This window comes from Procambarus clarkii, chromosome 36 (genome assembly GCF_040958095.1).
Source record: "Procambarus clarkii isolate CNS0578487 chromosome 36, FALCON_Pclarkii_2.0, whole genome shotgun sequence".
NCBI lineage: Eukaryota > Metazoa > Arthropoda > Malacostraca > Decapoda > Cambaridae > Procambarus > Procambarus clarkii.
In genome coordinates, this window is record NC_091185.1 from 4,529,844 (window position 1) to 4,591,614 (window position 61,771).

Below are 61,771 nucleotides of genomic sequence, written 5' to 3' on the forward strand. Positions count from 1 at the left end.
GGGGCTCTGTTCATTACAGCCATTAGAATATAAATGATTTTGTGTTATCAAGAGACCAGCGAATGTTGCAAGCACTCGAACACAATCTTCGCATTCTGCCGCTTCGAATCAAACCCCAAAAATATTTCCAACTTTATCAATCTGAACTCAACTTGAAAAGGTAACTTTTGCTGTCAGAGTCAACTTGCCTGCACCACCATCCAGGCCCCACACCACCACCACCACCAAGAAGAGTAGTGGGAATTTTGCTCTTCCCAACTCAGTCACATTTGAAGGCTTTGCCACATTGGTTAAAACTCTAGGTCCCGGCGGGCTTGTTTACACAGCTGGCTCACTCCAACCGTATCGTAGCGACCTTTTTCTTCTTTTTTTGTTTACACAGTGAGTACAGAAACAGACGGCTGTTGACTCCTGTTAACAGGCTGAGAGCTTTTTTTCCTCATCCCATAGCAAGCCTTTCCCGCTAGTTTCAATGGAATACCGCCTTTCAATCTTTTAACAAGAAAGCAGCTAATCACTGCTGGGTGAACAGAGACCTACAGTTAATAATTGGTGCCTAGTCAATCCTCCCCCGGCCAGGATACGAACCCAGGGCCAAATCACTGGCGAAGCGCGATTGTGTTACCACTGCGCCACCGAGAAACTTCACACTAACAGAACTAGTTGCATTATAACTAACAACCAGTATGCTAAAAACGAATGCAATGGAAGAAATTTTCCGTATTCCAAAGTTTGTTTTCCAAGCTTTTGGAAAAAAAATGACCTCCAAGAGACACACCAAGAATCTGTTTCTTTGAAGCAGGAACTCCTGCTTCCTGCTCTTAATTCCTCGCTAATAATAGCTCTTTATACTCCTCCTCCTCCTCCTGTTAGTTGCATTGTTTGTAAGCTCTTTTTATCTTTTGTTTTATGTCATACTTATACAGTCTGTTATACAGACTGTATATAGACCAGGGAGACCTGGTCGACGACCGGGCCGCGGGGACGCTAAGCCCCGGAAGCACCTCAAGGTAACCTCAAGGTAACTTCTGTTACCTTGTCATACAGTCTGTTACATTCTTTTTAATTTATTGTTCTTCAGCGTAATTAATACCTTTGTTCTTTTCCGTTTATATAAATCTTTGCCACCTTTGTCTTCATTTCTAAACAATTCTTATGATTTTGTCTAATTCACTGCATTTTGTATCGTTTTGTGAGAACGTATATTTTTGTATCTCAACTCTTCAATTTGATTCGCATCTTTCCACACTGTTAATTCAAATAGATTCGTTCTCCTGAGTTTTACTTGATGGAAGGTTAGTTTGACTTGAGACTTGTAGTACTCTGCTGTTTTCTGAAGAGTTTATATATTTTCTTGAAAGATCTTGAGTTATATATTTTCTTGAAAGATCTTGAGTTATATATTTTCTTGAAAGATCTTGAGTTATATATTTTCTTGAAAGATCTTGTTTTGTTTTCCACATAAACTGTTCATTGTTTGTAAGAGACTGTTTAGTGTGTGTGTTCTCTGATTATATTATGCTTCTCAAAGTATAATAATAATAATAATAATAATAATAATTTTTATTTAGGCAAAGGTACATACATAAAGAGATTTTACAAAGTTTGTTGGCTTTATAGATAAGAGCTAGTACATACAATGCCTAAAGCCACTATTACGCAAAGCGTTTCGGGCAGAAAAAATAAGGCTGACACCTGACACCAATCACTCAAAGACAGACTATTTGCCAATCAGTTTACCCTCTCCTGTGGTCACCTGCCCTCACTCTGCTGGGCACACCTGCCGTGCCCACCCTATCCCAGCTGCCGTGCCCACCCTATCCCAGCTGCCGTGCCCACCCTATAAGGCTGACATAAGGCTAATTAAGTCTGTCACCCAGTCATCCAGCCAGTCACCCACTCACCCACCAACTCACCCGATCATCCAACCAGCCAGCCACGACCCTTTCCCTAGGGACAAAACAGACGGGCATCAGTTGGTGTTCAGTTCCATTATTTAAAACAAATATCGTCAAAGTGTAAATGACATTAACACTGTGGCCACTGTGGCTTCACTGAGCCCTCCTCGGGTTAGCCTTATTGTTTACATAGTATTAAAAGTCTTAATATGCGGTCTTCACCCAGCCCGTCCTCCTAAGGTTCGCCTAACGTCAAGAGGACGGTCAATTTAGAGTGGTCTCCCCTAACCTTCCAGAGGATTCAAAAGAGAAAACGGGACAGTACGTCACTTTCGCCAGCCGCTTCTAATTTCTAGTACGACAATATTTTTTGCCCTTATGTAACGCCTACGAGCGAAATGCGACGTTCTTTGTAGCTCTCTCTCTCTCTTTCTCTCTCTCTCTCTCTCTCTCTCTCTCTCTCTCTCTCTCTCTCTCTCTCTCTCTCTCTCTCTCTCTCTCTCTCTCTCTCTCTCTCTCTCTCTCTCTCTCTCTCTCTCTCTCTCTCTCTCTCTCTCTCTCTCTCTCTCTCTCTCTCTCTCTCTCTCTCTCTCTCTCTCTCTCTCTCTCTCTCTCTCTCTCTGTCTCTGTCTCTGTCTCTCTCTCTCTCTCTCTCTCTCTCTCTCTCTCTCTCTCTCTCTCTCTCTCTCTCTCTGTCTCTGTCTCTCTCTCTCTCTCTCTCTCTCTCTCTCTCTCTCTCTCTCTCTCTCTCTCTCTCTCTCTCTCTCTCTCTCTCTCTCTCTCTCTCTCTCTCTCTCTCTCTGTTTCAGAAACTGTAATATTGTGATTCGGCTTTACTAAACACCAGTATAAAAAGCTATGAGTTGTTCAGATCCGAAACCGGATGATCAATGCGAGCATCAATGCGCTACGGAAATGACGGCCCTGACTTCATTACAGACCGAGAACATGGATGTGGTCGGTCTAAATACCGATCCCGCCTAGCCTGTGATACTCCCATACCCCCCATAATTCATCCTGCAAAGTTGGGTGAATCTCACATTGGGGAATCTGTCGCGTAGTTATCAATTTTATCTTCATCTTGCTGGGCATTTTTTTCCGGTGGAGGACTTATCCACCCAAGTGTACAACCAGACTCTGGATACTCATCCAGTCACTCACTCACCCACTCAGCCAGTCTGTTACACACCCATCCAGCCACTCCCAATCACTCACCCAGCCAACCAATCACTCAAAGACAGACTATTTGCCAATCAGTTTACCCTCTCCTGTGGTCACCTGCCCTCACTCTGCTGGGCACACCTGCCGTGCCCACCCTATCCCAGCTGCCGTGCCCACCCCTAGCCCGCTCTTGTCCCCCGGAGTCCAGCTTGCTGTGAGGATCAGAACAGTTTTAAAAAGAATATAAACTTGAGAAGCTGACACATTGTATATCTGGGTGTGTGGCAACACTGTTGTCCCGCGGTGTTTCCCACTTGTGATCACAAAAATATTCCCCCTCCCGTTTGAAGCTAGTCTATTGCGAATTGTTTTCATTGTATATTGTATCAATAAAGATTTATTCTTCGGTGTATATATACAGTATTATGTAACCTGTTTTTTAATGTGGAATTCTTGGATCTGGAGCAGGTTATTTTTTTCGTTTTTTGCATATAAGTATAACAAGTTCTTCGTGTTTTTAATTGGAATTATTTGTCCATTATTGCTTGAAATTGAACTACCTGGCCACATATACTGTGAGGTGGTTCGCCTTCTCCTCCTCCTTTATCTCACTAATCTCTCACTCCCTCCTCACCTCCTCTCCTGTCTCAACTCGGGATCAGTCATGCAAAGATCATTGCAACTTTAATTATATATTTCACAGACTATACATTTAATACTTTCTGTGACATCATTAATTCTCTCCATTTTCCGTCTAATGTCTCGATTGTTTTTTGTTTTTATTTCCGCATCACTGGGATCATTTACCTGCTCAGGGGTGATCCTTAGCTTGCACTGCTATATTGTTTTCGTCCTATTTCTCTGCCTCTTCCCTGACGATCGTGTTTTTCCAAACTTTCCTGATGATTTCTTTATTCCATCTTTATCATGGCTTTCTGGTTAATCTTTTTTGAAAATATTGTGTAGTTGTGTTCTTACTGTCCGCCTTACTGTGGCGTGACTTGTTCGTGGTCAGTATATTTCCTGATGAACACTACAATCTACCACTACGGGCTCACCATAGCCCGTGCTACTTGGAACTTTTTGTTCTAGGTAGCGAATCTTAAACAACAACCACTCTCCCACATCCTCTCCCTCTCCTCCCCCTCTTCATCCACTTTCCTCCCCTCTCCTTCCCTCTTTATCCACTTTCCTTCCCGCTTTATCCACTTTCTTTATCCATTTTCCTTCCCGCTTTATCCACTTTCTTCCCCTCTTTATCCACTTTCTTCCCCTCTTTATCCACTTTCCTCCCCTCGCCTCTTCCCATTTATCTTATTAGAGTGATGTCATGAGCTTCTCTCATGTGATTTTTAGGGCACCTGCTTGAAGATGACAGGTCAATCGCCTCGTCAGCTTGGTCGACGTCATACGCTGGAATAAGCAGTCCCCGTGGCGTTGTGGTAAAGCACCCGCCCGACGCTTCGCGAGCGCTTTGACCTGGGTTCGTATCCTGGCCGGTGGGAGGATTGACTGGGCACCAATCCTTAACTGTAGCCTCTGTTCACCCAGCAGTGAATGGGTACCTGGTTGTTAAACGATTTGGCGGGTCGTATTTCTAAGAACAAAATTTGGATTAAGGACTTGCCTGAACCGCAAGTTCACACGAGAGCGAACAATTTGTTCTACAAGAACTACAAGAACTACGCAAGAACTTCACATAAGGGGCATAACTGGCCGACCCCTCACAGTGTTCAAGAGAGAACTGGATAAGCACCTCCAAAGGATACCTGATCAACCAGGCTGTGACTCGTACGTCAGGCTGCGAGCAGCCGCGTCCAACAGCCTGGTTGATCAGTCCGGCAACCAGGAGGCCTGGTCGACGACCGGGCCGCGGGGACGCTAAGCCCCGGAAGCACCTCAAGGTAACCTCAAGGTAAGGTAACCGCTGTGCTTGCTAATGGCTGAACAAGAATGTAAGAACACTTGTATATATAATAAAAATCAATAAAAATCAAAATCAAATACCTATGTACTTAAATTGTAAGTTACATCATTAGTGGGAGGGAGGGAATTATCAGGGGAAAGCGCCAAGCCATTACGACTATATAGCACTTGGAAGGGATCAGGATAAGGATTTGGGATGGGACGGAGGGACAGGAATGGCGCCCAACCACTTGTGGACGGTCGGGGATTGAACGCCGACCTGGTCGAGGACCTCGCCGCGGGGACGCTAAGCCGCCAAAACCATCTCAAGATAACCTCACGATAACCCACATTGGCTTCCATCTTGGTGAATGGTTGCAGGAGCCGCGTGCCATTGCGGCACGTGTGCCACGGTTTATGTTTGTGTCACAGAGTGTCTATCAGGACGGAGACGCAACACTGCACGTTGCTCGAGTGTTTCAGACGCAACAGGGTGGTGGCGGCGTCTCCAGACGGGCAGGAATGCCGTCATCGTGTCCGTTTGTCACAATGGCATCAGAATATTGACGGTCGTCAATAAATATAGAAAAACTATAATTCCGTTACAGTTCAGTGCCAGGAAACGAGGCAGTTTCTCAGTGGCACGATCATTACGCTCTTCCATAAGACGGGATAACGGACAGCCAACAAGTCTCCATTATATATATATAATATATATATATATATATATATATATATATATATATATATATATATATATATATATATATATATATATATATATATATATATATATATATATATATATATATATATATATATATATTATATAAATGTCTGTTGTCTGCGAGGTTGAAGGTCAGATTCTTCGGGTTAGCCTTACCTAATTTTTGCACTGTAATTGCTGTTGGGTATGTGCCTAACATGAGCGGGTCAGAGTAGGCATCATTGAAACGAGTACCATGTGACACAGTGTCAAAGCGACCTAACCCTCCCCCCCCTCCCCCTCTCCCTCCCTCCACGACGAATCTGGTTAGTTACTAGATACTGAGAAAATGTAGCACTGCTTGTAAAAAGAAACTGGATTTTTTTATGGGATTTAGTTGAAGACAGCAAACGACTACAAGAACTGCATCGTGGGACTTATTTCTGTAGATAGTGAGAAGGCGATCATGGGTGTGATCAACCCTCCAGACAGCCACAGAAGACCGAAACAAGAGTCCAGAATTACGAAGAGAATATGCATGACTATCCTCTAGTGGAGGCAGACACAGCCCGTAGACTCACGTGCATAGCTCCTAATAATGGGAGACTTTAATCGTGGCCAAATTGACTTTCAAAGTATGGACCCAAAAGAAAAAGAAGAGACGTGGAGAGCAAAGCTTGTATAAGTGGTAGGGAGGAACTGCCTGATGCAACATGTCAGGGAGGAAACAAGGTGAAGCGGTAGATGGTGACAAGTAAATGCCAATTGATGGTGACTAAAATGCCAATTGATGGTGACTAAAATGCCAATAGATGGTGACTAAAATGCCAATAGATGGTGACTAAAATGCCAATAGATGGTGACTAAAATGCCAATAGATGGTGACTAAAATGCCAATAGATGGTGACTAAAATGCCAATAGATGGCGACTAAAATGCCAATAGATGGTGACAATGAAGACCATAAAGACTGCTGACAGTGATGTAAGGGGTCCGAGGAACACCACTTGTCTTCTCACCAGACAGACCACCTTCTAATAAAGGGACGCGAAGACACATCGCGACAGTAAACTTATCAAGTTTTCATGATAGTTCTCGAATTCTCCATACTCATCCTCGAAGCTATTGTCATATACCAAACAATATATTATCCCATATGTTATATATATATATATATATATATATATATATATATATATATATATATATATATATATATATATATATATATATATATATATATGTATATATAAACCGATATATTATATAGACATATAAACGCGTATGAACTAAACAAAACTGGAAAAATCCTTAAAAATCTCTAATAAATAATATATTATTAAAAAGTAATGGTTTATGTTTCCAAAATAAATTTTGAGAAGCCATTTAGGCCTAAGGGCTATCATGAATGCAGACTTATACACATACATAAAAAAATATATTAACAATTTGGTAAGGTGGAAATATATATATACGTATATATTTCTAGTAACTTTTCACCAACTGTTTCAGTCACAGAATTATGAATTCAGTATAATATAATTTATTACACATAAAATATAATTTATTACACAAAGAAATCACAATGGAGTGGAATATAAAGGAGAAAACCAGTTTGATATATCATGCCATTGTGATTTGCTTGTGCTCTGAAGGAAGCGAAGATGGCGAACTTTGTCTCACACCACAGTGTAGGCAGGCTAGGCGTGAAACCTGGTTGAGGCTGGTTGAATATATATGTACTAGAGGCAGACGGCGGTGCTCGCAGAGTCCCACGTTGAATAGCTTTTGTCACGGCATGTCCTAGAGGGTTAAGGCGCGCTGGATCAAATCCTCTCCACTGTTCCAACTGATTTTCACCTTTAGTTTATTCAGATATTTTAACGAAAAACTATACATCAATAACTATAAAATTTAATTATGTTTGTGCAAGTTTGGAAGCCTGATACCTGGGGCTAGCCTCAACCAACTTTGCAGGGTGAATGGTGTGGGGGAGGGGATTATCATTGGCTGGTGCCCTATTGCCTCACCTGTTCCCATTGTTATGAGAGGATCAGCTCACAAAGCCATTCCTATGAAGTCAGTGGAGATGATTAGTGTGTGACTGAGTCCACGGAGGTATACTTACTCCAAGCAGCCTGAGAATATATATGTACTACAGCAACCTTTGTTTGGAGTAGCAGTGTGTAGTGAAAATGGCTCCTGTGATGAGAAACTGGGAGGGTGTGTGTGTAGGTGGAGATGGGGAGGGTGTGTGTGTAGGTGGAGATGGGGAGGGTGTGTGTGTAGGTGGAGATGGGGAGGGTGTGTGTGTAGGTGGAGATGGGGAGGGTGTGTGTGTAGGTGGAGATGGGGAGGGTGTGTGTGTAGGTGGAGATGGGGAGGGTGTGTGTGTAGGTGGAGATGGGGAGGGTGTGTGTGTAGGTGGAGATGGGGAGGGTGTGCGTGTAGGTGGAGATGGGGAGGGTGTGTATGTGTAGACCAGGGTACTAGGTCTACACTACCCCCCGCCAGACTCACCATCTGGTATACCTGTATCTACTATCACTCCACCAATGGTTTACACTAACTATGCAATGTTATGAATAACATATTCATGAAGATCGCGGCAATGTTGCAGCTTGCACTTGCCCGTTGCAGTAATTGCAGGCATCAAAAATATGTCTGTCGATCATAATCTTCTCAATGCTCTCTTTGAGAGATTAACTCGGAAGCTGTTGATTAAATTATTATTTTGCCGGAAGGTTGTGGAGTTATTGTGTTCAATTAATTATAATTAAGCTATTCCTTGCGGCTAATTACAGCTTAGATATCAAATGTATTATCTTATGTCAAACTTTTGTAACAAATACATGGGGAAAATTTAACATTTAATTCGATAAAAGCAAAAATGAGAAGTAGAAAATATGTTTTAATGTATTGAAAGACATTAAATAGTTAATGAAGACTTAGCCTCATCATAACCCTTGTTCCGGGTAATTATTGTACCTTAGATTATGAGGTAATTATTGTACCTCAGAGTATGAGGTAGTTATTGTACCTCAGAGTATGAGGTAATTATTGTACCTCAGAGTATGAGGTAATTATTGTACCTCAGAGTATGAGGTAATTATTGTACCTCAGAGTATGAGGTAATTATTGTACCTCAGGGTATGAGGTAATTATTGTACCTCAGAGTATGAGGTAATTATTGTACCTCAGGGTATGAGGTAATTATTGTACCTCAGGGTATGAGGTAATTATTGTACCTCAGAGTATGAGGTAATTATTGTACCTCAGAGTATGAGGTAATTATTGTACCTCAGAGTATGAGGTAATTATTGTACCTCAGAGTATGAGGTAATTATTGTACCTCAGAGTATGAGGTAATTATTGTACCTCAGAGTATGAGGTAATTATTGTACCTCAGAGTATGAGGTAATTATTGTACCTCAGGGTATGAGGTAATTATTGTACCTCAGGGTATGAGGTAATTATTGTACCTCAGAGTATGAGGTAATTATTGTACCTCAGAGTATGAGGTAATTATTGTACCTCAGAGTATGAGGTAATTATTGTACCTCATACTTGCCCAGGCCGCCCAAGTGTTGGATATGTCATGTATGCTCGAAAACAACCCAGAAGCCAGTCCCGACCTAACCATTCCAGTGTAAATATGTTATCTTGTCCCTACACATTGGTCATGATATCTCTGAAGCACAGCATACACACAGCGTATGTTTCGCTTCGTGTATAATCATACACAGTATGATTACTTTGCAACACATGAGCCAGCTGTTCTTACAGCATCGCATTGTTCTGTGCAGAACACTGAAGAAGGCAAAACATGGTGAGGAGCAATGTGTGCAGGAGAATTGGTTCAAGCATCCAACTCCATCCTACATAAACATTTAAAAATAGTTGACTATTAGCGTCGTTTTCACGCATTTCAGAGACGTGGAAAATATGTACACTAATAACGTTGCTTTTGGCGGCTCTCTCTGCTGTCTCTCCTCGTCTGCTGCATCTCTCCATTTATCTTCTTCCCTTCGTATCTCCCTCACTGTCTCTCTCTCTCTCTCTCTCTCTCTCTCTCTCTCTCTCTCTCTCTCTCTCTCTCTCTCTCTCTCTCTCTCTCTCTCTCTCTCTCTCTCTCTCTCTCTCTCTCTCTCTCCCCCTACCTGCCTCCCTCTCTCTCTGAATGACACCCACACAAACCCTGTTCACAGAAACAAGCCAATCCACTTTAACTGCAGTTCCCAGCACCAGCAGTAGAGATATTTTTATACATATTCCAATTTCTTTTCAGTCTGGCGTCCAAAATCCGGATTCAGAGTCCAAATTATCTCTTTGTTTATTATCTCCATCTCTGTCCCGGCTGTCTTCTCCCTCTCTGTCTCTCTGTCTGTCTGTCTGTCTGTCTGTCTGTCTGTCTGTCTGTCTGTCTGTCTGTCTGTCTGTCTGTCTGTCTGTCTGTCTGTCTGTGTCTCTCTCTCTCTCTCTCTCTCTCTCTCTCTCTCTCTCTCTCTCTCTCTCTCTCTCTCTCTCTCTCTCTCTCTCTCTCTCTCTCTCAGCTGTGCATAGTTCTTTCATTGGTAGTCTGATAATTAATCAAGTAACTGCTGCAGCTGTCCTGTTTTAAAGTTTTAAAGTACTTATGTATATAATATATGACTTTATCTGCCATATTGGAGTTAGGGAGACGAGGTCTGCCTTGATCGTGGCCACGTCAGAGCAACTTCTGGCAAAAAAATTCTTTCGGACGATTCCGTTCTTCAGGGACTTTTCTTCTGCGTCTTCGTGTGTTATCAGGCAGCAGCAGGCGACACAAGAGCGGGAAGAGGAGATGGTTCTCCTCTACTTCCTTCACGGGGGCCACTGGAGAAGCTTTTGTTGGATCTCGGGGTCTTGGAAAGGTCGCTTCAGCCGCCTTTTGTCGCGTCCCGCGGGAGTCTTTGTGTCACAGGAGACGAGGGCGTTTACAGCATGGCTCCGCGGTCCATTGTAGTCCGTCGACTCGACCATTTGGGCGGTCCGCCGCGCTGCGAGGTTTCTGGTAGATGGGGTTTGGTCACGTCAGGAGCAGAAGGGTGTTGGGGAGGAGAGGTTCCCTGGTGATGGATCGAAGACATCCGTCGGATGAGGATGTATATTTACGAAACAGATGTGATTCGACCAAGGCCGGCCGACCATGGAGGTCTGGTCGAGGACCGGGCCATGGGGACGTTGAGCCCCGAAATCCTTGCAAGGTCGCAAGGATTCTTGCAAGTAACGCGGTAAGAATACTTCGTATGAGGAGAGAATTCGGAAAGAAGGAATATATATTTTAAGATGGAAATGAAATTTCCTGGATACAAGTGAGCTGCATTGGGTTAGATTTCCTATATTCTTTTTCAGAGGGGATTGAAAAGAACAAGAAATGTGAAAGACAGGTCATATATGCCTCGTTAAAGGGGATGTAGTTGAAGACTCGCAGTGTCGGGGAATGTCTGCACTTACCTAATTCCACTTCTATAGTGGAATTATATGGAACTATAATTGGAATTCTATAGTGGAATCGGGGCTCTATAGCCCCGATTCACAGCTATTATACCCGGTGCATTGATACCTGCCAACACGCTTTGTTTATTAAAATCATCAAGATAATCAAAGATCTGAGTCAGGCATGGGAACACCAGTACCAGAGTGGGGTCGGGTTGTGTACCATCGTGGCTGAGTCGGTTAGGGCAGTTGTGTCTGGGATTCACCAGAATGCTGTTTCGAGTCACGTCATATATATATATATATATATATATATATATATATATATATATATATATATATATATATATATATATATATATATATATATATATATATATATATATATATATATATATATATATGGACTGGGAGAACGCACAAAATACCCTATCCAAAAGCAGAAAGAATGAAAGAAAAATAAATGAACTGAATGAGAGAGAGACGGAGAGAGAGAGAGAGAGAGAGAGAGAGAGAGAGAGAGAGAGAGAGAGAGAGAGAGAGAGAGAGAGAGAGAGAGAGAGAGAGAGAGAGAGAGAGAGAGAGATGTTTACCACAATTGGGACACAAAGAGATAAAAGGAAACCAGAAGAGACTAAGCTCTTCAGAGTGTTCCAGAGGTCTACCTACGAGGCAGTACTTAGTATGCATTGAAACTTCCGCCTCACGTGGCTTCTGGAGCTGTGGAAAAGTGTGGAGATCTGGCTTGCCTGACCACAAGGGGCCCCCGACCACCACACCTGACCACAGGGGCCCCCCGACCACCACACCTGACCACAGGGGCCCCCGACCACCACACCTGACCACAGGGGCCCCCCGACCACCACACCTGACCACAGGGGCCCCCGACCACCACACCTGACCACAGGGGCCCCCCCGACCACCACACCTGACCACAGGGGCCCCCCCGACCACCACACCTGACCACAGGGGCCCCCGACCACCACACCTGACCACAGGGGCCCCCGACCACCACACCTGACCACAGGGGCCCCCCGACCACCACACCTGACCACAGGGGACCCCCCCGACCACCACACCTGACCACAGGGGACCCCCCGACCACCACATCTGACCACAGGGGCCCCCCCGACCACCACATCTGACCACGGGGGCCCCCCGACCACCACACCTGACCACAGGGCCCCCCCCCCGACCACCACACCTGATCACAGGGCCCCGACCACCACACCTGACCACAGGGCCCCGACCACCACACCTGACCACAGGGCCCCCCAGACCACCACACCTGACCACAGGGGCCCTCGACCACCACACCTGACCACATACCGCCCCCGACCACCACACCTGACCACAGGGGCCCCCCGACCACCACACCTGACCACAGGGGCCCCCGACCACCACACCTGACCACAGGGCCCCCCAGACCACCACACCTGACCACAGGGGCCCCCCGACCACCACACCTGACCACGGGGGCCCCCCGACCACCACACCTGACCACGGGGGCCCCCCGACCACCACACCTGACCACAGGCCGCCCCCGACCACCACACCTGACCACGGGGGCCCCCCGACCACCACACCTGACCACAGGCCGCCTCCGACCACCACACCTGACCACAGGCCGCCCCCGACCACCACACCTGACCACAGGGGCCCCCCGACCACCACACCTGACCACAGAGGCCCTCCAGCCACCACACCTGACCACAGGGGCCCCCCAACCACCACACCTGACCACAGGGGCCCCCCCGACCACCACACCTGATCACAGGGGCCCCCAACCACCACACCTGACCACCGGGGCCCCCGACCACCACACCTGACCACAGGGGCCCCCCGACCACCACACCTGACTACAAGGGGCCCCCCGACCACCACACCTGACCACAGGGGCCCCCCGACCACCACACCTGACCACAGGGGCCCCCCGACCACCACACCTGACCACAGGGCCCCCCGACCACCACACCTGACCACAGGGGCCCCCGACCACCACACCTGACCACAGGAGCCCCCCCGACCACCACACCTGACCACAGGGGCCCCCCGACCACTACACCTGACCACAGGGCCCCCGACCACCACACCTGACCACAGGGGCCCCCCGACCACCACACCTGACCACAGGGGCCCCCCGACCACCACACCTCGTCCTTCTCTGTGGGGTATCCGAACACCTCGTCCTTCTCTGTGGGGTATCCGAACACCTCGTCCTTCTCTGAGGGGTATCCGAACACCTCGGCCTTGGCTGCGTTGTATCCGAACACCTCGTCCTTCTCTGTGGGGTATCCGAACACCTCGTCCTTGGCTGCGGGGTATCCGAACACCTCGGCCTTGGCTGCAGGGTATCCGAACAATGGTAACAAGCTTTGTGTCCCCGCCAGAGAGGGTCGAAGTGTTCCCTTCTGTCGGGTCCAGACCCTGGAGTGGCGCCAACACCACAATCATCGTGAAGGAGAGGCTCTCGACAGCACATTACCACACCCTCCGGTCGTCTTTCCAAACTTCCTCAAGCTAAACACGGAAGTGGGATATTATACTTGCCATTACTCGGCCGTAAATACCTCCACGGCTGTGGTTTTGACACAGATGGGCGCAAGACTGACGATATCTATTGGATTAGCATAGTCCCCCATAAATCCATTTTCTCTCTTCGCATGCCTCGCGAACTGGCAGAAGCGTTCTCACGTCCTTATCGACACACTCTTTTCGACTCTCGCCAGGTTTGTGATGTCATATTTATGTGCTGCTGCGGGAGTAATGGCCCGGTTAGCCGCACGGGGCTTCTGTAAAGTTGAGGCCAAGTAGTGAGGACGGTCTGGCCGGTGTTGAGGCTCACATGATGTAGTTACAGGCGTCTTAAGAGGGAGACGAAGGCTGCTGATACTTCAGGAAGGGCCAACTTCGGGGCTAACTCACAGCAACGGGTCCAGGAGAGTGTAGTGAGAGGTGAGGGGGGAGAGGTAGTGAGGGGAGAGAGGTAGTGAGGGGGCGAGGGGGAGGTAGAAGGGGGTGGGAGAGTGGATGAGGGAGGAGGTAGAGAGAAAGGGGGGGTTAAGTGGGTAGGTAAAGAGGAAAGGGGGTTGATGGGAAGGGTTTAGAATGGGGAATGGAGAGAGAAAGTGACGGTACAAGAAAAGGGGAAAGTAGAGATAGACTGGATGAGAAAGCAGTGGAGAAGAGGGAGGAAATTATCAGGGGAAGCGCCAAGCCATTACGACTATATAGCCCTTGGAAAGGAACAGGAAATGGACTTTGAATAGGTTGGGGGGGGGGGAGGGGAAGGACAGGTGCAGCTCCTCGATGTTCTGTTGTTCCTTTGAGCAGGAGCAACTAACAGGTGCTCAGTGAGTCAGGCGGTTCTCAGGTGATCCCATATAAAGTTCAACATCTTCTTAAAATCGTTATAAAAGCTCCTGGATCTATTTTTATATAAACAAACTTAGATATACTCAGCGTGCTGCTATCCTTAACCCGTGCTGCTATCCTTAGCCCGTGCTGCTATCCTTAGCCCGTGCTGCTATCCTTAGCCCGTGCTGCTATCCTTATCCCGTCTTCAGGGAGAAGATCCGCTCAAGGAAATGGATTGGGTTGTTGTTGATTATAGATTCAGCTACTCGGAACAAGTTCCAAGTAGCACGAGCTATGGTGAGCCCGGAACTTACCTGGCACAGGAGCGGGGCAAGTAGCACGGGCTATGGTGAGCCCGGAACTTACCTGGCACAGGAGCGGGGCAAGTAGCACGAGCTATGGTGAGCCCGTAACTTACCTGGCACAGGAGCGGAGCAAGTAGCACGGGCTATGGTGAGCCCGTAGTGGACTTACCTGGCACTGGAGCGGTGCCCTGCTCTCTCTCTGAATGGATTGGGATCGCCTAAATAATTAATACTATTATCTACTCTCTATCCATGGTTAGATTAGGTTTCATTACGTTTGGTTACGTTAATTCAGTGTATTTTGACGATAATGTGAAATATTGAATTCGAAAACTATTTCAGCATGCCCGAAAATTCCGTTTACAGAAAATCAAATTCTTCAAAGAAAACGTTTTCAGCATACACGTTTTTATATTTTAAACCAACGGCTTATGATACAATAACGTAATAACTTGAACATAATCTCTGTGTACGACAAAGGTTCGTTTGCCAGTTTGCATATCCAGGTGGTTAGAAAGGGGGGGGGGGTTAAGGGTAATGGATTTGCTGAGATTAGAGAGTACAAAGTGGCCCCCTGAGAGTCCCCAATCACTTTGGGAGAGTCCAATCACATTGGGTTTAGCAACACTTCTCAGGATTTAAGTGGTCACTATATCAAGTGGTTGACCGTGACGGTAAGTCCTGCTGTTTCGCAGTAATATATGGGTCATTATCCCCCTGATCAATATGGGAACTTCACTCTCTATGCTTCGAGGGTGTTACGGTCATGGCTACCAACCCTCCGACAGTCCCCTCCTCCAGGGCTACCAACCCTCCCACACTATCTTCTTTGTGCCACATACAGAAGAACCAACGCTCCGACAGTCCCTCAGGGGCTAGATTCACGAAGCAGTTACGCAAGTACTTACGAACGTGTACATCTTTCCTCAATCTTTGGCGCCTTTGGTTACGTTTATTAAATAGTTTACAAGCATGAAAACTTGTCAATCAACTGTTGTTATTGTTATAAACAGCCTCCTGGTGCTTCAGAGCTTATTAACTGTTTAATAATTGTAAACAAAGCCGCCAAAGATTGAGAAAAGATGTACACGTTCGTAAGTGCTTGCGTAACTGCTTCGTGAATCTGGCCCCAGGGCTACCAACCCTCTCGCAGTATCTACCTAACAGGAAAGTGAGGTCCAACTCCTTATGCCCGTATACTAACATTGTGATATCGGTTGCGTTTTAATTCAAAATTCCTAACGTTTGAATCCTTTCTCGCATTTGGCCTTAAAGTTGTAGATGGAGGTGGCTTCCACAACTTCTTCTTGGAGTGTATTCCACTTGTTGACTTGTACAGGGTTCGAGTATTTCCTTACATTTCTTCGACTCATTTGTTTTTTTCCAGCTTCCACTTATGTCCTTCTTGCCCTACTGTATTCAGAGCTGCCAACCCTCTCATATCTCTGTATCTAGAGTAACCAATACAGTTCCACCTACAGTACTACCAACCTTAGAGTGGAAATTCCTCCATGTGTAACTGAAGAAAGAACCATCATAACCTATTTACCATATATAAAGTAGTCACATCTTTAAAGGGATTCCAATTCCTTGACTGTCTCTCTTCCAGGGATACCATCCCTTCCACAATGCCTGCCTCAGGTTTACCAACCCTTTAACATCTCCCGGGCTACACCTGTACAGCTTCCAGTTCTACCAACCCTCCCGCTGTAGCTTCCAGGCTTACAGTATCATTCACTTGTGTGTGTGTGTGATTCCTAGGGGACGCATCTTTCATACTTTAAAAAGCAGCACTTTATAGCAGCACTTTATAGCAACACTTTTATATTTCACATCTATAGCTTCCAAACCTCATATACGTCATAAACAGTGTTGCCAACCCTTTCACTATGTGCAATTTATTAGCCTATATCTTGCATTAATTCTCTCCAAGGCTACCTATTTTTACCTCCAGAGCTACACCTATGTTTCTCAACATGACCTCCAATTGTTCCTTCATTGCTACTTTTCCCCCCTCTATTGCTACCTATTTTCCTCTCTATTGCTACCTATTTTCCCCTCTATTGCTACCTATTTTTCGCTCCAGGGGCCGGGATATCAATTCATTTTATCTCCAGCAATAAAATACCTTCCTAGATCAAATTTATCCATGTAATACGTTGGGTCTTGGGACAGGAAGCCTGTGTATATGTATACTTTAGGCTTGTATCGAGACCCCCCCCCCAAGTCAAACTACTGCAGGACCCTTCCCAGGATGCAACCCCCCCCCCCCACTGTTGTGGGGGGGGGGTTGCCCAAATTCCGGGTACCTATTTAGATGAACAGTAGCATTAGGTGAAAGGAAACGTGCCCAATCGTTTCTGTACCGCCCGGAAATCGAGCCCGAGTTCCCCGAGTTTGAGTCGAGAAAGAACCCAACTGTACTACAAGACCAGATGCGTATCTTGTTCGTGGTTACCAACTTTTCCTATGTAAATTCTTCAGGGTAGCCAACCCTTCCAATGTACCTCATTCAAGGATACCAACCCTCCCTCTATTTTATTCAGAGATACCAACCCTCCCTCTGTAGCTTACTCAGAGATACCAACCCTCCCTCTGCATCTTATTCAGAGACACCAACTCTCCCTCTGTATCTTATTCAGGGCCACCAACGCTCCCTATGTTTCTTATTAAGGGTAACCAACCCTTACACTCATATTTATCAATCTCTGTTCGTCAGGATTAAATGTCACACATTGCTTCCTCTAACAGCACGTTTCCGGGTCATTCGTTACCAAACGAGGCCACGGAGTGAGTGAGACACGGCCGCCAAGCACGAACGACAGGGTGGTCCGTCGTGCTCAAGTCTATTGTCTCGAGTCTATCACGTCGTGACAGTCTATTGACTCTCGCTGTTCAAGGATTCGATAGACCTAGCTTCATATTTTGCATTAAATCCGGGTTATGGAGATATTTTTGTGTTTGTTTTCTGAATGATTGTCGTCAGTGTACGTATGATTGGGATGGATAATTTGTTGTAGCAGTGAGTTGTGTAGTAACGCCACCCACGTGCCTCGGGTGCACCCTAAAGGGACCTGAATTCGAGTCCTGCGGCAGGACTGTGGGGCCGGATAACCGGGTGGTCGGATAACCGGGTGGCCGGATAACCGGGTGGTCGGATAACCGGGTGGTCAGGTGACTGGGGTAGTCGGATGACCGGTGGTCGGATAACCGGGTGGTCGGATGTCCGGGGTTGGTCGGATAACCGGGTGGTCGGATGTCCGGGGTTGGTCGGATAAACGGGTGGCCGGATGACCGGTGGTCGGATAACCAGGTGGTCGGATGACCAGTGGTCGGATAACCGGGTGGTCGGATGACCGGTGGTCGGATAACCGGGTGGTCGGATAACCGGGTGGTCGGATGACCAGTGGTCGGATAACCGGGTGGCCGGATGACCGGTGGTCGGATAACCGGGTGGCCGGATGACGAGTGGTCGGATAACCGGGTGGCCGGATGACGAGTGGTCGGATAACCGGGTGGCCGGGTGCGTGACCAACAGCCGCACACAATACTACTCGAGCATCGAGCCTGTTTAAGTGTCGCGTAAATCTATATCATGGTCCCTGGTTCGCTGCACCTGTGAGTCCGCTCTATAATCCGTTGTGCCTGTCTGTAATCAGACAGACACTGTAACATATAACCAGTCAGACAGATAGACAGACAGACAAACACTGAAACATATAAACATACGAGTAACGTAGGCATAAGAAGGTATCGAGCTGTAGTTGGGTATCGTAAGTATAAGAAGGTATCGCATAGTGCTTCTGAATTACGGGCTATTCATGCCCGTACCACCTCTTGGGTGGCTTAATCTTTATCAATCAATCTGCTTATGAAGACTGGCTCAGCGCACCTGTATACTCACCTAGTTGTGCTTGCCGGGGTTGAGCTCTGGCTCTTTGGTCCCGCCTCTCAACTGTCAATCAACAGGTGTACAGGTTGTCCTGAGTCTATTGGGCTCTATCATATATACATTTGAAACTAGTGTATGGAGTCAGCCTCCACCACATCACTGCCTATAATGCATTCCATTTACTAACTACTCTGACACTGAAAAAGTTCTTTCTAATGTCTCTGTGGCTCATTTGGGTACTCAGCTTCCACCTGTGTCCTCTTGTGCATGTACCACCGGTGTTAAATAATCCATCCTTGTCTACCCTGTCAATCCCCTGAGAATTTTGTATGTGGTGATCATGTCTCCTCGAGCTCTTCTGTCTTCCAGCGACAACACACAGGAAGAACAAGTAACCCACATCTGTTATTAAAGTGGCACAGGATGCATCCTTCTAGAGGTTATCTTGGTAAAGGTTTAAAGGTATGTCGCCAGACTAGTTCCGGAGCTGAGAGGCATGAGTTACGAGGAAAATCTAAAGGAATTAAACCTGCCAACACTGGTGGAAAAAAAAGAGGTTTCCACCAGTGACACAGTGAAGGGGTAGTCACTAATCATGCCATTGGAAGAGACATGATTACCAGCTACAAAATTCTCAGAGAAATTGACAGGGGAGATAAAGACTGTTTAGCACGTATGGGACATGTACAAAGGGAACACTGGTGGAAACTGAGTACCCAATTGAGCAACAGAGACAGAATTTGTTCAGTGTCAATTTTGCGGATACAAATAGTAAAAACAAATAGTAAATACACACACACACGCACACACACACACACACACACACACACACACACACACACACACACACACACACACACACACACACACACACACACACACACACACACACACACACATACACACAATCACTGCCGCCAACGTGGAGGCCAGCAAGCCGTGAACTGCGTTATTAGCGCTGGCCAACAATACCTGGGACAGCATACATGGTCACGACAACCGCTGTATGTGTGATGATCTAATGTATCACGTCTGACAGACTCATCACCCAATAAGACCGCTTGACATACATTTTGAGCCACTCTGTAAGCCAATGGTGTGAATGACTGAGTTGTCTTGTTGTTGTCGCTCTTGTTAGAGTAAAACTCTAGTGTAGAAGCTAGATATATCTACAATATATCTAGTGTAGATATGCTTAGTTATATCCTTTTGTTTGAATGGAATCAGAGTCAGAAAACTCCGTGTTCTTCCCTTCAAAGTGAAGGGAAACTGTGCACAAAATATTTACCTGAATTTACCTATAATATACTTGAGAGCTACCATCTCTAATGGCCTCGTTGGGGGACTGGGAGTTGGCGGCTTGTCTCACGTTAAACCCCCTATTATTCATGAGGATTTTTTCCAATTGAATTTCAAACTGAACTAAGGTCTATAGGCTCTTACGGCTCCGGCGGGTAGGCGGTTCCATTGATCACTCTATGAGTGAAGAAGAAAACTGTTTTCTATCCATTATTAACTCCTGTCTCATTTTAATTTAGGAAATACAACTTAAAAAGGAGTTGTGGATAATGTTGCATGAGGAGGAAGATGAGGGCGCCGTCCCCAGCTGGGTACTCACATCATTAAGGACTTACTGTCAAAAAGAGATTATTACGCGTCGATAAGTAATTTAAATCCTGTTGAACTCAGATAGCTGTAACATGAGCCGTGTTTAAAGTTAGAGTGATCCAGGTCAGCCCGTGAACCTGTTGATGATGCAACATGCATAGTCCGCTTCATTTATTATGCAGCCGATACTCATCCTGTGAGCGGCAGGGCTTTTTGTTCTATTTTGAGTGGGGACTGTTCCTGCGCGGACCTCTACCTTCTGGCTCTCCTACACAACCCGTTCTCGCACTTGCTTTCAGTCAATATTGGCTTATTTAATACGTGCATATGTGACATACTAATTGATTGTGAATATTTTAGTTTACCTTGAAAAGCTTCATAGAAAACACCGACCTCACTTAACCTTCTTAGTATATTAAGATAAGCATCTTATTGTTTCTTAATTACAATTAATTATTACTTAACCTATACCGTTGATAGGTTAAGTAATAATTGTAAATGAGAAGCAATAAGATGCTTATCTTAACATACTAAGAAGGTTAGGTGAGGTCGGTGTTTTCTATGAAGCTTTTCCAGGTAAACTAAAATATTCACAATCAATTAGTATGTCACATATGCACGTATTAAATAAGCCAATATTGACTGAAAGCAAGTACGAGAACGGGTTGCCTTGTAGGTGTGGCTCCTTACTGTCCTGCTTAAGGCGGTGGATGAGTATTTATGACTCGTATGTTGGCTTCGATTATGTCCAAAGTGTTGAACAACCTCCTCTGATCTGTTATATTTCAGTTGAAATCATATTTAGCCTGCAACTGTGCACTGTGTTATGTTCCAGTGGTGTGTCTGGCATTTTTCCCCATTGGTAACATTTCCTCTCGTCTTATGGAACAATTAAGTCTGTTTCTCATGGACATAGCCAAGCCTGATGCGGTGTAAGTGTACTTCTGTTTTTCTGTTTTTCCTTTCAAAAAAATATCTGGTTCATAGTCGGTTGAATTCTTGTACCAAGCCGCGGATGTTGTTGTTGTGGTCGCTTACATCTCTATTACTCTATCTCTGATTGTAAGGTATATACTTACTCCGACTGTGAGGTATATCACCCTCTCAGATACTAAGTTTGTTTCTATGTTGATCTGTGCAATGATGCGTATCAGATGGTGGTTTGACTCGTTATCTTTTTCTTACAGAGCTATAATCTTTTTTTAAGTCTGCTAGAATAGAGATGTAACAGCCACCGTGGTGTAGTGGTTAAGACGCTCGCTTGGCGTTCCGCGAGCACTTTGTCCTGGGTTCGTACCCAGCCGGGGAGGATTTACTGGGCGCAAATCCTTAACTGTAGCCTGTGTTTAACTCAACAGTAAAATGGGTACCTGGTTGTTAAACGATTCTTCCCGGGGGTCGTATTCCAGGGATCTTAGGATTAAGAACCTGCCCGAAATGCTATGCGTGCTAGTGGCTGTACAAGAATGTAAGAGACTCTTGTATATATCAATAAAGAAAGGAGTAACAGCTCCAAGGACAGAAAACAGGAGATGCTCTTTCACCCACAGGGTTATAAACCCATGGAACCGCCTACCCGCAGAAACCGTAAATGCCCCCAAAAAAAATACAGACTTTTAAAATCCAGCTAGATAATCCATGGCAAATAAGGGGACCTTTGACAAGTCTCAGGCTTCCTGTCCTCGTGGAGGCCACTAGATAAAACACAATAAATTCTTGTGTTTCTCTCATCTTCTAATTACATACAAGCTTTTGATAAGAGACTTTGTTTTTGTAAATATAATGTCATGCTGCCTGTTCCCTGGGTTTATTTGTGCGGTGTAAATAGGTGTAAATTAAGTGTAAATTAACGGTGTAAATTAAGTTCCTTAATTAATGTCCCGCCTCGCTTCCCTCCCTCCTACACTTGCACAGTTACGGCCATCAGATGCCTGGAAGATTCTCAATCGACTTGAGAATGGTCCAGGACGGGCCGAAACGTCGTCGTCCCTTCACCTTCTAGTGTGTGGTCTGGTCAACAAGATGCCTCCAATTTTTCTTAACTCAACCCTTCACATCTTTCTTACAGAATTCCCGTAATAATGTGAAAATGTGGATTATACATCAGGCATTTGAGTATAAAATGAGTCTAAATTCTATAATTAATCCACAAAATATATAAACTTGTGATGGACGGCTAAAATTAAGGTGAGCAAGACGGCTGTGAGGAGGGTAAATGGCTGAGCAGTAGTGTAGGTGCTGAGAGGAGGTATTACACCCTGGACCAGACGGCCGGAGGTACCCCGGGCTATATAACCCCTGGGCGTGTCTCCAGCAGCTCCTGGCGCAACTAATTGTTCCTGAGAGCGTCATCAAGTGCCTGCAGGCACGGGGCCCTCAGCCGTCTCCAGAGACAATTCCATCCACCACCCGGCTATTCCAGCGACCACCCTCTCGTTTCAGACACCAACGAGCCCTTCCGGTAAATGAGCGGCAGTTTCAGCGACCACCCTCTCGTTTCAGACACCAACGAGCCCTTCCGGTAAATGGGCGGCAGTTTCAGCGACCAGCGTCTTGTTTCAGACACCTTCAAGACGTTACATGGTCGTCTTCTCCTTCCAGACGTTCAGGTTACAGCTTCCACCTTCGTTGTGAACGCATTGCCACTAACTGGACAAGTTGTCATCATTTTAGTTTCAGAACACGGCCACCAGTCTCTCCAGAGACCATATTCGATGGACCATCAGTTATCATAAGGCCAGGTGTGGCTCCCAACTCCTTAGCGTCTGTTTAGTCAAGACATCGTAACCACTACTTTACTGACCCAGTCACTGTACAACTTTGGTCCAGTAACTGTACCTCTCTGGTCCACTCACAGGTCCAGTTACTGTACCTCTCTGGTCCACTCACAGGTCCAGTTACTGTACCTCTCTGGTCCACTCACAGGTTCAGTCACTGTAGCTCTCTGGTCCACTCACAGGTTCAGTCACTGTAGCTCTCTGGTCCACTCACAGGTCCAGTTACTATACCTCACTGGTCCAGTCACTTCTTGGTCATTCTGACCACTCAAATATTATTCCAGAGAATCCTCTTACTATTGGAAGATCTCTTTATCATTACATTTTTTTAATTGATCTTGTCGTTACAGAAACACTCGTCCGACTCAAGGCATTTGAGATTCCTTATTATTCCAGAAATTCCTAATGATTTCAAGGATTAAAGAAGACATTTCTTGAATGTTTGGAGAACTTGAAGGAATTATTCAAATCCTTCTTAAGTTCTTAATCGAAATATCTTAAGTTCTCCTACCATTCAAGAATTTTCTTTTTTAGACACATCTTTTCCATTTCCAGGTCCACCCTTCACCTTCCCTATTATTCCATTTATTTTTTTATTATATATACAAGAGTTGTTACATTCTTGTACAGCCATTAGCACCCATAGCGTTTCGGGCAAGTCTTTAATCCTATGGTCCCCGGAATACGACCCGCCAAATCGTTTAACAACCAGGTACCCATTTTACTGTTGGGTAAACAGGGGCTACAGTTAAGGTTTTGCACCTATTAAATCCTCCCCGGCCAGGATACGAACCCAGTTTCATCCCATTTCCCATTCCATAACTTCATCCCATTTTCTATCACTTCTCCATGCCATTCCAGCAGACATCCTTACTGTTCCAGGATGCTCCTACACCTTCCAGCCCTTTCTCCGATAGTTCCAGTCACCTCCCAGCCATTCCAAGCGACGACAGACTATAATGACAGGTGGAATGACAATTTAAGAGCAGTTCCTGGAAACTGTGGAGAAGGTAGGCAGTCTGTTTTGACCCGCCATGAAGGGAGGACCATCAATGACGTGTTTCCCTCCTAATAAATAACTGGTTTAATACTTATCTTCGCCATCTACATAGATTTGTTCCGCTGCAGGCGTAGTATTTTTTCTCTTGTAAATACAATGACGGTGAACTTGTATACAATGTTTATCATTTCATTGTCATTTACAGTTACATGATCTGTCACAGTCTTATCACTAGTCTCCGTTTGGTGCACTGTATCTCAACAAATATCTTTGCATACTTCATTGTTTCTTTTAACTTTGTGAACCGTCGAGCGGTAAGTGAAGTCAGACAACTACAAGCATCATTTTATTTTTATTTATATACAAGAGTTCTTGCATTCTTGTACAGCCATTAGCACGCATAGTGTTTCGGGCAAGTCCTTAATCCTAATTTTCACACACACACACACACACACACACACACACACACACACACACACACACACACACACACACACACACACACACACACACATCTCCAGGAAGAAGCCCGTAGCAGCTGTCTAACTCCCAGGCACCTATTTACTGCTAGATGAACAGGTGCATCAGGGTGAAATAATCTCTGCCCCATTTGTTTCCGCGTTCCGCCGGAGATCGCACCTGGACCCTTAGGACTACGAACCCCGAGCGCTGTCCACTCAGCCGTCAGCCCCCCAATCATAGAAAGCACAGCACTGAAACAGCCAAACGACTCCACAAATAATTCACTCCGAAGTCTGCAAAGCCACTCAGTCGGTGAAGAACTCGTCCCACGAGCAGCCAGTGCGCCAAGCCATTACGACTATATAGCACTGGGAAGAGTTCGGGATAAGGATTTGGGATGAGACATGGATGGGGGGCGGGGGTGCCCAAGCACTTGGACGATCGGGGATTGAACGCCGACCTGCATGAAGCGAGACCGTCGCTCTACCGTCCAACCCAAATTCACTCAGAAACTAGGGCGAACCCGCCAACTGGGCCCCCCAAACCGCCCATCAGGCCACCCATAATTATGGCTGGCCGCCAACTGGTGGCAGCACCAATAAGTCATCATAACTTCAATCCTGCCGATGACGTCCTCAAAAGAGGATCTCTCCCAGACGTCAGTTTTAGTGAGCTCCACCTCATTTTTTAAGTGAAATGTCGTCCATCTTTGTCGTCCATTTGGGGGTAGAAGGGAAAGCGAGTATTTTGCTCGCATATCGTTTCTGTTTTAATATTTGCTTCACAATTGTGTTTCAAGCCTCATTTGTTACGTGGACGTCTGTCTTTTCTTAACCTAGAGCTGCAAGCATTTAAGTCAACCCTTCCCTAAGTTTGTTTTATTATTATTATTATTTTCTACCACAGACGTGGCCAGACATTTACAATGCTAACCAGCATATATACATTTTCTTCTGTCCTCCGTGGACAGGGTTAGAGATCTGTTAAACATATAGTTCATGGATTTATTGAACAGTCAACCACAGAAGGTGATTGTAGTGCTTTTAAAATGCTAATCTAACCTACAGATATAAATACATAGATACACAGAGTTACGTCTGCCCTACATAAAAGTGTTCGATGTGTCCTTTACATATTTGTTTAACATGCAAAGCACTAGTGCACCCCACCAGCCAACATCACTCCCGACTGGATCAAAGACGAAAACAGTGGGACCAAGAGCCCTCAACTTGCCCAAGGCGAGGGGCACCTCAAGCAAATAGGACTTCTTGAGTAACCCCCCAAACATGCCACCAGACGGCACCGCTCCTGTGCCAGGTAAGTTCACTACGGGCTCACCATAGCCCGTGCTACTTGGAACTTGTTCAGAGTAGCTGGCTCTATAACAACAACAACAAACACGCTAGAGAAGAGAATTGTTAGTGCAAGGACAGCACTAGGGAGCACCCTGAGAAGGATACCCTGAATTTGCAGCTGCAAGACCACTAAACCCTGGCTCACGCTACACCACAGTGTAAGGAAAAGCTACCAAAGGCACACGCCATACTACTTAGCTGAATAACAGAACACTAGAGCCAGTACGGAAGACAGACGACCCGGTAACTTCTACATCAGTACTAGAACAGGGAGCTCAGGCCCCAGCAGGTAAAGAGGTACTGCCCCCTCTTCTCAAACGAGTTTGTACCAGTTCCGAGAGAATTTGATTATTTGTTAGAATTCCTCCTCATAAACAAAGGCCACAGTCCATTCCATGCACCCGCCAAACCCCGTTTATAAATGAAAAGCCACGACTCACAACTGATGACGTTTAAACACTTCTCAAACAATAGTTTTGCTGACGACTTGTTCGAACCACAACGCTGTAAAATTTACAGCATTTACAGTGTAAATACTTCACCCGAGTACTGTACTACAAATACAAATAATCACCAACAGAACCTAAACACACAATCTAACCTAACCAATACCTAAATATGTTCAGTATGCTAATATATAACACTATTAATTTATGAGAAAATTCCTATTTTGAATAAACAGCATGTTAAAATTGATAAATGTGTCTTTGAGGTCAACTGCTGGATGAAATGGACTTGATCTGAGAACGGGTTTATTTGTTAACAGAGTTGGGAAGAGTTCTTTCGGCAGGTTTTGAGGCTTCAGTCTCTTTTGAATCCAGCAGTACTGTAGTTTGTTTTGACTCGCTGACATCCTGGCTGCCTTCCATGGTGGTGGTCACTCCTTGCTCCTCTGTGAGGGGGGGCTTGGTTCTGGTCCCTGGTAGGCCTCTAGAACTCTATGGCAAATGTGACCCAGTAAATAGTAGCCATGTCAGCAATGTAGCTTCATGGAGCCACTGGAGCTCACCCAAAAATTGGTGTTTCATTACATTCAACACTGGTTTTTTTTACCTTAGGTAATTACCTCCAGCATGCTCATACACCTCCAATGTGCTCTTGCTCTCTCTCTCTCTCGCTCTCTCTTTCTCTCTCTCTCTTTCTTTCTCTCTCTCTCTCTCTTTCGCACAGTTGTGTTGTAACAGTTGATTGATTGCATTTTTATTATTTAGGCATATACAGTATAACTATTTTTATTACAAAGGTAAATTTAGGAGGGAAATATATCCTAGTGGCATTTTTGGCTGATTAACACTGGTCTGACATCATCCACTGATGACAATTTACATTAAAGCAACCATAAAGGCCCAATATTTGAGGTTCTTTATGGCAGATTACATAACCAACAACTGCAATAATTTATTTGAGCTTGTGCTTTATTAATGTCTTAACAATGCACCATTCAGAACAGAGAACCATAATGAAGCCAATCCTTCAACCATATAATTATTTTAAGGGATAAATAATCGAACAATAATTTGCAAAAGTTTATTAACAATAAATCCAATGTTCATATCCCCCTTTAATTTTATTATTTGGCTACACATCTCAGTGTTTTTCTTAACAAAAAAATAAAATAGGTGTTCATAAACTGTAACACAATTCTTACCAATACATACAGTTCAGTTCATATATAAAGTAGTCATCTTCACTTATTACAGTGGCCCGAAAGCCTTTTATGGTGGCCCAAGTCTTCGATAATCCAATCTCTCTAGTTGTACAAGTGGCTTAAGTTGGTCAGCCAAGGCTCGCAATTCATCAGCAACTGACATGTCTGTCTTGGTGGTAAGTACACTTAATTCTACCAAGTGTGACATTGTCATCGGTTCAAGGTTATCTTTTGTCATTCCAGTGCCAATCTGTAAGAAAATAGTGTACAGTATTATTTTTGTTTCTATAGAAATAAACATGTTCAATATTAGCAAGTAAATAGACTGCTTTCCTGGGACTGAAGGAAGATTTTAGAGCAGGGAAGGGGGAGGGAAAAATAACCAAGCATTGACTGTAATGAAATGCATTTTTCTGGGGGGGGGGCCAGTAGCTCCATGAGCATATATGCCGGTACCACCAAGCCTTAGATAATCACACCAGGTAATTAATAATGGGTCTCATTGTAACACCCATTATTAATTTCTAAATGTCAAAACCAGAATCTGGTTCACTCTACATTTCAAGGAGAGCTTGAGGATCAGAGATACACTCTAAACCAAGAAAAATGCAACACACATAAGCAAAATAAAGCAAGAGAGTCCTTGAAAGAAACCGAGTATCCCAAAGCAAACGATTGCCACTGGGTAAATACCTTAACTATGACATGCACGACAACCACCAGATTTCAGTCCAGGTTACCCAGAGTCTAAAGCAGCCTGCAACTCAGAGAAAATCAGGAAACAGAGCAGGGAGGGGGAGCTACTGAAGGCACACCAGAGACTTTTCAGTAGCTCCTCAAGCTTACTCATGATGAAACCATAGTAGAGGAGTCTGGCTGTTCTGGGAAGGAAAAGGTTTAGTAAAAACAGACTGGGCTTATGCATGGGAGAAGAACAGCTAGAGAAAAGGGCCTTGGAGGGAAGAATGTCAGCTGCATACCAAGTGTCAAGGCTGAGGGACATCCAATAAATAATGCTATGTCAACATCCTGTTGGATTACCAGAAGCTCAAGCTCAGAGTATTAGCCATTTATACATTGGCAAAGAAAGCCATAAAGAAAAACATTCTCAAATCATGAGAGCAAGAATACACAGCCAGCTGGCTGAACCAAACCACCTATAAAAGCCAGGATGTGCAGCAAGGAACATACGATATAAAGTCGACAAAGAAGGCCTTGACCCCTCTACATCATGAGAAGTCCACAAATAACTCCACAAAACATTCACATAACAGAGCATATGATACACCCCATAGCTAAATAAGTCAAGCATTATTGACCAAAGAACTACACAAGAAGCAGAAGTCTCATTCTTAGCTAAAAATGATGGAGAATGCTGTAGACAAACAAAATGAACCCCCTGGCCAAAAAAAAAAAAACCATGCTCCTGGCAAAGAACATTAAGCTCCCAATCCTGACACATGGAAGAAAGTGCCTGGAGAAAGTCACCTTATAAAAGGAATCCTGAACTGAAGGGGAAAAGCTCAAAAGTGAGGAGGGGACAAGAATTCCATTACATGATCCAAAGATTGCTGCAGAAGAATTAGAGCCAATTATCTTATCTTGAGATCTTATTTTTATATTTTTGATATCTTATTTTGAGATGATTTAAGTGTCCTAACCAGAGAAAACAAAAACAGCACTGGATGAAACAAAATGCTGCTTTTTGGTTGGGCCTCAGTGGCTTCCCATAGCTACTTCACCGAGTTTGCTATACACATGAATCACATCAGCCTTAGGAGTTCTTAATGGCCAACTTGAGACCGGGGGCCAGATTCATGAAGCAGTTACACAAGTACTTACGAATGTGTACATCTTTCCTAAATATTTGACGGCTTTAGTTACATTTATTAAATAGTTTACAAGCATGAAAACTTCCCAATCAACTGTTTTTATTGTTATAAACAGCCTCTTGGTGCTTTGCAGCTCATTAACTGTTTAATAATTGTAAACAAAGCCGCCAAAGATTGAGAAAAGATGTACAAGTTCGTAAGTGCTTGCATAACTGCTTCGTGAATCTGGCCCCAGAGCCAGAACCTGACCCCCCTCCCTCACTGAAGTTCAGCAAGCAGGGGGGATTGATTTCCCTGCCCAAGGAAACATCCATTAAGTGAGCATGGCAAAACTAGCAACTGCATGGGGAAGGGAATTATTAGGGAAAAGTGCCAAGCCATTAGGACTATAGTATAGCACTTAGAAGGGGTCAGGATGAGGATTTGGGATGGGACGGGGAAGAGGATTGGTGCCCAACCACTTAACAGTCAGGAATTGAACACCGACCTGCATGAAGCAAGACTGTCGCTCTACCGTCCTCCTGCAAGGTTTACAGAGATAAAAAGAGACAAAGCAGCAAATGCCTCCACAAACCATTCATCCAGTAGTCAGGTTAAAGTTACAGATAGTCACTGCCAGGTGGCAAGACCACCAATTCCCCTCCCCCCCCCTCCCCCATGTCAACAGAGCTCACTCCAGAGGTGAGAAAATAATCCAACAGTGAACCTGGAAGGGAAAGAGGGATCAGGGACCCACTGAAGCCCAACCAGAAAGATGCATTTCATTGCATTCATTGCTGGTTCATTGCATTCATTGCTGGAGGAGCCAAACCGTGGCTCACTGTATCTAACTAGCCACAGATCATAGGAAGAAAAACAGGACTTACCAGGGAGGAGGAGAGTGAAGACTAAATTCTTGAAGATGAAGGTGGACAAGGTTATTTTGATACAAGGTGGACGAGGGTATTTTGATAAAAGTGTATAGAGGTATTTCAATGGAATGTGTATATAAGGGTATTTCAATGGAATGTGTATAAAGGTATTTCTGTAGAAGAGTGTATAAGGGTATTTCAATGGAAGGTGTATAAGGGTATTTCAATGGAAGGTGTATAAGGGTATTTCAATGGAAGGTGGATATGGGTATTTCAATGGAAGGTGGATATGGGTATATCGATGGAAGATAAACAAGGGTATTTTGAGGGCAGGTGCGTAAGAGTATATACCATTCTTTCAGGCAGTATTGTAGCCGAAAGAATGGCATAAAGCATGGGCATTGACTATTCAAGGCTAGCTCAGGGTGACTGCAAAAGTTTACATTACTGTATATCAAGGCATTATAAGAGTATATTGCTGTCTCTGGGTTATTGAGACTAGCCTCTGCTATAAAGAGGTAAGTGGACAATTTAGTTACATATTTTTTGTATATAATCATCATTTTAAATGTGGACAAATTATTATTATTTTGAACAAATCCACAGGAGCTTTGATGAGGGTTCGAACCTATGCACTGGTTGTTCCCAGGCATGCTCTAGTCGACTGCACCACGACATGGTCAAAAGAATGATCATGTCTTGGGGCAGTCTTCGAACCCTCATTACGGCTCCTGTCAATTTGTTCATTAATATATCACGATAATGGGATTTCTCTGTGCACGATTATTTTGAAAAGTCTGACTGGGACAGGAACAATATGATTCAGATTTTCAAGGACGCACTAAACATTTCATTTTAGTATAGGCCTAAATGCTTAATTTTAATTGTTTGGCTTACCTTATACATTTTGAAAACTGTTACTTTTATTCTTCCTTTCTTCATAATGTATCCTTTCGCAACAAACTCATGATCAAGCTGGAAGCAATTATCAGAATTTTTGTTTAATTACTGTACCTTAGGTTACACATTCCAGCAAAGACTAATGACATATCTACCACTCACATGTCCTCTAGAGCAGGCATGTCAAACTACGGGTCCCTCAAGGACCATATGGGTCACATTTGTGTTGTCGTGAGGGCCACACATGACAAATAATTGCAGTCATTTAATAAAAATTACTATAAATTACTCTAAATAAAAAAATAAATAAAAGTTACAGTACAGTACTGTATCCTTTTTGCAGACTGCAGGTGTGCTTGCAAAGGGCCGCATGTTTGACATGCCTGCTCTACATAACAGACCAAATTTGCCTACTAGACCACCTTTCCAAAATAAATTACGTACTGTATTTATCAGAGAAAAATTTGAATTTTGGATGGTGCCATACTGATCGTCAAATAAAGTACAGTATCGGTAATTTCCAGCAGATAGTATTACTGTATTTGCAATTTAATTTTTGTATTCTTGTACTATTATATCATTTAGTGTAGGTCAGTTTAGGCCAGAGGTGCCAGAAATGTTATTCTGAAACTGTTAATGAGACCATAACTTAATTGAATAGGGTACCACAATATTTCAAAGAAAAACTTGGAAATGTATTCCTGAAAAGTATCTTATTACCTTAGCTCCAAGTTCTTGAAGAAAGTCACACACATTATTACTGACAGGAACATCCAAGCAATTGCGAAGTATTGCTGGATAATCACCTGAAAACACAATCAATAACAAACTAATTAGCCAATTTCTAGCAGTTTAACTACAAATTTGTAGCACATATCAAGCTAAAAATATAAAGTTGTGAAATTTCATCAAAGACATGTACCATACCAATTTCTGGATATCCAATGTAACGAAGTTGAAAAGGCAGCTCCGGATGGTCTACTGCACGCCTCACTCGCAGCATGACACCTTGTGCTGCAGGTCCAGGGGTTGAAGGAGCTGAAAGGCATCAATGTTAAGTTTTAGGCACAAAGTAAAATTTCAAATGATTAACGAAATGCTTCCAAATTCTCAAAACTTTATAGAAATGAACAAGTATGAAGGGCCTCGCGGCTGAGTGGACAGTCCTCGGGGGTCGTAGACCTAAGGCCCTGGGTTCGATTTCCGGACAAGGCAGAAACAAATGTGCAGTTTCTTTCACCCTGATGTCCTGTTCACCTAGCAGTAAATAGGCACCTGGGAGTTACAGCTGCTATAGGCTGCTTCCTGAGGATGTGTATGTTTGTGCATGTGTGTTAGAGAGAAATATATGTACTGTAGTAATATAATAGAGGAAAAATTTATTGGTTAGAAAGGCTGGGTCCAAGGGCAAATAGCTCTAATCTGCAGGCAAAAACAAATAGTAAACACACATATCAAAACCATCAGTAGTTTCAAATCATTATATGACAAAGAGTGCTGGGAAGACGGGATACCACAAGCATAGTAGCTCTCATCCTGTAACTATACTTAGGTAATTACACACACCAAAGACTATTAAAAAATTTTAAATTTTGTCCCAGATCCTAGGAGGAGAGTGATCAGCTTCAAATCAAACATGAAAGATTAAGTTTAAATTATTTTGTGATGTAGATTTTAATCGTAATTTCTCGTACCATTAAAATCCTTAAGAATGTAAACCACTTCATGATCATGAAAGGTTTCTGGAGGTATGTCTGCATTGTCACACAGCCCACGAAGACGGTCGATGACAACAATGAGTGATGTGTCCAACACTGAACCTGTGAGTGAAGACAAATAATGCTATAATTGTATCCAAAATTCTTTCTTAAATAGCAGGTCTGCATATAACAGACAATAGCAAAAAAGGAACCAATGAATATTCACTACTACACCCAAGTATGACCCACTTAAGGCAGCTGTAAAACCAGGACCATTTATGGGCTCACTATCGGCCGTGCTACATGGGCATTTTGTTGCTAGAAACAACAAACAACCAGGACCAGAATCTGGCTCACTGCATGGGTAGGTTATCTTGAGGTTATCTTGGGAGGCATTGTCGATTCTAAACTAAACAGTAAAAATATTTCAAGAATTAACAGTGTGGGTATCATGTAGTTTAAAAAATTTCCTATATCCCACTTACCCTTTTTCATCATGAAGTAGTGAGTCATGATCAATTAGTATTCATAATCCTTAAGTATTCTTTTTTAAATGTCAAACCATATTTTAGATAAAAAGGATTGTTCAAATTAGCCAGTTTAATACTCCATATAATTACAGTATATTAATCACAAATTGCCATATACAGTATATAAATGTTAGCCTATTAACAAGGGATACAACTGAAAAAAAAAAAATTAAAAATTTATAATAAAATAGTGAAAACTTACCCTGGAGTAGAAACTCTTGATCAGGAACTATCTGATTCTTCAGAGCTGACTCAATAGTTTCCCCAACATGGGGGACACTTACAGGTAATGCCATCATCAATTATAACAATCTGAAATAAATAATTTGTTAATATAAATATATTTATTACTGTATCTAAATCTGCACATTGCAGAACTCTAACCTTACGTAATAAGCAACCTAATATCTAATGGTAAGATACAAATATACCAATGCCTAATAACTAACCTCACCAATGATATGGACCAATAGGAGCTGCCTCGTATGGGCCAATAGGCCTTCTGCAGTTATCTTTCATCTTATGTTCTTATAAAATACCTAACTTCAAGATCAATAACTTCGAAGGTGAACCCTAAGACCTTCTTGTAGTTTACCTAAAGAGTCCTAACTGCAGTCCTTCCTGTTTGTAGGAATATTCTCAAGTAATGGAGCTTCTGCTTGTTGTTGTTGGTATGAAGGGCGCCGATGACCGAGGCAGCTTCTAGCCAGTGTTTGTACACAAGACAAGTTCGTGGTCTGAGAATCCGGATTATCAGTTATTACGACTCGTCAAAAACGGAGATTTTGTATATAAACAATTATATTATTAATAATATTGAATTTATTCAAAATATTACAGAGAATCAGATTAAAAAAATTCATAGGAAGAATATTTATTTTTTATAAAATCATTAAAATTATTATTATTATTTATTATCTTAATACAGTTGGTTTCGTTTTCGACTCGGTGATCTCGGGCTCATTGAAATAATAATAATAATAATTAATATTATTATTATTATTATTATTATTATTATTATTATTATTATTATTATTATTATTATTATTAATTATTATTTATCGTAGTAAAGTTGGTTTCATTCTCGATTTACAATCGGGAATCCCGGGCTCGATTTCCGGGTGAGACAGAAATAATTGAGCACGTTTTCCTTTCACGTAAAGCTGGTGCTGTAGGTGCCCCTAGCCCCTGGACAATAACAACACCTGCCATGGATGTCAACCCGCTGTGTATTATATTGGTTAAGAATGGCAGTAGGGGAGACAGGTTGCTTTTTCGATACCCGTATTCTGTTGACACCACACTGGAGACTAAAGCCAAGAGTAAGTTGCATGATTTGGTACATTGGTTGGTAGCTGAGTGGAATATTCGGCCAGCACGCGGAAATCTCTGCGCTTAGTTCAACATAAGAACAAAGGTAACTGCAGAACGCCTATTGGCCCATACGAGGCAGCTCGTACTTAAAACCACCCAATCCCACTCATATACATGTCCAACCCACGCTTGAAACAATCGAGGGACCCCACCTCCACCACGTTACGCTGTAATTGGTTCCACAAATCAACAACCCTGTTACCAAACCAGTATTTACCCACGTCTTTCCTAAAACTAAACTTATCCAATTTATACCCATTGTTTCGTGTTCTGTCTTGTGTTGATACTTTTAATACCCTAAAACATGCCTCCCTCAATAATAATTGTGTATTTATTATATATAATGGCTCAGATTACAGATGCTACTTAGTTGATAGAGTATTTTTATATATTATAAAGCCATCAATTTCATGCAACGTTGCTGGCATAGCTAAGATTATGAGTTAATGGTTTTTATTTGTTTTTGGTAATAATGCTGTATGAAAAGCTGATATAAGTAAATGATAAATAGTTTATATTTTTTTTTAAGTGATGCTTATTGATAATTGTCAGACTACTTTAATTTGATTCTTAAGTATTTAGAAATACAGTACTGTACAGTAGATATAATAATACTACAGATAGAGTTGTAGCAACTTTATTTAGAAGTAATATACTTGCTCTATATGCAGACAGTAATATACTTGCTCTATATGCAGACAGTAATATACTTGCTCTATATGCAGACAGTAATATACTTGCTCTATATGCAGACAGTAATATACTTGCTCTATGCTATCATTAGTTCAGTGCAAGCAATTACATGTTCCTGTTAAATCCTCATAACCTATCTCAAAGAGTTCCACATTCCTAGAAGTTCTACATTAATCCTACATCCACTAATTACAGTAAATATCTCTTCCCAACCTGCTAGGTATTGGTCAGTTTGGCCAAGTTGAGGAGATGCTTGTAATATAAAGCACTGTATGCAGATTGGAGTCAGTCTGAACTCATATAGTGGTTCGTTATGGACACGAGAGGTACCGCACATCTTCAACACCCATTGTCATTCACCAGCAAGGATGTAATACTACCTATACCCTTGACCATTCACTGCAAAGTTGAATGAGGCTAGCCCCAAACATCTGGCCTCTTAACTTTGCACTAGGGATTCGAGCTAATAGAGTTAACCATTTGTTTTGAATGAATCGTTTGCAAAGTCGTTTGGCTATTTTGATGCTTCGTTTTCTGTGAACGAACCTTGCAGGGGTTGTCTGTATTGCTTTATTGCTTTCCCAGTGTGGGTGATCACAACAATCTCCAGCTCTGCACTTCTGTAAAGGGATGTCAGGTTCTAGCTCTGGTTCCCAGTAAGCCAAATGGGACTCCTATGAATTATGTGACTCGGTAGTGGGAAACCATCTCAGCCAGCGAGACAGTGTCAGGGAGGCACTGAGGATTCTAACAGAAAAAGTTGTTTCATTACATTCAATGCTAGTTTTTTTAATATGAAAATTTATTCAAAGCTTTTATTTTGATTTGGAAGTTTTTGTTTAAGTTTCAGTCAGGATATCTGAGTAAATTAATAAATGTATTATAGGTAGAGTATGTTTTAAGCAATTGCATACTCATTATGCAATTGATAATGAGTATGCAGTATATTGAAAGAATGAATATGTTGTGTTGAAATTTTTTTTCCATGATTACAGCGGTGCTTTTTAGAGATGCAGCTTCTGTAGCCATTGTTAATCTTATCGACCATCATGAAGGTCAGTTTACATGCCATACCTTGTTGAAACAAGGTAATTTAATTTTAAGACACTAATTTTAACATTCTAAAACTTGACAAATATTTAAATACTAATAATCAGCAAATTGTCAAATCATATTAGAAAAGTTAAGGAATGGATGTACTGTATGTACATGCTTTTTGGTAATGATTGTACTCGTAATAGCTTTTTTATCTTTACAGATAAAAGACCTAACCCTTATTCTCTGATTAATGAGGGGAACAAACTTACATCACTGGTGGCCCACACATCAAACATTTCCAATGGAAAACTTGTTGGTTTTAGTGATAAGGTATGTGTGTATTAATTTTAAATGAATTTTTATAGATGTACTAGTAGCTATTAAGTTCCCTCATGTGCTGTATTTACTTCATATTGCAGTGCAGTATAATATCATCCTTGAATAGTAAATTGTATTAATGATAGCACTCTCTGAATGTTACTTAATTCATGTCTTTCCTTCTCTAGGTAATGTCAAATCTTTTTGCCGTGAAGAGTGAACTTTGTGATAGTAAATTTGAATTAAAAGTTAACGATGTGAGATTTGTTGGTCACCCTGTTCGTCTTGATCCCTCTACGACACACTCCCAGCCACATGACAAGAGAAAATCCTCTACAATCATTCTTTTCAACATAGTCTTTGCGTTGAAGGTGAATATAATCTCCAATGATTACAGTTATTTTTCTTTAATTTCTGCATTAGTGACTCTAAAATTTAAATGGAACTTTAATTAAAAGCCTTTACCTCTCGTTTTGAACATTTATAAAAATGTTTATATGAGCTGTGGATTGCCAGATACTATATTCATAAAGTACTGAGAATTAGGTTCTGTAAATGCAATATGCGCAGATGAATATAACTTGCCTGCAACCGTCAGTTCCAAAGGATTTGCAGTACCATATTGTGCTTTTCATGTTACTGTAAACAAGTTACATTGTTTTGACTGGATGCACACTCAACTCTTCTTTTATTACTTTCATAATGCCTTAAATAATGCCTGATTTGTCTCACAATACATACTTTCATTATACAAAGGATAACACCCAATTCAATGTAAGGTACTATACTTTGATTAGTCTGAGTTTCTGGGGAAGCCCCTAATGGCTCCTTGAAGCTATCTTGCTGAGACTGCTTCAGCTAATGGGTCACATCAGTTGCGGAGGTTTTGTTGGGCGTACAGGGGACCAGACCAGACCTCCCCTTCCCCCCTCACAGAGGCGTTATTGATAATTCGCCACTCCACCTGGAAAACATCCAGAAAGTCAGTAAAGCTTTACACACAATTGGATGGGTCACTAGAAACGATGTTCTAGAACAGCCAAACAATTCTGCAAATAATTCGCACAGAACAGAGGGTTCACTCAAAACTAGCTTGAAACATTAGTACTGATCGGCACCATGAGGCAGCCTGGCCCCTGCTCTCAGCCTAGTCTCCTGGTCAGTTCTGGTGCCGATGTTATGGTGGCAACTGGTACCTGTAGTTCTCTGGTCTGCCAGTTATGGGCACGTTCTTCTACTTCAAGCTAAGTGTTAGCCGTCTTTAGACTTCGTTCATCCATCATGCAGCATTAGCATGCTGATGTGCTCCCTTTTTTAGTATTAGCTTTGTGTGCTGGTTTTGTCTCTGGCTTGTTGTGTGAGCTTTGCTTTTGTTGCACTTTGGGCTGCATGTGCTCAGGGTTTTCTTCCTGGGTGGCCACTAGCACTGCCCTTGCACAGAGTTATCTTCTCTGGTGTGTTGGGGAGTTCGTCCCTGAGAGGTCAGGTAACCCATTTGGAGAGCCTTGCCTTGGGCTTTTCAGGAGTCTTTAAGTCTTGTGTATTGGCCCTTAGCTGGAGGCTTTCTGTCAGTTGTGCTAGGATGTACTGAGGTTTACAGGTTTGTTTATACAGTGCACCATGGTTGCCATTCTATAGCCTGGTTGTTTTGGCTGTGTTTAGTGATGTTCTTCCAGCGAGTGTCCCAATGCCTGGGGTTCCTGCTTGGTTAGCAGCCTTCAGGCCTTGGTAATCTCCTCACAGGTGTCTGACATGGCCCATCATGGATCAGCCCATTGAGCCCATTAGGTACGAGCTTGATGGGTGTTCGTTTTTCTTACCTGACGATAATCATTATTTCTGCCTCTGCTAAGCTGCCTACAGGTTTTATAACACCTTCGATCCTGAGTCCTGTAAGATTTTTCTTGCTGGGTCTCTGCCCCTACTAATTCGGATTTTGTTTTTTTTTGTTTTTTGTCAGGCAGCTTTCGCTTTGTAAGCTAGGTTTATTCGAGTTCAGCATTTGTGGTATATTGATCATCTGGATGCCCCAGAGTTGGCCCCTATGGATTTAGGACCCAGAATTGGAGGTGTTGGTGACCTCCACTTGGACTATGTCTGCACCTCCTCTTCCCTCCCTTGTGGGTGTGGTTTGCCCAGCTTCTGGTTTTCATCCCCTTTCTTCCAGCTCCAAAGTATCTGAGGGTTTTGAAGTCAGGTCAGGGGTTTAACTCAGTCTTCTCCTGGGGGGGGGGGGGGGGAGTTCAATCCTCTTCGATGGTGGAAGCAGTTGAGCCTTCTGGTCCCACTGGGGTTTCAGGGCATTTGCCTTTGCACTGCCTCCCCACTCCAGACCTTCTCATTGTGAGGGCTTCTTTCTGTCACAGGTATTAGCCGAGGACTATGGCTCTGCCAGTGTCTCTTTGTGGCAGGATTTTGAGGTTGAAAGGGAGCCTCAGGAGAGTCCTTGGGTACCCTTCGACCCTTTTTATACTTTGTGTCCTCTTCGGAGGGTCTTTTGCTCCAGGAGAAGATTCAGGGAAAGAATTTCCATCTCTATGTATGAGTGTGATCACTTGGCTGCATCTTCTCAAGTTTGATTCCAGGTCCTGTTCAGTGCCTCTGAGTCGTCCTATTTCTGGAGGGGCTTCATCTTCCCGTGTTTCACCTTCATTGGCTCATATAGACTAGTTTCAGTAATTCCTGCAAAAGCACACTTCATTTTGATGATGAACCTGGCCGCTCTCTTGACTATGGGTTTGTCTCAAATTATTGGCTGCATTGTATAGTTTCAGGCTCATCCTTGCTGGCTTGACAACCTCTCACTTTTCTTAGGGGCTTGGCTAGGGTACTGTCAGACTCACATGCTTGCTTGGCAAGAGAAGAGTACCATCTTTCAAATATTCTTGGGTGGCTGTATTCAAGAATAAAATCATAATTATATATATGGTATAAAATCACAATTAATTTTAAATTTAGATACAGAGCACAACAGAAGAAAAGAAATCTTTTCTGTTTGAGCAATACTCTAGTTCACTGTTGTGGTTTTCAAGAATAGTATTTTTTTCATATAATCTGATATAACTATTCCATCCTCATTTTCAGGCAACACTGAACCATGATGTTGTGAATTGTTACCATGACCTAAGCATGAGACTTGGTTTGGCCCTGCGGCATGAGGAGTACCGCTGCCAGTTTCTCTCGTCTGAAGCCAAGATCATGCTTGCAGCTCATGATGAGGTAGTACAAATAGTTTATTTGAAATTATTACCAATACTGTATTTATATAATAAGTGTTTGTTAAAACCAAAAAGGATATTGTGTTACTCAAGGCTGGAAAACAATACCATGTCGCTTCACTCGGGTGGTTTCTGGTACCATCTGTGATTTTGATGCCATTTGGCACACGTATGGATCTCGGCGAGAGAAATTGAATGACTTACCTTGCATCTGTAGCTAAAACGGTTCCAGAGATAAGCACCTCGAATTTTGCCAAACAGGTCAGTTTTCCTAGATCATGCCTTATTTCACGAGGCTGTACCTCAGCTCCCATGGCACATACATAGTTCACTCATATGCCATTTTAAGTTTATCCATTTTATAATTTATAATGTTTAAGCTCACTTATCCAGAGTGTAAGGGAAGTACCCCACACCGGATAAACTAGATATCCGGATAAGCCGAATTCTTACAGGGTAATTCTAAAAATTACCGTATTCAATTTTTTTTAACTCGACCAATATAATGTGAAATTCTGCACACACTATAAATAAAAAATATAACTTAAAGAGGAAATTAAAGCTTACCTTATTATAGTTTGTCTTCGTGTTTGATACTGTAGATCTTGAAATGTGTAATCCTTGAACATTTATGTAACCTAATCTCTGGTTATCCGAATTTCTGTCCGGATATAGTGAAGTTTTGCCAGAACGTTATCTGAACTTGATTTCAATGCTATGCCTATCTGCTATATCCGGCCAAACCTCCAGTTATCCAGAATACTATCCGGATAACTGGATATTGTAAAGTTTTACAAGAAAATTAACCAGATGTGATTTTGGCTGGATAACCCAGTTGTCCAGTTTACCGGAATCCGGATAAGCGAGCTCATACAGTATTGTATATTACACATCATTTGTTTATGGATATCATATGTTAGTGAAGTTAAATTAAATTTCAGAAACAAATAGAAGGAATGTTCTTGTTGGTATTTTGACAATTTATTGTTCTGCAGGCATCCCAGCTACCAGAAGATGGCCAGGTTTCTCCATTTCAGTTAATCTTGAACCGAAGCCTCCTTGCTCGACATCTCAGACAAGCTTATGAAGAGTGAGTGTCAGCAGTCTGCGACATCAGTAAGATTCTGATTGTATTGATATCATGGTTCCCTGTTTCAGTACCTTATCTGCTCTGGCAGATGTTTTTGGCTGGATCTTTATTATGGACATTTTACATTTAATTTATTCTTGAGAGTATTCATTCACTTTGTTTGGGGAAGTAACCATGTATGGGTTGGGTGTCTTAATTTTCAGCCCCGTTATTGTGACTTGCTGTCTGTATTAAATTTTATGTCAAGGAGATTTACCATTTGTTTGAAAGAAAAGGGATTTTATTTACATTTTGGTGACTAACCATTTATTAGCCATAACCAGTAGGAATACCTTGTAGTTTTCACAGGGTTTTGACAGTTCCATGCACCCACTGGAGAGGGCTTTTACATATTGGCTCGAATTCTTTAACACTTATGTTATGGTGATGTCAGGAAGCTCCCTGTTGCAATGGGCAATGCAGTTTACAGTTTCAGTATTTACAAGCATCAGTGAGACCTTAGTTAACATCAGGAAAATTATTGAACATAGCTGCACTTAAATTTCTATGCAAATGCCCTGATATCAGGAGATACTCCCAGCATTCTAATTTGTAAATGATACCCTAGGAAGTAGTGCACAAGAGACATTTACAGAATATGTATTTTTCTGGGAGGGTGCCTATGCAGGCTCCCTGTTACTGCAACAGGGATAGCTCTACCTAATTTCATCCACACCAGGCACTTGTGAGTCATTGTAAGCCTACTTGGGACCAGTGGCCAAAACCTGCCCTCTAAAGAGGTGCAGTAAGCTGAGGATACATGGTTATTTGGGCCAAAGAAAAGACCACCAGAAAGGTAGAACGAGACAATACAGACAAGAATAAGGGAAACAACACGGAAAATTAGTTATGCTAGTTACAGGTGCATGCCACCAGGTGGCTACACACCTAGCTACTCGATGCCCACAACTCGCACATCAGTCATTTAGCCTGGTGCGACATATCAACATGTCACTCTTACAATCCTCATTATTCAGATAAGTGACAGCCTTCCTTGGACACTGTCCTGTAGGACCCATTTGCTTGTGAACTAGTTCTATATTTTCGTACTTGCTTCATGTGCATTTTTTTATAAGCCTTGCTTCTTGTGTGGGCTTTTGATTAACCGTTCATCTCAAGGGTGCATACATCTAGAGATGACGTCTCTAGGTGCTTGCTGGTGTCGCCTCTGCCCAGTCAGGGTTTCCTTCCCTGTTAAGTTCTTGAGCATTTTCCTGAGAGTGGCAATGTTATGAACAAGTGAAAACACTAATCCATAAATGTCGAAAATTGTGTTGCATAGCCAGGGGTTTGGATAGCCATTATGGTTCTAAATAACTTATTAAAATGTGTATTATAATGGGTTATGAGAAAGAAGTACAATAAAAGTTGATTTAGTTGATGCTATTTATGTTAACATAATGTCATATACTCTAGCAATTAAAAATTATAGTATAATTGTTCATGGTTCTTGGTTAATATCATTACATCCATATAGATGTGTTATAACCATATTAACAGCATTCGTATAAAATCCGGCCAATAATGGCCAAAATCGGTAAATTACGATAACCACATTGGCCCGGGGATCAACTTATGATGATAACTGACCTTTGAGGGTTATTGGTATAGTGTAAAGGGAATGTACAATAATGCTTGATCCACAATTTAAAACTTTTGTTGTCCATCAGGTTGTGTGGGTCAGGTATTGTTCAGCTTCGACTCAACAAATGGATAGAAGTTAGCTTTTGTTTACCTCAGAAGGTTCATCACAGTTTAGCCAATGGACGGCCAGTTGATGTAAGTTTTATTAGTAAAATATTCTTCATTTAATTCTTAGTGACCATAAAATATTTTTACGATGCATTTTGAAAATCAGATTAAAATAAATGTGTTTACTGTACAGATACTTCTATATTTGCTCCTTGTAAGTGTAAATGTAACCGATGAAAATTATTATTTGGATAATCCTATGCGTTATTTCAACTGAGATTTGATGATATATGACAATGAATTTATTTTCAAAGTGAAGTATTACTTATGACCTTTATATGTTATATGTATTGTTAGCATTATAGGATACTACACAAGCCACATCACTTTCTCTTGAGGAATGTTAGATGCTGCTGTCAAATATTTCCGCATATAGCGTGTTAATAGCTTGTAACCTGAATACAAAATATACCTCACCCTGTAACTTGTGCAGCAACCCGAGTTGCCTGCATCTGTAAGCACGCAATTTATTGTAACTCTTACCCTATACTGTATCTTGTTTTGTTGTTTACAGTGTGAAGGGTTGTTGAGAGGCCTGCAAACCTTGAAGCCTTATCACACATTGCTCCTGTTGGTGGAGCGCTCAGAACTTTTACACACCCTCTCACCGGATGCTTCGCAGGCACTCTGGCGACTCCTTCATGTGGAAGAGTCGCATCTCACTCCCTTCTTCACACTAGCTGCTGATGCTGATCTTACTCTAACCCAGGTCTTAATGGTATGTAGTGACTAGGCAAGTAGTAGACAGTTACTCCAACATCAGATGTGATGGATAATGGGGTCAATAATATCTGAAAAAGTGTTTGGAAAGCTGTACTGTACTTTTCACTGAATTTCTTTTGTTAGAAAGTTCTGTGAAAGCTGTTGATTTAAATGATATGCTTTCTAATACATGTATGCTTTAATTTATTTATGCACATATTTTATTATTAGCTGTGACATTAGGCTGCTCTCGTATTTATGATCCCACTGTGCTCTTGGGCATGGCTCATGTATAGTCTGACAGAGGCAACAAGCAGTAGTGTGCTACACAGAATCCTCAAGCATCAATGCAGGTTCATACGTGTGCTGAAGTTTTCATTGGAGCTATGAGTAAATCAAACCTGGAAATGACCGTCAGAGATCAAGTCGTAACGATTAAAACCTTTTCTGTGCCTTGTCGGGCATCACAGGTGACCACCAAACAAGCCTTTTCACAAACTACCACCAGCTGGGTTGCCTGATTAGCCGTATTGACTGCCACACACACGTGGCAGCATCATGACCTCTCCAGAGTTCACTGAGCAGGTCCGGCTCACTGTTGTCCAGTGTTTAGTCTGCAGACTGTGACCAATTTTCAGTTAAGTTAGGATATTTTTATTTTGAAACATTGCTTTTCTGTGTAGTGTTGGCCATGTGTATTTTATCTATGCTCCAGTAGTCATTACAGTATAACTACTGTACTGTATTTTTACAGTAAAGTAGTAACTACTGTACTGTATTTTTACAATAAAATAGTAACTATTGTACGGCACTGTATTTTTACAGTAAAGTAGTAACTACTGTACTGTATATTTGATTCATAAGTGTGGTTACAAGCCTGTATGCCCTTGATTCTTTCCAGTCTCTTCTTGCATTTTAGTGCCAGTGTGTGTGTGCAGTTATGGCTTAGCTCTCTCAACCATACCATTTCTTTATAACCCTGTCTGGCTTTGCTCAAAGTTGCGGGTGTTTATTTCTCACTTGTATGGTGCAGATGGGCACTGTCCTCTTTAACAACCAGGTCTTGCCTTAGCTGAGTAGGTGTACTTCTTATTTGTTTTCTGACCATGAGCATCCCTCGCCTTCATTGGCAGGTGTCCTATTAGAATGTTAAGAATAGCTAAGCACTCTCGCCTTGGCGGCCAGGTCTCTTCCTTAGACTGCCATTGGAGGGCAGTAGACCTGGTGACGGGTTACATGTCTTGTTACACGTCTTGTGCTTCCCGATGTTTGGTGGTTGGGTGAAGCAACACAGTGACTTGTACAACTCGGCTTCATGAAATCTCGGGCTTATGTGGAGTTCTATGTGCATTTTCACTTCTGAACTTTAGTGTTTTTTGGCATGTTCTTTTTTTATCTTGAGGATATCTTGTTGCTGCAACCAGTGCATCTTTCCTTTAGGACAGGTTGGCTCTGCTTGAGTTTGCTGTCCCTATCAGGATTTTGTCTATCAAGAACTGCTCTGGATTAATCTTCCCACAGCTGAACTTCAGGTGGGGCCACCTGAGTGGTTAAAAACTCTGTTCTGCTTTTATGTTGGAATCTTGTCTATTGCAAGTCTTTCCTCTGTTTGGACTGTGGACATGGCATCTGGAGGGAGCCGCATGTGGGTTCCTAAAGCTAATGTCACTGATAGTGTACCATCTACTAGGTCGCATCAGCTGTGGAGTTCTATAGGTCTACTGGAGACCAGAGCCAGAACCTAGCCCCCCCTCAACAGAGGTGCAGGTCTTGGTGACATTTATGTCACCGCTGGGCAAGGCACCCACCCAGAAAATCAGCGAGACAAAAACGAACCACTGCTGGCTTCAAAACGAGACTGCAATCTCGAGAACTGCTGAAAGAATATTTTCAACAATGTAAACAAACGATCAAAATCTCTTGAAATTAGCACAAGCTCGTTCTTCCCCGCCTCCTCCACTCATTTGGGAAAAGGGAGGCAACTCCTAGTCAGCCAGTGTCTCCACCTTCAGGTCTATGGTAGATGTAATCAACCTCCGATGACCTGGAGGGAGGGTGTCATGGAACCACTGGGTCTCCCAGGAATTGGATTTTCAGCAGGAACATATCCCAGAATAGTATATTTCATTCTAATTAATATATTCCATATCCATAAATATAGGTCAGTGTCTGTTACATGATTAATTGCATCACTGGTGTACATTTTAATGCTTTATTAATTTTTATTTTTAAATACTTAAGCCATTCAGTATTGTACAGAGGATCAGGAGCCTGTGTTCAGTGGTTGTGATTCATTTAAGGAGATGTGGGGTCTCAACATGTGTAATATACTATGTGAATGGTGCAATATAGCCAGTAATGCTCTGAACATACAACAACAACCAACCTCTTGTTGTAGCTAATAATGGCTGATAATGCTCTGAACACTGGGTTTTCTGTTCATGTTGATGCCACTAGAGATGGAGGCCCTTGGGTATACAGTATTCAGGTAACTTCTTGATCAGACAGGGTTGACCAAGTACTGTACTGTACTGTGCTGGTTTCTATAATTCACACAAAGCGAGTCGTTATAGTGTGTCTTGTGCTCTTGGTTCAACTAACTAATTTTGCCTTGCAAGATTATGAGGCAGTAATTGTATGTTTGTGTGTATGAGCAACATTTAATTACAAACATATCACTAAGGCAGATATAATAGTGAATTGCACAACACTTTGGTGCTTCCAGCTGGTGGGTCATCTGGTGTACTGGGGCAAGGCCACCATAATATATCCTGTCTGCAGTACCAATGTGTATGCTCTCTCCCCAAATGCTCCAACCATTATGTAAGTATATTGTGTAAGATGCAACAAACTAGAGCAAATACAATGTATATCTTAGAAACATTACATTACATTCAGTGCTAGATTTTGTTCTAAATTAAACATGAAAAGAATCAAAGAATCTGTTTGGAAATACATTTAATGACTTTAACACACCCTAAAATTTCTTAGTGTTGAATTTTCTTTCGTAATTTAATATTAATGAGATTAATACTAATGTTAAAGTTCTGAGAATAAAATGAGACTGTTGGTAGCCATGATTCATATCTCCTTTATAAAACCACAAGTTTACAGTATAGTATTAATTTCTTTCTTACCACTAGAAATAGCCAGCTAGCTGAGAACTTTAGTGAGCAGTTTCCGGGTTCTTCTCTCCACGCTGTTATGGCCGAATTTTCCTTACCTACATCTCTCAGTGACAAATGTCATCCCATAACTTCACCTCATCAGCAGGTAACTAAAAATTACAATCATTACTCTTATACTAATAAAGTTTATTACAATTTTTTTTTCTTTGGGCAGGATGGTGGAATTGAACTAGCATTCTGGGTCACCCCCAGATGCATGCCTTACCCATGGGCCATAATATGATTAAAAGTAACAATACATCCTGGAGCTCACCTGAACCCGCTAGGAATCCTTAGTGAATTCGGGCAGACTCCAAGTTGTGTTACTTTTGGGCATATTGTGGCCTGTGGATGAGATGTGCATCCAGGGTGCCTGACAGCTGAGTGGACAGCACTTTGGATTCGTAGTCCTGAGGTTCCGGGTTCAATCCCCGGTGGAGGCGGAAACAAATAGGCAGAATTTATTTCACCCTTGAAGCCCCTGTTCACCTAGCAGTAAATAGGTACCTGGGAGTTAGACAGCTGCTACGGGTTGCTTCCTAGGGGTGTGTAACAAACAGGAGGCCTAGTCGAGGACTGGGCCGTGGGGACACTAATCCCCGAAATTCTCTCAAGATAGGAAGGATGATCCAGAATGTGGGTTCAATTCAATCCGCCCTGCTCTAAAAGATTTTCTCATTTTCTCATAAATCATGTTAATGTGATTTCATTGTGTAAACTTTATTATAGTCTACCTGAGTAATTACAATTGGAGCATCACTTTTAACAATAGTGTGTGAATTTACAATGCATCATGCATAATTGATTATTTTAGAAAAAAAAGCCATATTAAACCATATTTTTTTAAATTCTACTTCTTTCAGCAAGAACAAGTGCAGCAGATATTGTGGCTCTTGACACATGGGCTACTGCAACAATTACATACTTACGTGTATCTGGCTCCTCCGTCTTATGATGGTGATGGAGGGCGTGCAGGGGGACGAGAGACTGGAGGAGCATGTCAGTTAGGAAGCCATGGGACCAGTTCTCCGGCTAGCACCAGCATCCCAACACCAACTGTCCATGAGCCACCTCCGCTCTCTAGCGAGCCATCATTTCTGGCACCCCATTCTCAGTGTAATAACCATCCGGACATAACTCGTGATGCTCTCCATAATGCAGTGGTGCAGCTTAGTCAACCCGCCTCTGAAAGTGATTTGGGCTCTGGTGAGAATATTATTTGTATTGTCTAATTTATTTTATACAGTAATTTACAATTATTATATTAATACATTTTAATATTTAATGAGAAATCTATATTTTTTAAATGCTCTCTAGTCTTCGGGGATTAAGAACATGTAAAATTCTGTAAAAAATCTCTGCTGATATATTATGTGCTAAATAAATACTCTATTATACAGTATGTAGTGATGAGAGAAGCCCTAGTCCAGGAATAAACCTTAGTACCACACCTGAAGATTCTGTTCATCTTCTGGATGCAGTATTATCTCCTGTTGAGAAAGATATGGTGATGAGGGTGGAAGCAGCACGTAACCCAGAAGATCTCAAACTCTTTGCAAAGTATGTGTTGCCTTTTTTTCTTTTTACAAAGAATTTTTCTAATAATTTTTTTTTAACTGTGTGTACATTTTACATAATCCGCTCTTATTGGGAAGAGGGGCACTTGCCCACAAACAATAGAAAATACATTTTAGAAGGTAAATTAGAAATGTTCAGTTAATCCTTAAACTGCGCATGGCATATATATATACGACAGGAGTAACATGTCCCACCATGTGCATGGCATACATATACAACGTAGGGTGCTGGCCACAATTCAAATAGCCCGCGGCTACACGGGGTTCACATCAGCTTCCTTAGGGCTCTTGTAAACAGATGCCATGTTTAAAAAAAAACGTGGGCAACATTCTCCGGTGTGAGAGCCACAATACTGTGTGAGCAACCAAGGCTGGTGCGTGCAGCATGAGCTAACGGCACTGCTGTTCAGCTTGTGATCACAGCATTGCCTAAAAATCTCAAAATAAATATGTAACTACTATTATTTAGCAATGACAGTATTACAGAAGACCCCTGACTGTGATAAAAATTACCAGGATTGTGATAATAGCAGGAATATTGTGATAAGTAGCGCTGTGTGGGAGAAGTAATGCTGAGGGAGGGAGGGAGGTAACGTCGTCTGCTGAATCTGTGTGGCCACCTGTTGTCTGCACTTGCCATACCAGCTCGGTGGTTCTCTATGGTGAACACAAATGTAGATACAGTACTTATATATAACGTGTGTATTAGTGTAATAACAGCAAAAGGAGTATGTTGGGAGGAGCCATTTGGGTGACAGAGGTGGCATCATCACATTATTGTTGGAGGAGAAATCTTAGTGCATCTGGCCTTAAACCAGTGAGGGAGGCAGCCGCCAGCTGTGTGTGTGTGGCAACATCTCTTAATGCCTGAACCCATCATATCAGCTTAGTTGTACAGTTATGGTGAATAAAACATGTAGTTACTTATATATAACATCTGTATATAGTGGTGAATAAAAGCAAAAACAGTATGGTGGAAGGAGAATGTTGGCTAGTGATGTGTTGTTGAGGGAGGGAGTTGTAGCGAGTGGCTGGCTGGCTGGTGTGGCTGCCACTCCTTGTTGCTTTTTGACTCGCCATACCAACTTAGTGTTCGTTATTGTGAACAAAACATGCAGATGCTTATTACACTATATACACAGGTTATATATAACAGCAAAATTATTTGTTTATTGTTTTATAAATATAATAATTGAATCACTAATACCTGTATACACACCATAATTTTGAGAATAGCAATGGTTCACACATTTTATTATATAAATACACTATATTACACGACACACTGTTGAATAATATGACTGCAAAAAACTAAGAAAAATCAATCAGAGACATTGAAATAATTAGGTAATAATATCCTTGTGGCAACTCCCGCCTGACAGCTCGGGTGGAGCTGACTGCCTTTGACGCTTGCTCTGTCAAAGCCTACATTTTGCTAGACTTTCTCAGCCTATTGTGGCTAAAATATGTCGCCAACAATTTTTGTTTTGTTTTCCCGTGCTCAGGGAACAGAAAAGAACATTTTTAGAAGACAAAAAAATTTTAGATTTTTTCTTGTGCAAGGGGGTGTTAAAGCCTGAAGGACTTCCTAGCAGCTTAAGGGTTAAACAGCCAAGCTTCCTAATTCCTCACACAACAGAAACATGAGATATGATTTTAGGCTCTTCAACTACAGTTCTGCCTTCCTTTCTTTTCTTTTTTCTATTCTTACCTCAAATTTTTTCACAGTATCAGTATCAAGATTCTAGCCATTCAATATCGAGACTCCTAAAAGCTGGTTGTATTTTCCAGCATCACTGCTTTGTTGTAACACTTTCTTTATTGTGCTCCCTCCGTATAATGAATACAGTATCTCTGAACAACAGACCAAATTCACCCACCAGTTCAACCCTCCAAAATGCAAATGTCTATCAAAAAAATAATCAAGATTTTGGAATGAGATGCAATGAAATCCGGATTGTTGGTTCTTCACATAAAGTTATCTCTATCAAATAGTATTTTTCACATATTTGTCTGATTTGCCCATCTTACTGATATTGACAAATCCTGATTGCTGATAATGTTGCTGATATTCAAAGTAATACATATTTGAGAGAGATTTTGTTGAGCATGTACCGGTACTGTACAGTAAAATGCACAAACAACTTTGTTTGTGACTTGTTTTAGGAATTGGCAGATGCAGTTTAATGCTGATAAATGTAAAGTTCTGAGGTTAGGTAATGATGATAGAGTTACAAGATACGAGCTAGATGGTGTTGTGATTGCGAAGTCGGATTGCGAAAGGGATCTGGGAGTTATGATTAGTAAGAATTTAAAACAAAAGGATCAATGCATAAATGTTCGTAATAAGGCAAATCGGACACTTGAATTTATTAATCGCAGCGTTAGTAACAAGACACCTGGTGTGGTTCTCAAGCTATATCTTGCTCTAGTTAGGCCCCATTTAGATTATGCAGTTCAGTTTTGGTCGCCATATTATAGAATGGATATAAATTCACTTGAACGTGTCCAGCGTAGGATGACTAAGTTAATTCCCCAAATTAGAAATCTTTCATATGAAGAAAGATTAACAAAGCTTAAGTTGCATTCACTGGAAAGGCGAAGAGTTAGGGGTGACATGATAGAGGTTTACAAGTGGATGAATGGACATAACCGGGGGGATATTAATAGGGTATTAAAAGTATCAACACAGGACAGAACACGAAACAATGGATATAAATTGGATAAGTTTAGATTTCGGAAAGACTTGGGTAAATACTGGTTCAGTAACAGGGTTGTTGATTTGTGGAACCAATTGCCGCGTAACATTGTGGAGGTGGGGTCCCTCGATTGTTTCAAGCACGGGTTGGACAAGTATATGAGTGGGATTGGGTGGTTATAGAATAGGAGCTGCCTCGTATGGGCCAATAGGCCTTCTGCAGTTACCTTTGTTCTTATGTTCTTATGTTCTTATGAATCTGGACCTAATGAAAAGGCACAAGAACTGACCTGTGTTTTCCTGGTGTGTGAGTGGTCTATCCTCTTGTTATTGAAGCATTTTCACTGGCTTCTCTTCTGATATTATTTGTGTGCATTGAAGCCATGCTGTGTTGCAGGAGTAGTATGGGCACTATTCTTTCCAAATGATCCTTGGAAACTCAAAAATTGCTAAGAATTGCTCTAAACACTCTAATAATCCATTAACCAACCATATCTAATGTTACTAGATGGCAGCCCCTATTGTCTGAACAGGGTAGGGATAGGTAGCCCAGCTTGCCAAAGCAATATTGGGTAAAACAGGAATTAAAGGCATTTTGTTTCACTAAACGCTACAGGTATTTCTAAGCTTTCAGACCTCGGTAGCTCCCCAGGTATTTTCTCCTTGGCACCAATTTATTGTAGATTTAATAGACAGAAAAGGGAAACTTACCTGAGGAAGCTTCAGAATGATGAGACAGACCATAGGCAAAGGTGTTGGAAGATATCTAGCCATTAAACAGTGACCATGAATGACACCTCACTAGCAAGAATGAAGGTGAGGTGCCAACCTCCCTCAGGTAAGGTATGGACTTATCTGGTGTGTTGGAGCCCTGCTTCCCTTACAGGCTATTCACACCCGTGCCACCTCTAGGGTGGCCTAATCTTCATCAATCATCACCTGCTTCCTGGAGGAAGCAAGACAGATGCTGTCCTGCTTGTGCTGGTGCTTGACAGGTGCTTGTTGCTGGTGGGTGGAAAGGAGTCGTGGAAGCCTGGTCCTTATCCAGGCTTTCAGGAATCTTTATGTCCTTAGTGTATCCATGCCACAAGCTCAGGTGAGCTATCGAGTTGTCACCCAGAATGGAGCATTTCATTATATTAAGTGCTTTATTTTTATCTAGTTTTAAAGTATAGGAATATATGAAGAAAAACAATGATTTCATTGTCTTCAGATTGTGTGTGTACTTTCGGGGTCATCACCATCTGGAAGAGATGATGTACAGAGTTAATTTAAGAAGGTCAACGCTTCTTCAACTTATCGACAAATTCCGCCAGGTGCTTATAACTTGTCAACATCCAGATGACTCCATTACATTATCCACCAATACTAAATGAGGATGTGTGTGTGTGAACATAGCTTAAGCCTTCAAAGTTATTGTAAAAACCTATATTTTTTAATATTTAGATTGTTGTAGTCATTTCGACATTTAAAAAGCTATTTTCTGACCTTGTTTTCTTGGTTATGATTATTTATTACTGTCGTGAACAGTACTTGAATGCGGTTATCACTGCTCTGACAACTTACATTTCTTTGTGCAATGTTCTAATAACAGAATCATTTACATTCAGACAAGGCTTTAGAATTACTTTCAGATGAAAATAATACTACTCTGCTGTATGAAGATGCCTTCTATGGTATGATTGTGAATGCTCAAACTAGGCTTTAGTTTTGTACATGCAGTGATCAGTTAAATAGCATTCATTGAATAACATGGTGACTAATTCATTCTTCTGTACATATCCATAAGTTTCTCTTATAAAAGATTTTTTTACAATACCATTATCTTCATTTTGTATTTTCATAGGGCGAGGGATACATCAGCCTAGAGAAAAAGTGGAACAGTATAGAGATAAAAGGTTATAGTTATTAATAAAAGTTCACTAATGCATTCAGTACAGGTATTTTGTTAACTGGAACAAGGTAAACTGAATCTTCCAGAATTTTCTGAGTAAGCTGCCTTGAGCATCATATTCCATCATAATACTTGGAGACGTCAAAAGTAGAATTGTACAAGATCTACATAACATATATCCCTCTTGAGAAAGATGAAAAAAAAGATTTTAGAGAATGCAGATGAATACCAGCAAAGACAGAGGGTTATAGAAATACTCTGGACCCTCGCGCAAACAGAACGTAATCCACCAGAATGCCAGGTGCAATGGAAGCTTTTACTTGCGGTGAAAAATACTATGGATTCATTCATGTACTAACAAGTATGTAATGTAACCAATCACCTTGAAGCACAGACACTGGCTTTCCTAGATAGATTTCTAGATAGAAAACTATCACCTGAGGACCACACAAAGAACATTGAGCGAGGAGCCTACGCTACACTTTCTAACTTCAGAATTGCTTTTAAATACAGTACATGGATGGTGAAATACTAAAAAATTGTTCACGACTTTTGTTAGACCAGAGCCAGAATATGCAGCAGTTGTATGGTGCCCATATCTTAAGAAGCACGTCAACAAACTGGAAAATGTTTGTTCAAAGACATGACATTAGGTGGCTCCCAGAACTGAAGGACAAGAGCTATGAGGAGAGGGTTAGAGGGTTAGGCATTAAATATGCCAAAACTAGAAGATAGAATAAAAAGAGTCGATATGATCACTACGTACAAAATAGTAACAGGAATCGATAAAATTGATAGGGAAGAATTCCTGAGACCTGGAACTTCAAGAACAAGAGGTTATATATTTAAACTAAACAAAGCTGCCAAAGAAATATAAGTAAATTAATTTTCGCAAACAGTGGTACTGTAGACAGTTGGAACAAGTTAGGTGAGAAGGTGGTAGAGACCAAAACCATCAGCAATTTCCCGGAAAGTGTCCCGGGAAGACAGGACACCATGAGATTTTGATTTTGATTGTTGCCGCCAGAGGCAGCTAGTTTATTGTGCATATTCATCCTGTGAGCGGTAGCGCAAAAAGCATTACAGAGGGCACAAAAGGTCTTTATCAGACCTCATCTTAGATTATTACGTAAACAATTTCATCTATCCTTCACACCTTATAGTTACGATGTCAGCTAGTTACAGAGAAAATGCTATTTCAAGAGCTATATATTTACAGTAAGTCATTATACATTAATGGTAGGTCTTATCGCTAATACATAATAGTTTGACCAATGGAGATATTACAGATGAGCGTAACTCTCATCCTGTAACTACGCTTATTTAATTACCTACTAAAAGGTCTTAAGATGGAATGACCAGGTGCTAGAGCCCACATATATAACTGACAAACCCAAACCCCATCACCTGTAGACAAAAGTGTCTGAGTAGCTCTGGATAAGACCAGTGGACACCTCACACCATAAACAGAATCCCAGTCAAGGGTGCAAAGTTACACCTCCTGCAGGAGTCTGAACTGATCATCAACCCATGCACACACAAATTAACTACCACTACTCGACAGTTCTCGCTTGGCAACATTGTCCTGAAGTTCTACCTTGGTCAAAGATCTTGGAATAATGTCAGTTAACTGAACATTTAGAGAGGTAATAAAGCTTTGCCAAAAAACTATATACCAGCTGCACTAACATCACACACATAATTAGGACTCAAATCTCCAGTTTTATGGAAAACAATGAACTTCACAATCCAGGTCAACAAGAATTTAGAGGGCAAAGATCCTGACTTTTGCAAATACTCAACGACCATGACAAAATCATGGAACCATTAGAAGAAAAGCAAAATGAAGATGTTATATACACAGACTTTACAGAGGCATTTGATAAGTGTGACCATGTAATGATAGCCCTTAAAATGAGATCAATAGGAATACAGTAACAAGTAAAGTAGGGTATTGAATTGTAAATATTCTATCTAAGAATAGTGAAAAGCTCTGTACCCCTGGGCACAGTCCTGGCTTCACTGCTTTTCTCATTCTCATATTAGATGTGGACAAGGATATAAGCCACAGCTTCATGTCATCCTTTTCAGATAATACAAAAATCAGCATGAAAATTACTTTTGTAGAAAACACTGAAAAACTGTAGATCAAAGGAACAAATCCACAAGAGCCGTGATGAGGATTCGAATCTACGATCGAGAGCATCCCAGACGCTGCCTTAATCGACTGAGCTGCGACATGGCATAAGAATTGCAACTAGAAATTCTACTGAATTTACTTGGATCCTGCAGCCTCAGTAGAATTTCTGGTTGCAATTCTTATACCATGTCGTAGCTCAGTCGATTAAGGCAGCGTCTGGGATACTCTTGGACGTAGGTTCGAATCCTCATCACAGCTCTTGTGGATTTGTTCATTTGATGCATCACGCTATTGTGATTTCTGTGTGTAACTGTAAACCAATATTAATAGTCTTTGGGAATTGGAAAATAACATAATGCTTAACAGCAAAAAATTCCAAGTACTTAGGTATGGTAGATATGAAGAACTTAAATGAAATACTGAACAGAATACAAGACACAAACCTACCCATAGAAGGAAAACGGCATGTAAAATATGTAGGAATTATGATATTTGACAATCTGACATTTAGTAAACATAACCAAGCAAATATAACTTCAGGCAGGAAAATAATAGGATAGATTATGAGAACGCTCAAATCCAGGGATCCCACCACAATGTTAATACTAAATTATGTAAATCGCCGGTGCTGTCCCGCCTTGAGTGCTGCTCGATACTCACTTTCCCTTTCAGAGCAGGAGAGATTTCTGAAATAGAGGAAATGGGGGGAAATATATACATGCATTAACACCATAAAACACCTAAATTACAGTATTGGGACCATCTTAAAATTCTCAAAATGTACACTCTGGAAAGCAGATGAGATAGGTATAAAATAATATGCAGATGACCGCATGCTTTCTGGATGTCTCATATCCGGATATGGCTATTATGCGTTTTGGGTTTGTCTGAATATAAATGTGCAATAAACTGGTGAGACGAGGGAAGTAGTCTGAATAAAAATGTGTGATACAGTTGAAGTGTGGGAGTGGTGCAAGTATTTCAACATCTGAGATACCTCATTAGGCTAGACAATGTCAGGCTAGACTTTTACTGCCAGGCTTGACAGGCTGTTAGACTAGACTAGCTGTCATGTTAGACAGGCAATCAGGCTATACAATTTATCACACTACACAGATTTGCATGTTAAACGACCTCCCTTCCAGGTCATTGGGGGGGTGGGGGTGCCTACATCTGCCCTAAAACTGAAGGTGGAGATGCTGGCTGATGATGGGCTTCCTACTCCTCTCTTCCCTCCAAATGAGTAGGAGAGGTGGGGCAAACTAGCTCACACTAGTTCTGAGAGAACGTGATCGCTTCTTTATATAGTTGTGGGAGTTCTTTTGACAGGTTTCAGGGCTTCAGTTTCAATTGAAGCGCGAAGTGATTTTTGACTCACCGACTTTCTGGCTGCCTTCCCCTGTGGGTGGCGAAAATAAACATCACTGCTTCCTGCACCTCTGTGAGGGGTGGGGGGTGCAGATTCTGGCATTGTTTCCCTGGTAGGCCTGTAGAACTCCATGGCTGATGTGACCTAGTAGATGGCACCTTATCAGTATAGAAGCTTCAGGGAGTCACAAGAGGCTCCCCTCAAAAAAGACCAAATCATAATTTGAAGATAACCTCATTGCAAAACAATACAGTAGCAGAATTTTTTCTTGGGTCTTGGTTAGCTCCATTCCATCCATATAGTTTTAAAGTACTGTATTACCAAATTAAAATCACTTGTATACAAACTGGGTAATACCATAATAATGATAATAGTCAAACGACTATAATCCCAGTGGCGTAGGTGATAAACTAATGATGACGACCACATGTTGAGGGCCAAGCTGCCCTAAAAAAAAAAATCTTGCATATTCTTTCAGACTTGAATATCATACACAGGTACCTTGAACAACATTATTCATTGATAGGCATGCATTTTTCTTGCTCTCATTTTTCTTTTCCCTCACTCTTATTGTCTTTATTCATTTATTCTCCTGAGTCTCATTTCTTTATCTCTGTCTAACATAAACTTAGCATATCAAACTTTCCGTCCTTAAAATTTTCACCCCTTCCATACTGATCTGCTATTGCTTCCTGAGGCCTGGGTAAATGTAGGCCCAAATACTAGTCATTCTGAACTCTTGTAATTGAGATTCTGTGCAGTTACAGCCATTGTATAATTATAAGAATGAATGCAATTGTATTAATTTATGAACAAATTCACAAGGGCCGTGACGAGGATTCGAACCTACGTCCGAGATCATCCCATTCGGACGTAGGTTCGAATCCTCATCACAGCCCTTGTGGATTTGTTCATTCGATGCATCACGCTATTGTGATTTCTGTGTGTATTAATTTATATTTAATTTTAAGGTACTGTACACTGAATGCTATACTGAAATGTTGAGTGTGGAAATAAGCTTTATAATAAGCTATAATGTGCTGACGATGACTGTAGTGTTCGATGATAGCTACAAGGGCCATTTAAATAAAAAGTTGGCAAATGATTGCGAGAGTTATTATGTATCGTATTTAACTACGGCTTTATTATGTTAACTTAATCCTCTTTACCAAAGAGAAATAGTAGGCTTGGTGCCTACTTTTGATAATTACCTTACTTATTTGGTCAAGTACCATTACAACAATTTGTGTTCAGTTAATCATCATATTCTGTAGGTAAATACACTTTCCAGTATATAGAAAATGTTTGTTATGAATTACAGTACCTTCTCTGAGCTATTCTACTTTAATACTCCCAAAGACAAGATCATTGAAGGTCCCATTTAACAACAGGATCATGACCATCAGGGCAGGATTATAGTCTTCAAATGTCTTTGTCGAGTCATAGGACTACTAGTGATAGCGAGACACTGGAGAATAGCTCGGTCCAGTTCTGAATGACTACAGAAATTTCACTCATAAACACTCGGTGTTTTTTGTTCAAAGTACAAAGTGTATTTGCACACCATATTTGCACATTGTCAGTTGTAGCAACTCGACTTTGCAGTCCTCGTGATGCCTGTAGTCACTTACGGCCGGATAAAACTTTCCTCCACCATCTCCCAGCAAAGGCCTGATTCAACAGGAATGTTTGAAAAGATCCCTGTTGCACCAGTACAGAATTCCATCCTGTCTAGAGTGTCATGATCCTGTATAATGATCTTGCCTTTGAGAGCATCCAAGTTTGCAGATATTGTTGAATACTGTACAGGAGACACAATTGATGCATAATGAAGCTGCAGTATAATGAAAGATATTTGCACACAAAAACTATTCTCCACAATTGAATAATGCAAATATTTAGTTTGGCAACATATGAAATATTTTGTAGCCAAGTCAGATTTGCCTAGAACAGTACTGTAGCATAAATACAATTCTTGTTACTGAATACTGTATATGTGAGCAAGCTGAGGGCTTCCTAATTCTTTGGTTTTAGCCTTGTATATACTGATGGTTTTTATCTGGTCTCTGGTATACATTTGGTGATAACTGAGTGGTTACCTACCTTGAGGTGCTTCAGGGGCTTAGCGTCCCCGTGGCCTGGTCGTCAACCAGGCCTCCTGGTTGCCGGACTGATCAACCAGGCTGTTGGACGCGGCTGCTCGCAGCCTGACATCAGGGTGGGGTGAAGAAATTGTATAAGTATTGTACTGGACATATGCACTCGGAATAAAGAACTAGAGACTAGGAATGTTATGTTTCAGTCTGGGGTTGTATTATTTCTCAAAATTTCAACTGTGGTATTTGAGGTTAAGCAAAATCCTGAGAATTGCCTGTGGTATATTTTATATTTATAAGTTTATTCTGGATTGTATGAAAAAAATATTTTATGGGTGTAAATAAGGTCATATTATTGTTAAGTAGATAAAGATTTGCATTTATGTTAAATAGAAAGTACTAGAAATGTACAAATATATATTAAAAGTGAACTGGATTTTTTATTGATAGTACAGTATAACTAAAATAATAGTCAGATGGACAGTACTGTACAGTATTGTGAATTATCTGTCATTTCAGTAGAAAAGAATTGCCATTATTTGATAACTGATAGCCCTTATAATTTTTTATTACCATGATAAATTTGTGTTAATAAGTTATGTCATATGTAGTACGAGCTCATCTTAATGAACTATGGGGCTATATCCTTCTTGTACTGTATTTAAGGAGGCTTACACTATTACTAAAGGTTGTAAATAATCAGGATTGCTGTATAATTTTCAGGCACAAAAATTATTTGTTCTTTATACATATACCGTGCAACATATATATAAGACTGGAAATTTTGTTCTAGTCTAGAATGGCTATATATATATATATATATAATATATATACATATACACGTTTAATTGGTACAAAATGAATAACAAAGAAAGCCGTCTTCTACACTAGAGAAAGTATGTATTAAAACGAACTATATAAGCTCACATCATTCACATGCACGACTTTGACCCAAATATCAAAGTAACAAGGTTATCGCGAATAACCGAACTCAATTACGGGCTCTCCATAGCCTGTGCTACATGGACATTTTGTTCTGAGTAGCTAAATCTAAAACAACAACAAAAAACAACACATGCACGCTATACTAGAGCAAAACGTTGGAGCTAGACCAGTGATTCACAGCAGGTGTTGAGGTGACATGGATGTGGGAATCTTTGTGTGTTTATGAGAGTGACAAGTAGCTAGGCTTGGTGTCACTCGACCACTCTTGTGTGTGCCCCAGACGGCTGGGTACCCTCAAATGTGCCAGACAGTCCCAGACATGCCCAGCTGCATACACCAACTCAAAAGACGAGTAGTAACGAGAATACAAAAGAAGGTTGACCGTGACATCTCTCCAACGTAAGATATGGTCTAGGGAAGACAATGAAACCAGTAGATAATCCGTCTCTACGATAAGATTTGAAGAGAGCTTAAACTATTAATATTCAGTACACTTTCATAGCTGATTTATTCCTTGTAATAATGTTATTTTATCTTAGCAATTTTTGTTGATAGGGGACGGGAAGGTCTTGAGTGACCCGCTGAGCAGCTGAATTGGCTTGTAAAGCCACTTGAGCAAAGGGTAGGAGTCATGCCTGGTTTGTCCTAAACCTTATATATGGACGTAGATGGTTATATTCATATCGTGTGAGGGTTGGGAACCTCACCATGGCAGTGCTGTGTACTTATCGCACCAGTCGGTAACGTATTCGTCATCCTACAATGGTGCTTCGGGTGCCACTGGTCCAATGACCTATTGTAACACTTTTTTTTTATTGTTTAGTTGGTCAATCCCAGAGAACATGCCTGTCGGGAAGCCGACCTAGCTTCCCAGCTTCTAAACAGAGCATATGTGTGCTCCATTTAATTTATGCAGTTCGATTTTGGTCACCTAAAGATATGTTTAATTATTGATTTAGAAATAGGGTTGTTGATTATTGGAACAAATTACTATAGATGACTTTTTAATAGACGTGGGATCACAGGGTTGTTATAAACGAAGGTTAGACATAAATGAATGACTGACTTCGGTTTCATATAAATAGGAGCTGCCTCGCGCATGGGCCAATAGGCTCTTTTACCATTAACATTATTGAGAAAATTCTCCGGAGCCGTGGTGAGGATTCGAACCTATGTGTTGGGTGTTCCCAGACGCACGCTCTAAACGACTGCGCCATATGTGTATTTCCATTAGTCTTATGCTCTTATTTTAATTAATTTCTGAATTACAGTTATATAGTTATACTGCCTTAATGCTGCTCATTTCACAATTTCTTTGACTCTGTTCTACGAATAGCTTTAAGTGGCATGACCTGGACGTTGACGAAATATATTAATACATGAGTGTAAGCCGTCACAGCACCGCTCCTGTGCCAGGTAAGTCCACTACGGGCTCACCATAGCCCGTGCTACTTGGAACTTGTTCCGAATAGCTGAATCTATAACAACAACATCTATAGTAATTAAACAGTGAGTCACACTATAAGTGGCTTGTTGCCTAGTTGTCACAGCGCATTCCAGCAGTCCTTAATCGCCCGCTTTAATCCTTAAGGTCTTGAAGCAGAGGTCAGAGCTCTCACAAGGGTACAGTTAACATTTTAAGACGGTGACCTCCGCATCTGATGTCTCCCAGGCGTTGGTTTATATAGAGCTCTTGTCAAAAAATCATTTTGTTTATATAAAATGCATTTGAAGCGGGATATAGGGTGCAATATTCGTAGGCACACAATATAAATTATATAGAGCCACTAATACGCACGTTATAGTAAATTCGGCTTACGAAGATGGAGTTAGCCAAAAGGGAGAATTTGTAAAAAGTAAAATGAACAAATAGTAAGAGTTAAAATAACCCCGAGCCACGTATGGCTTCAGACGGATGGCGCCATTAATATCAACCCCCCCCCCCCACCCCCTACCATGGCATTATATCACCCACCCAGAAGGGGCACTATACTGCCATAATTTGTTCATTTTTATATTTATTTATATATACAAGAGTTGTTACATTCTTGTACAGTCACTAGCACGCATAGCGTTTCGGGCAAGTCCTTAATTAGGATATTCCCTGGATTACGACCCGCCAAATCGTTTAACAACCCATTTTACTGTTAGGTTAAGCAGAGGCTACAGTTAAGGATTTGCGCCCAGTAAATCCTCCCCGGCTAGGATACGAACCCAGGATAAAGCGCCGGGCGAGTGTCTTACCACTACGCCACGGGGACAAAGAATACGTGCTTGCCTAAAGAAATATGGGATGTCAAGATTAGCGATCAAGA

The 61,771-nt window shown here is 41.8% G+C and overlaps 2 protein-coding genes across 3 annotated transcripts; one reads left to right on the plus strand and one right to left on the minus strand.

Moving 5' to 3' along the window:
* Positions 1-27,398: 27,398 nt before the first annotated feature.
* On the minus strand, positions 27,399-34,089 carry MED18 (mediator complex subunit 18). Its single transcript, XM_045739191.2, has 7 exons — positions 33,942-34,089; positions 33,549-33,658; positions 32,811-32,936; positions 32,044-32,154; positions 31,837-31,922; positions 31,114-31,191; positions 27,399-27,783 (listed from the first exon to the last, which is right to left on the minus strand). The coding sequence occupies exons 2-7, from the start codon at positions 33,643-33,645 to the stop codon at positions 27,601-27,603; spliced, it is 681 nt and encodes a 226-aa protein (XP_045595147.1). The 5' UTR covers positions 33,646-33,658; positions 33,942-34,089; the 3' UTR covers positions 27,399-27,600.
* A 385-nt stretch (positions 34,090-34,474) lies between these two features.
* Nprl3 (GATOR complex protein Nprl3) lies at positions 34,475-53,526 on the plus strand. 2 transcript variants are annotated; one of them, XM_045739188.2, is made up of 13 exons: positions 34,475-34,668; positions 36,409-36,468; positions 36,672-36,781; positions 36,958-37,140; positions 39,854-39,988; positions 40,983-41,077; positions 42,787-42,895; positions 43,383-43,586; positions 46,296-46,393; positions 46,714-46,843; positions 47,601-47,943; positions 48,138-48,297; positions 52,226-53,526. In XM_045739188.2, exons 1-13 carry the CDS (start codon positions 34,557-34,559, stop codon positions 52,386-52,388), a joined length of 1,902 nt encoding a protein of 633 aa, XP_045595144.1. In that variant the 5' UTR covers positions 34,475-34,556; the 3' UTR covers positions 52,389-53,526. The 2 variants fall into 2 exon arrangements, with proteins under 2 accessions (XP_045595144.1, XP_045595145.1); XM_045739189.2 differs by lacking the exon at positions 36,409-36,468 and having other exon boundaries at positions 34,476-34,668.
* Positions 53,527-61,771: the final 8,245 nt, after the last annotated feature.

Coding starts and splice junctions, on each gene's coding strand:
- MED18 (XM_045739191.2), bottom strand. CDS start 33,645: ATGATGGCATTACCTGTAAGTGTCCCCCATGTTGGGGAAACTATTGAG. Junction 32,937..33,548: donor TCAAGAGTTTCTACTCCAGG/GTAAGTTTTCAC, acceptor CTTCACTCACAG/GTTCAGTGTTGGACACATCA. Junction 27,784..31,113: donor CAGTTTTCAAAATGTATAAG/GTAAGCCAAACA, acceptor ATTTTCTTACAG/ATTGGCACTGGAATGACAAA.
- Nprl3 (XM_045739188.2), top strand. CDS start 34,557: ATGGATGTCAACCCGCTGTGTATTATATTGGTTAAGAATGGCAGTAGG. Junction 41,078..42,786: donor CTCAGACAAGCTTATGAAGA/GTGAGTGTCAGC, acceptor GTTGTCCATCAG/GTTGTGTGGGTCAGGTATTG. Junction 42,896..43,382: donor CCAATGGACGGCCAGTTGAT/GTAAGTTTTATT, acceptor TGTTGTTTACAG/TGTGAAGGGTTGTTGAGAGG.